Source organism: Arachis hypogaea, chromosome 3 (genome assembly GCF_003086295.3).
Source record: "Arachis hypogaea cultivar Tifrunner chromosome 3, arahy.Tifrunner.gnm2.J5K5, whole genome shotgun sequence".
Taxonomy (NCBI): domain Eukaryota; kingdom Viridiplantae; phylum Streptophyta; class Magnoliopsida; order Fabales; family Fabaceae; genus Arachis; species Arachis hypogaea.
In genome coordinates, this window is record NC_092038.1 from 16,980,828 (window position 1) to 17,052,916 (window position 72,089).

At 38.4% G+C, this 72,089-nt stretch overlaps 2 protein-coding genes and 1 non-coding gene across 3 annotated transcripts in view; 1 reads left to right on the top strand and 2 right to left on the bottom strand.

Moving 5' to 3' along the window:
• Nucleotides 1–12,045: 12,045 nt before the first annotated feature.
• Nucleotides 12,046–15,475, bottom strand: LOC112789676 (eukaryotic translation initiation factor 3 subunit E). The gene is made up of 8 exons (XM_025831675.2): nucleotides 15,030–15,475; nucleotides 14,761–14,915; nucleotides 14,003–14,230; nucleotides 13,789–13,910; nucleotides 13,384–13,603; nucleotides 12,922–13,064; nucleotides 12,478–12,615; nucleotides 12,046–12,347 (listed from the first exon to the last, which is right to left on the bottom strand). Exons 1-8 carry the CDS (start codon nucleotides 15,235–15,237, stop codon nucleotides 12,248–12,250), a joined length of 1,314 nt encoding a protein of 437 aa, XP_025687460.1. The 5' UTR covers nucleotides 15,238–15,475; the 3' UTR covers nucleotides 12,046–12,247.
• Nucleotides 15,476–41,481: 26,006 nt separating this feature from the next.
• On the top strand, nucleotides 41,482–41,589 carry LOC112793432 (small nucleolar RNA R71). The gene has a single exon (XR_003198123.1). It is a non-coding gene; the product is annotated as a small nucleolar RNA R71 (small nucleolar RNA).
• Nucleotides 41,590–70,654: 29,065 nt separating this feature from the next.
• LOC112789677 (uncharacterized) overlaps nucleotides 70,655–72,089 on the bottom strand; it is a 3,814-nt gene continuing 2,379 nt past the window's right edge. The window contains exon 4 of the mRNA XM_025831676.3: nucleotides 70,655–70,855. Within this exon, the coding sequence (XP_025687461.2) occupies nucleotides 70,834–70,855 (22 nt within the window). The 3' untranslated portion in view covers nucleotides 70,655–70,833. The remainder of the gene's footprint in view (nucleotides 70,856–72,089) is intronic.

Below are 72,089 nucleotides of genomic sequence, written 5' to 3' on the forward strand. Positions count from 1 at the left end.
ATCTTTTTCAAAACCACCTAACTACTTTTCCCTCTCTAATTTTCGAAAATTCTCTCTCTCTTTTTCAAAAATTCTTTTTGTTCTAAATTTTAATTTTAATTATATTTTGTCTTTGATTTTCGAAAATTACTAACCCCTTTTCCAAAATTATTTTCGAAATTTCTCCCTCTCCTTTCTTATTCTATTTAATTATTTATTTACTAACACTTCTCTTCACCTCTCTTCATCCAAAAATCCGAATCCATCCTTCTTCTTTCTTATACCCCTTTCTTCTTCTACTAACATAAAGGAATCTCTATACTGTGACATAGAGGATTCCTCTTTCTTTTCTTGTTTTCTTCTCTTTCATATGAGCAGGAACAGGGAAAAAGGCACTTTTGTTGAAATTGATCCAGAACCTGAAAGGACTCTGAAGAGAAAATTAAAAGAAGCCAAATTACAACAATCCAGAAACAACCTTTCAGAAATTTTCGAACAAGAGAAGGACATGGCAGCCGAAAATAATAATAATAATGCACGGAGAATGCTTGATGACTTCACAAAGCCAACGTCCAAGTTTAATGGAAGAAGCATCTCCATTCCTGCCATTGGAGCCAATAACTTTGAGCTTAAGCCTCAACTAGTTGCATTAATGCAACAAAACTGCAAGTTTTATGGACTTCCATCTGAAGATCCTTATTAGTTTTTAACTGAGTTCTTGCAGATCTGTGAGACTGTAAAGACGAATGGAGTTGATCCTGAAGTCTACAGACTCATGCTTTTCCCTTTTGCTGTAAGAGACAGAGCTAGAATATGGTTGGATTCACAACCTAAGGATAGTCTGGACTCCTGGGATAAGCTGGTCACTGCCTTCTTGGATAAATTCTTTCCTCCTCAAAAGCTGAGCAAGCTGAGAGTGGATGTTCAAACCTTCAAGCAAAAAGATGGTGAATCTCTCTATGAAGCTTGGGAAAGATACAAGCAGCTGACCAAAAGATGTCCATCTGACATGTTTTCAGAATGGACCTTATTAGATATATTCTATTATGGTCTCTCTGAATTTTTGAAAATGTCACTGGACCATTCTGCAGGTGGATCTATTCACCTGAAGAAAACGCCTGAAGAGGCTCAAGAACTCATTGACATGGTTGCAAACAACCAGTTCATGTACACCTCTGAGAGGAATTCCGTGAATAATGGGATACCTCAGAAGAAAGGAGTTCTTGAAATTGATGCTCTGAATGCCATATTGGCTCAGAACAAAGTGTTGACTCAACAGGTCAACATAATCTCTCAAAATCTGAATGGATTGCAACATGCATCCAACAGTACTAGAGAGGTAGCTTCTGAAGAAGCTTATGATCCTGAGAACCCTGCCATGGCAGAGGTTAATTACATGGGTGAACCTTATGGAAACACCTATAACCCATCATGGAGAAATCATCCAAATTTCTCCTGGAAGGATCAACAAAAGCCTCAACAAGGCTTTAACAATGGTGGACGCAATAGGCTGAGCAATAGTAAGCCATATCCATCATCTTCTCAGCAACAGACAGAGAATTCAGAACAAAACACTTCTAATTTAGCCAATATTGTCTCTGATCTGTCAAAGGCCACTTTCAGTTTCATGAATGAAACAAGATCCTCCATTAGAAATTTGGAGGCACAAGTGGGCCAACTGAGTAAGAAAGTTATTGAAACTCCTCCCAGTATTCTCCCAAGCAATACAGAAGAGAATCCAAAAGGAGAGTGCAAGGCAATTGATTTAATCAAAGTGGCCGAATGCACTAGGGAGGAGGAGGACGAAAATCCTAGTGAGGAAGACCTCATGGGACGTCCTTCAAGCAAGAAGGAGTTTCCTATTAAGGATCCAAAGGAATCTGAGGCTCATACAGAGACCATAGAGATTCCATTAAATCTCCTTCTGCCATTCATGAGCTCTGAAGATTATTCTTCATCTGAAGAGGATGAAGATGTGACTGGAGAGCAAGTTGCTCAATATTTAGGAGCTATCATGAAGCTGAATGCCAAGTTGTTTGGTAATGAGACTTGGGAAAGTGAACCTCCCTTGCTCATTAGTGAACTAGATACTTGGATTCAGAAAACTCTACCTCAAAAGAAACAAAATCCTGGCAAGTTCTTAATACCTTGTACCATTGGCACCATGAACTTTGCAAAAGCTCTATGTGATCTAGGGTCAGGGATAAATCTTATGCCACTCTCTGTAATGGAGAAGCTGGGGATGATTGAGGTACAACCTGCCTTGTTCTCATTGCAATTGGCAGATAAGTCCATGAGACAAGCTTATGGAATAGTAGAGGACGTGCTAGTAAAGGTTGAAGGCCTTTACATCCCTGCTGATTTCATAATCCTAGACACTAGGAAGGAAGATGATGAATGCATCATCCTAGGAAGACCTTTCCTAGCCACAGCAGGAGCTGTGATAGATGTCAACAGAGGTGAGTTAGTCCTTCAATTAAATGGGGACTATCTTGTGTTTAAGGCACATGGCCATCCCTCTGTGACAAAAGAGAGTAAGCATGAAGAGCTTCTCTCAGTTCAGAGTCAAGAAGAGCCCACACAGTCAAACTCTAAGTTTGGTGTTGTGAGGCCACAACCAAACTCTAAGTTTGGTGTTCAAACTCCATATCCAAACTCTAAGTTTGGTGTTGGGACCACACAAAAATAGACCTGATCACCTAGTGGCTCCATGAGAGCCACTGTCAAGCTATTGACATTAAAGAAGCGCTTGTTGGGAGGCAACCCAATTTTATTTATCTAATTTTATTTTATTTTGTGTCTTTGTTATTTTTGTGTTTGATTAGGTACATGATCATGAGGAGTCACGAAAAAATCAAAAAAATTAAAAACAGAGTCAAAAACAGAAGAAAAAATTTTTCACCCTGGAGGACGCACGGGCTGGCGTTCAACGCCAGTAAGGTGCATCTGGCCGGCGTTCAACGCTAGAACAGAGCACCATTCTGGCGCTGAACGCCAGAAACAAGCAACATCCTGGCGCTGAACGCCAGGAATGTGCCCAGAGAGGACAAACTGGCGCTGAACGCAGTAACAAGCATGAAACTGGCGTTCAACGCCAGAAACATGCATTACATGGGCGTTGAACGCCCAGAACGTGCACCAATGGGCGTTTAAACGCCAGAATGATGCACGAAGGCATTTTACATGCCTATATGGTGAAGGAATGGTATTTCTTTTCACCTCAGGATCTGTGGACCCCACAGGATCCCCACCTACCTTGCCCTCTCTCTTTCCATTCATGGTCATCCCTTCTATTTTTCATTCACCACCTACATCTACCCACTCTTCCCCATACACCCCACCTACCTTTACAATTCAACTTCTCTTTCCCACCCAATCCCACCAATATAGCCGAATTCATCTCCCCTCACTCACCTCCATTTTCTTCTTCTTCTTCTTCCTCTCTTCTTTCTTCTCTTGCTCGAGGGCGAGCAATATTTTAAGTTTAGTGTGGCAAAAGCATAGCTTCTCTGCTTTTCCATTACCATTAATGGCACCTAAGGCCAGAGAAACCTCAAAGGAATGAAAAAAATATAAGCCGTCATAGCTCAGTGGTAGAACATGTGGCTGCAAATCAAAAGATCCCTGAGATACCTCAGGGGATAAGTTTTCCTCCAAACAACTATTGGGAGCAACTCAACACTTCTTTAGAAGGTTTGAGTCACAATGTGGAACAATTAAGGGTGGAACATCATGAGCACTCCATCATTCTCCAAGAAATAAGAGAAGATCAAAGAGCAATGAGGGAGGAGCAACAAAGGCAAGGAAGGGACATAGAAGAGCTTAAGGACATTGTCGGTCCTTCAAGAAGAAGACGCCACTAAAGGTGGATTCATTCCTTGTTCTTTATTTCTTTCTGTTTTCGGTTTTTAATATTGTGCTTATCTATGTTTTGTGTCTCTACTTCATGATCATTAGTATGTAACCATGCCTTAAAGCTATGAATAAAATCCATTAATCCTTCACCTCTCTTAAATGAAAAAATGTTTTAATTCAAAAGAACAAGAAGTACATGAATTTCGAATTTATCATTGAATTTAATTTAATTATATTGATGTGGTGGCAATACTTTTTGTTTTCTGAATGAATGCTTGAACAGTGCATATTTTTGATCTTGTTGTTTATGAGTGTTAAAATTGTTGGCTCTTGAAAGAATGATGAACAAAGAGAAATGTTATTGATGATTTGAAAAAAATCATGAAATTGATTCTTGAAGCAAGAGAAAGCAGTGAAAAGGAAGCTTGAAAAAAAAATTGGCGAAAAAAAATATAGAAAGAAAAAGAAGGAGCAGTAGAAAAAGCCAATAGCCCTTAAAACCAAAAGGCAAGGGTAAAAAGGATCCAAGGCTTTGAGCATCAATGGATAGGAGGGCCCAAGGAAATTAAATCCAGGCCTAAGCGGCTAAATCAAGCTGTCCCTAACCATGTGCTTGTGTCATGAAGGTCCAAGTGAAAAGCTTGAGACTGAGTGGTTAAAGTCGTGATCCAAAGCAAAAGAGTGTGCTTAAGAGCTCTGGACACCACTAACTGGGGACTCTAGCAAAGCTGAGTCACAATCTGAAAATGTTCACCCAGTCATGTGTCTGTGGCATTTGTGTATCCGGTGGTAATACTGGAAAACAAAGTGCTTAGGGCCACGGCCAAGACTCATAAGTAGCTGTGTTCAAGAATCAACATGCTTAACTAGGAGAGTCAATAACACTATCCAAAATTCTAAGTTCCTAGAGACGCCAATCACTCTAAACTACAAAGGAGAAAGTGAGATGCCAAAACTGTTCAGAAGCAAAAAGCTACAAGTCCCGCTCATCTAATTATAATTAATATTCATTGATATTCTGGAATTTATAGTATATTCTCTTCTTTTATCCTGTTAGATTTTCAGTTGCTTGGGGACAAGCAACAATTTAAGTTTGGTGTTGTGATGAGCGGATAATTTATACGCTTTTTGGCATTGTTTTTAGATAGTTTTTAGTAAGTTTAAGCTACTTTTAGGGATGTTTTCATTAGTTTTTATGATAAATTCACATTTCTGGACTTTACTATGAGTTTGTGTATTTTTCTGTGATTTCAGGTAAATTCTGGCTGAAATTGAGGGACTTGAGCAAAACTCTGAAGAAGGCTGACAAAAGGACTGCTGATGCTGTTGGAATCTGACCTCCCTGCACTCGAAATGGATTTTCTGGAGCTACAGAACTCCAATTGGCGTGCTCTCAACGGCGTTGGAAAGTAGACATCCAGAGCTTTCCATCAATATATAATAGTTCATACTTTATTCGAAGAATGACGACGTAACATGGCGTTGAATGCCAAGTACAAGTTGCTGTCTGGAGTTAAACGCCAGAAAAACGTCATGATCCGGAGTTGAACGCCCAAAACACGTCATAACTCAGAGTTCAACTCCAAGAGAAGCCTCAGCTCGTGGATTAATCAAGCTCAGCCCAAACATACACCAAGTGGGCCCCGGAAGTGGATTTATGCATCAATTACTTACTCATGTAAACCCTAGGAGCTAGTTTATTATAAATAGAACATTTATCTATTGTATTAGATGTCTTTGACCATCAGGTCTTTGATCATTCGGTCTTGTGACCACATGGGGGCTGGCCATTCGGCCATGCCTGAACCTTTTGCTTATGTATTTTCAACGGTGGAGTTTTTGCACACCATAGACTAAGGGTGTGGAGCTCTGCTGTACCTCAAGTATTAATGCAATTCTACTTTCTTTTATTCAAATCTCTCTTATTCTTATTCCAAGATATTCATTCGTACCCAAGAACATGATGAATGTGATGAATAAGTAACCCTCATTATCATTCTCACTTATGAACGCACGTGATTGACAACCACTTCCGTTCTACATGCAACAGAGCTTGAATGTGTATCTCTTAGATTCCCCAACAGAATCTTCGTGGTATAAGCTAGATAGATGGCGGCATTTATGAGGATCCGGAAAGTCTCACCTTGTCTGTGGTATTCCGAGTAGGATCCTGGGAATCCGGAAAGTCTAACCTTGTCTGTGGTATTCCGAGTAGGATTCCGGTAATGAATGACTGTGACGTGCTTCAAACTTGCAAGTGCTGGGCGTTAGTGACAGACGCAAAAGAATCAAGGGATTCTATTCCAGTAGGCGCAGGAACCAACCAGTGATTAGCCGTGCTGTGACAGAGCGCGTGAGCGTAGTTTTCACTGCGAGGATGGGATGTAGCCATCAACCATGGGTGATGCCTCCAGACGATTAGCCGTGCGAGTGACAGCCGCATAGGATCATTTTCCCGAGAGGATTGAAAGTAGCCACCGCTGATGGTGAACCCCTATACACAGCTTGCCATGGAAAGGAGTAAGAAAGATTGAAGTGAAGCAGTGGGAGAGCAGGCGTTCTTGAGCCATACAGTATCTCCATTCGCTTATCTGAAATTCCCACCAATGAATCTGCATGAGTATTCTATCCCTTTTATTATTTATTTTCTTATTTCTATTTTCGAAAACCCATAAACCAATTTAACCTGCTTAACTGAGATTTACAAGGTGACCATAGCTTGCTTCATACCAACAATCTCTATGGGATCGACCCTTACTCACGTAAGGTTTATTACTTGGACGACCCAGTACACTTGCTGGTTAGTTGAACGGAGTTGTGTCCACTCGTGCCAATTTCTAAATTCCATAATTTTACAATGAGTGCAACTCAAAGAATAGTGATCACAATTTCGTCCACCAATCACATTTCTGGACTTTACTATTAGTTTGTGTATTTTTCTGTGATTTCAGGTATTTTTTGGCTGAAATTGAGGGACCTGAGCAAAAATCTGATTCAGAGGCTGAAAAAGGACTGAAGATGTTGTTGGATTCTGACCTCCCTGCACTCGAAGTAGATTTTTTGGAGCTACAGAAGCTCAATTGGCACGCTCTCAATTGCGTTGGAAAGTAGACATCTTGGGCTTTCCAGAAATGTATGACAGTCCATACTTTGCCCGAGATTTGATGGCCTAAATTGGCATCAAAATGCCGGTCAGAGACCTTTTTCTGTCGTTAAACCCCAAAACTGGCATAAAAGCTAGAGTTAAATGCCCAAACTGGCACTAGAGGTGGCGTTTAACTTCAAGAAAAGCCTATACATGTGAAAGCTTCAATGCTCAACCCAAGCACACACCAAGTAGGTCCCGAAAGTGGATCTCTGCAATATTTACTTATTTCTGTAAACCCTAGGATACTAGTTCACTATAAATAGGACCTTTTACTATTGAATTTGCATCTTTTGATCATCTTTGATCTTGGGATCAGGTCTTTGAACCCTTTTTCGATTGTTTCATGTTATTTAGGAGGCATGGAGTTCTTATGTATTTTCAACGGTGGAGTTTCTACACATCATAGATTAAGGTGTGGAGCTCTGCTGTTCCTCATGAATTAATGCAAAGTACTATTGTTCTTCTATTCAATTCAAGCTTATTCTTGTTCTAAGATATTCATTCGCACTTCAACATGATGAATGTGATGATCAAGTGACACTTATCACCATTATCACTTATGAACGCGTGCCTGACAACCACTTTCGTTCTACCTGAAAACAAACTTGAATTATATCTCTTGCCTCCTGGTCCATGACGCATGGTTGCCTCTCCTGACAACAGAGCCTTCCATTCCGTGAGATCAGAGTCTTCGTGGTATAAGCTAGAATCAATTGGCAGCATTCTTGAGATCCGGAAAGTCTAAATCTTGTTTGTGGTATTCCGAGTAGGATCTGGGATGGGATGACTGTGATGAGCTTCAAACTCGCGAGTGCTGGGCACAGTGATAGTGCGCAAAAGGTTCATCGGATCTTATTTTGACATGATCGAGAACCGACAGATGATTAGCCCTAGATAACCCGTAGCCGGACCATTTTCACTGAGAGGATGGATGGTAGCCATTGACAACGGTGATCCCCTAATATACAGCTTGCCATGGAAGGGAGTACGCATGATTGGATGAAGACAATAGGAAAGCTGAGGCTCAGGGGGAACAAAGCATCTCCATACGCTTATCTTAAATTCCCACCAATGAACTGCATAAGTATCTCTATCTTATTTTATGTTTTAAATTTGTTTGTAATCATCAAAATCTCATAACCATTTGAATCTGCTTGACTGAAATTTACAAGATGACCATAGCTTGCTTCAAGCCGTCAATCTCCGTAGGATCAACCCTTACTCACATAAGGTATTACTTGGACAACCCATTGCACTTGCTGGTCAGTTGCGCGTAGTTGTGAGAAAAGTGTGAACTCACGATTTCGTACACCATTGCTCCTTCGGGTTCTAGCCTCTACCACAAAGACCCTAATCTCCCCATACCTCAGTTGAACTGGTGTCTCGAGAAGTCCCCAACGAAGTCATGGATTAGTCGTCTAAGAGATGTATAATCAAGCTGGCGGTTCAATGCTTTCCAGTCACGTATCCACACGAACCCAAGAAGACACGGGTGGTTGTCAGGCACGCAGTCTTAGTATGAAGAACGGAGCTGATTGTCATGGATCATCCCATTCATCATGTTGAAGAACGAATATACATCTTAGAATTGAATCAAACACGGATTGAAGAGAAACAGTAATACTTTTATTAATTCATAGAACTCAGCAGGGCTCCTCCTCTCAACCTAGGAGGTTTAGAAACTCATACTGATGGAGAATATAATGATAAACAAAAATTTGGTGTAAAGGTCTGCGTCCCCCCTCATGAGAGGTGTAAAAGTTCTTTAAATACTAAGATAATAACTAGGGATTACATAAGAAAGGATAAAACAATCTTTTAGTGCTAAAATCCACTTCTGTGGCCCACTTGGTGAGTATTTGGGCTGAGCTTTGATGAGATTCACGTGCTATGAGGCCTCTAGGGAATTGAACGCTGGCTAGGGGGTCCTCTCTGGACGTTTGGATGCTGGTCTCTTCTCCTTGGGTGCTGGACGCCTGGAATGGGGCAGGAGGCTGGCGTTGGACGCCAGTTTTGGGCCTTTTAATTTGAAGCAAAGTATAGACTATTATACATTTCTAGAAAGCTCTGGAAGTCGGCTTTCCATATCCATTGAGAAAGCTCTATTTGGACTTCTATAGCTCCAAAAAATCTCATTGGAATGCAAGAAGGTCAGATCCAGACAGCATCTGCAGTGCTTTCTCTGTCTCTGAATCAGACTTTTGCTCCAGTTCCTCATTTTCAGCTTGAAAATACCTGAAATTGTACAAAAACACACAAACTCAAAGTAGGATCTAAAAATGTGAATTTAACACTAAAACCTATGAAAACTTAATAAAAATTAAACAAAACATACTAAAAACTATATGAAAATGATGCCAAAAAGCGTATAAAATATCCGCTCATCACTTACTAATAGCATTCCGAGCAGCCTGCTCATTTACTACAATGTCTCTCAAACTAAGAGGACGTTCGTTCCACAGCAATATTAACATGTTAATACTCACAAGTTCGGTAGCATTATCACCACTAACTCAGATTTTCACAAAATACACGTTGAAATTTTAGTATAAGTTAAATTTTTTTCCACCTTCCAAAGTCATGAAAAATGAGTTGTACCCTCAACCCCTTTAACTTTGAAAATTTTTTCTTTAATTTCGTGGTAAGACTCTTCAAACAGATTAAAAATTCTTCTGTTTAGGACACTTTGAAAGAAAACGAACCATATCCTTGTGATCTAAAGGGAACCGTCAAAGTGAAAAAATAGAAGAAAGCCCTAAGAGAAGGTGGAATGTCTAAAAACGAGCATAGAAGTTTAAAATAACGAACAATAGCCCAACTATTTGGATGTAGTTGAGAAAGGGCACATCCAATGTGAGTTAAAAACGCTCACTTGGAAGCCGGAAAAAGGAAGTCAAACCCTACCCGGGAGAACAAAGTCTTATACATTGATAATCAGTCAGGGACAGTGCCAGCATATTTTTTTATATGGCACAATCTATCCCCGGACCTGGGAACCAAAAAACCATACAAATTGCTTATATCAGAACTAAATATAACCCTAGCCTCTCTCAATTTATCAAGTTCCTCTTGTGTGATGGTAGAAGGAACGGCCTTGACCTTCCCAGATATTCGGGAATAAATATATACTTCAAGTTCACTATTCATTGGAGGAATCAGGCCAGTCGTGGCCTCGGACGGTTAGCGGCTCCACCATGTTCGCGATAACTTTTTTCCTCGGCATCTCATAAAAACCTACAGGGACACCACCAATATATTATCAAGGGTTGAGAAACTCTAAAATTTACATAGAAAATTCAATAATTCACCACAATTCTGAAAAATACAGAAGAGTTTGGAAAAATGGGGGCAAAAATAAAAACCGTCACTATCAAATTACAGAAACTTAAAACAACGGTACCCCTACTATGCTAAACCTAATCAAAGGTATCAAATACAAAAACTAAAATTGCGAGGGGAATGTATGAAACAATGCACAAAACCATAGATGAAATACACGAAGTAGTTGAAAAAGTTAAAGTGCGAAGCATAAAATGAGAAATGTATATTAGAAAGTTATATAAAAAAAAGAGGAAAAAGCGGAGGAAATAAAAGAACCTTACTAGAATTAGCCAAAATTTGAAACGTGTTTGGAAAACGCTTGCAGAAAGGTGATCTTTTTTCACTATAATGGTGGTGAAAGAAGACCGAAACGAAGAGGATTCCTTAGAAGGAAGAAGAAGTATTTTCAGAAAGTAAAGTTAAAGATTATTTAATTAGAAGTTAATATGGCATTGATTGATGCAAAAAAAAATTTATAAATGACCAAATAGTTCGTAAACCGAGGAAAGTTATAACTGTGCCAAGAAAGCCAGTTTCCTTACGAATCCCTTAGAATTCTGATTAAAGAATACCCCTTAAAAACAATTTCATAAACTCGAGTACTCTTGACAAAGTCATCAAAGTCAAGAGGCCCGAGTTGAGGACATTGTTATAGAGAAATAATGACGTAATACGATAGCAATTAAATAAGAATCTGATGTTATCTGACGTTACAAGATAATGTCAGATACGGTACAACGGCCACGTTACTAAGTCATGAAACCACCAATTCATGGCATTATGAATATGATATAAAGGCAGTAAATGCTGGAAAAACGGTAATCTCGAAATACAGGGATAAAAGGAAAGGGAACTCAGCAGATAAACACTAAACAATATCATACTATCAAAACACATCGCCAACTTAAGTATCGGAATATCTTGTAGATTATCCCCTAGTCTAATTCTACACTTGCCGAAGTTAGAATCTCCGATCTTCCAACTCTCCTTCTCATGTTTGTGATCTCCACTCCTAGTACGAACAAGTATCATAACAAAACACGAAGAAAAATTGTGTTGAGAAGAGAAGAAACGTGTTGAGAGAAAGAAAAAGATGAGGAAGATGAAAAACTTGAAAAATATATAAAAAATAAAAGTGTAGACAACTAAAAATAATTTGTTTTTCAACTAGAATTTTTGTACTTTTCTTATGTACTAATTTTTATGTTTTTGTACCATTCAAGTTAAAAGTTGATTTCTTGGAATGAAATACTCCAATTTAGGGTAGAAACATAAGCGAGACGCGAAAATTATATCATATGAATAATAAAACATAAAAAAGAGAATAAATATGTTGAGAGAAAGAAATGAAAAAAGAAAAAGAAGAGGTAATAGAAAAAGAAATTTCAGTGAATGAATAGTAAAAAGTTTTATGTGTGGTAATTAACTGTGTTTTATTTTGTTTGTCTTGTATTTCTTCACAAATTTCTGTGTTCATGTTCATAAATGTCTAGGTTGTCATTAAAATTTCAGATTTTCTTTTTAAATTTTAAAGACAACTTTTTTTCCATAAGAAACACGGAAAAGTTTGATTTCAGTTTTTAATAGAATTATTCTTTTCCACGCTAAACAAGAACCAAATGAACGACTTCGTAAGCAAGCTTTTCGTTTGGGTCGTTTGTAGAATTCCTCCGATATCGAAACCAAATTAGATAGCTTACACACTCCAGCTCCAAATGGAATTATTCGTGAAACATGAGGAGTTTATGGTAAATATTCTGAACAAAATGGTGATTATCAACACTAGAAGTCTGGAACAAAATGTAACATAATCTGATAAACCATCTTCCGGTGGGATTACAGGCTACAGCCCAATGTAGTTCGATAAAATTCAAAACATTCAAAACAAAATCACGAGATCTAAAAAGATGAAATGATTAATCTTAAGTCCGTCTAGCGAGCAAGTTAACGAGCTGCCTGCGCCTGCGAATGTTCCAAAAGTTGACTAACTAACTTGTAGGTACGCCCGTTAAGAGCCTTGGTATGGTCAATCAGCTGCTCATACCTGGATATATAAGAATCTCAAAGGTCAGGGGTGTACGAAGAATGATAAAATGACAAACGAAATAAGGAAGGCGAAATGGTACATGATGATTGGAAACGAAACAAGGCTTTATCTGTATCAAATAACTTACACATTGGGATGATTGGGTTCCATGATAACTGTTCCTGTTTGAGAATCTATTTTGGCATCGAGCTTTGAGCTACGGATGAGATTCACAATCCATCTCTCGGCTTCCTCATAATTCAGATTTAACTTCTCAGCAAGAACTCTGCAAAAATAAATAAATAAATAAATAAAATAATCAGCAACTGGGCAACCTCAAAAAAAAAATATTCTTTCTTTCAACTCCAACAATATACACTCAAGTTGCACTGCATGAAAACATATAATCAGTATCAGAGAATGCAAAATCACTTATTTTGTGCCTTTAATTGATTCTTGACGTCTCAGTAAAAAGCACAAAAGCTGTTCATTGTGGTTGAAAAATTGCACTAACATTTCAAAATATTAACAAGTCCATTTAAGGGTTACGAAGCCAGGGAACTACAACATTCTAAATAAGAAAGGTGCATACGCCATGTCAATGCGTTGGTGTATTCTGCAGTATGTCTCAAAGATGAATAGCCTAGCATTTTCAAGGAACTCATCCCTCAATGGTACAGTAGAAAAGTTGCTTTCTTCAACTCGTTTACCAAGGAATGGATCATTGAGAATCACCTGCATATTTACAAATTATACATAGTAAGGGGTAACATACGTTGAGAAGCCTAAAGGAAAACATAATAGACTATAAAAGTTACATCACAACCACAACATTTACTCATCTCATTCTTATTCTTTTAGCAACCTTTTGAATTTGACAGCCACCTATATCTTCCACCCAATATTGCATCCTTACGTTACCTCAACTATAAATACTAACTAGGGCAGTTTTCTCCCATCCCCAAAAACACCCCAATATTTGTCTTTCAATCAAACTGAATCTGTCAAAACATAAAAATAAAAATAAAGAATTAATGATGAATTGAAAATTTACTTCTTCACACTCCCGCATCTTCTTTTGTGCCCCATCAAAGTCGTAGTTGACATAAACACAAGCCAAAAACTCAGTGATCGGGTCTTTATACGAATTCTGTTCCTGTTGAATAACTTTTATGAAATCTTTGAATTGAGGCCTCCTGCGCTTGTTGACAATGAATGCTGTGGCCAAGTATCGTAAAAGGTGTGGAGCACTAGTTTGGATTGCATTTAGATACCTGAAAACCAAACCGCATCTTAGATAAACTACCATTACGGTGTTGATCCCAAAATATGCAAGAAAAATGGCCTGGGACAGGAAGCAATTAACCAGCTTGATGAAGATTAAAACTAAAAATTAAAATACATGAAATCTATGTGTGATGACACTCAGAAATGAGGGGTCAAGTCAAAGAAGGCATACTTGTCCTGATTAAACAGATCAATTATCTGTGTTCTTCCATTGTCATGGTTGAAAAATATGAACAGACTCCAATGCATCAACCATATTCTGCTTTGCACCTGATTCATAGGTGATGCAAAACTCTGCAACAAAGTTCAATGCTGAGGAGTCAATATCGTTGGAGCATGAAATAAAAAGAGTACACGCTGCTACTTAAAAGATCAGAGAGAACAACCTTTGAGTCAATGATTTCCTTCAAACGATTCAGCTCTTCAAGTGCAATGTCCCAGTTTTGCATCAGTATTTCAGCTGCAAGCTTTCCCCACAATGCACTCAGACTTCTTTCACTATTTGTGCACAAAGCCCTATACTGATAAAGATAATCAGCGGCACCAGAGTAGTTTCCACACTCAAATTGAAATTTGGCATATTGATATAATGCCTCTATTTGTGCAGGACCAATCTGTTATAAATAAAATCAAAACTAAAATGGTTAGAATTCCAAACAGACACACACACAAACACTCTCACACACGCACAAAATAAATAGGACTCTAAGGTCTAGGCTGAAGGAAAAAAAAAAACTTACAAACGCTTTATTATTTATAGACAAACAATTAAGCAATGACGTACAAAATTTTGCAAACATTATATCATATAGAGTGAGATTTCATGAAATCCAAATATATAATGGACTCAAGCTTATAAATAAAAGACTAGATCTGAAGAATAACCCGATACCAAATTCCAAAATTGGGGCAACAATGTTCTGCTTAGTTGCCAGTACCAAGACACACTCCTCTCCCAACCATCTTGTATCTTATACTCTAAATCAACACAATTAATGGGAATAGAGGAAAAAGAATGAGTGGAACATCAAGAGACCTACCTAGACACTTAAAAAATCCCACTTTTCCCCACTAATCGAAAACTCGTCACAATTGACTAATTGATTTTTATTTTAAAAAAAAAAAAAGAAAACTTCGATATAACCTGGTATCTGTCATTGAGCATCTGAAGGTTATACTGCTTGTCAGCCCTCAACTCCTGCACGGCGGACGGATTCTGAAGGAATGCCACCAGCGGCGCAGCTGCTTCCTCCAGCGACTTCAGCCTCGCCACAACTTCCGCCCTCCTCTCCACCATATCTGACACCACACCGATAAATAAATAAATAATCATAATAATAATAATAATAATAAATCCCCCTAAAACTAAAATAAAAATTAAACGAAAACAGTGAGAGAGAGAGAGAGAGAGACCCTGAGGAACGTCTTCAGTGTGGTAGAGGCTCTTGTGGATGTCCATGGCATAGTCAACCATGTTAGTGTTATTGAGGAGCTCGATCTTGGCCTTGAGGATGTCGCCATCGTTGTAAAGCTGGCGCTCCTGGAGGAACTCCAGAAGAGGGAACACAAGGTGCCTGTCAAGGTTCGGAGCGATCCGAGGCGTGAGATCGTAGGTCGCCATTGCCTTGTTATGGAAATTGGGGGTTGCGGCAGCTGCTAACAAACCCTCCCTCCGTGTGTGTCGAGGAGACGAGGGTTTTTCAGAAAGACTGGTGGTAAGGTTCGGATGGAGAGTAACCTAGGAGAACGTAGTCTAAGGTACGGTTAGGTTAAATTCCATCCTTAACCTTTTGATTTTATATCTGACATTTTCTTTTAGATATCGCAATTTGGTCATTCAATTTTCTCTCTCTTATCTTATTCTCTTCGATTTGATTTTAAAAAATAAAATATAAATTTTTATTATTTATTTTATAAATAAAATTAAAAAAATATGAGAAATTATATTTTATTTTTTAAAATAAAAATTTAAAATTTTAAAAATTTAAATTTTATCTTCTTTTACAAAATAATAAATAAATATTTATTTTTAAATAAAATTGATAGTTAAAAATTATTAGATAATAATTTAATTAAATATATTAAATTTTTAATAATTTTTTGTTATCAATTTTATATAAAACAATAATTATATGTGAATTTTTACTAAAATTTAATTTAGTTTTTGTATTTTTTAATTTAGTCTTTATATTATATTAGATTTTATAACTAAATGCACATTGTAACAAGAACATTGGAATTATTGTAATAATCTATTAAATAAAATAGAATATTTTATTAAACAAAATAAAATATTCAATCAAATATTAGGTATATTTATTTTGTTTAATGAAATATTTTATTAATTTTAATATTTTTATCACATTAAACACTTTATTATAAATTTAATATAGTATAAGAATCCAATTAAAAAAATAAAAATCTAATTAAATATTAAATAAAACGATAAAATTCAATAAAGTAATTAAACCTATTTTCAATTTGAAAATAGATCATAAAAAAATCTTCGAGTGTTAGTTTTTCAAGTTTTAGTTTCAACGTTTGTTTAAAAAAAAGCAAATGGTAAAAATTATTTTGATTCTAAATATTTACCATAGGTATTAATATTGTCTCAAATATTTTTTCGTTAAATTTGTATTTCAAATTTCTTAAAAGTGATTTAATATTATCACTTTGCTAATTTTATAACAATATTATTAAGAAAACTAAATTAAAAAAGGTTGAGAAATGTGGTGAATAGGGATGATAATTTCTTTCGATAAGGTGGATGGTGCATGAATTCCTACACTTCGTACTACTGAACCAACAAGTGCACTGGGTTGTTCAAGTAATACCTGAGTGAGTCAGGGTCGATCCCACGAGAATTGTGCTTTGAAGAAAGCTATGGTTATTTTGTAGATATTAGTCAAACGGATAGAAGAGTAGACGGTTTGATTGTTTAATTGCATAAAAGAGAATAAAAAGAGAACATTACTCAAAACTCAGAAGTCGTGTAAACTATGATAAGAAGATGGTTAAGGCTTGGAGATTCTTTATTCTTCTGGATTAATTCGGTCTTACTGTCTTATTCAACTGTGAATGATTTCTTCTATGGTAGGCTGTATGTGATTAATGTCGTACGGTCACGGTCGCTAATGATCCTCCAATCTGAACCACAGGGTTAATGTGGATCCATTCTAATTGAGGGTGAAGCTCCTGCAATTCATTTTCCTTCATGATCCTACTCAAAACGCCACAGACAAGGTCGAATCTTCCAGATCAGAGAATGCCACGCCTTTGGATTCTAGCCTCTACCACAAAGACTCTAATCTCCCCATACCTCGGCTGAACTGGTGTCTCGAGAAGTCCCCAATGAAATCATGGATTAGCTGTCTAAGAGATGTATAATCAAGCTGGTGGTTCAATGCTTTCCAGTTACGTATTCACACAAACCCAAGAAGAACACAGGCGGTTGTCAGGCACGCAGTCTTAGAATGAAGAATGAAGATACATCTTAGAATAGAGAATTAAACACGAATTGAAAAAGAAACAATAGTACTTTATTAATCCATAAAACTCAGCAGGGCTCCTCCCCTCAACCTAGCAGGTTTAGAAACTCATACTGATAGAAAATAAAATGATGAACGTGAATATGGTGTAAAAGTCCTGGAAGATAATGTAAAATATCCTTTAAATACTAAACTAATGACTAAGGATTACATAAAAAGGGTAAAACTGTCTTTTAGTGCTAAATTCCACTTCTTGGGCCTACTTGGTGAGTATTTGGGCTGAGCTTTGATGAGATTCACGAGTTAAGAGGGCTCTAGAGCATTTGGACGCTGGTTTCCCCTTGGTGGGCGTTGGACGCCTGGACTAGGGTAGATGGCTGGCGTTGAACGCCTGTTTTGGGCCTTCTATTCTGAAGCAAAGTATAGACTATTATATATTTCTGGAAAGCTCTAGATGTTAGCTTTTCATAGGCATTGATAACGCTCTATTTGGATTGATGTATCTCTAGAAAAGCTCTTTTAAGTGCAAGGAGGTCAGATCCGGACAACATCTGCAGTGCTTTCTCTACCTCTGAAACAGACTTTTGCTCCAACTCCTCAATTTCAGCCAGAAAATACCTGAAATTGCATAAAAATACACAAACTCATAGTAGAATAGAAAAATGTGATTTTTAGACTAAAACTTATGAAAACTTACTAAAAATTAAACAAAACATACTAAAAACTATATGAAAATGATGCCAAAAAGCGTATAAAATATCCGCTCATCAGAACACCAAACTTAAACTGCTACTTGTCCCCAAGCAACTAAAAACAAAATAGGATAAAAAGAAGAGTAAGATACAATAAATCTCAGAGTTTTCAAAGAAGCTCAGTTTCAATTAGATTAGCAGGACTTAATAGCTTTTTGCTTCTAAATAGTTTTGGCATCTCACTATCCATTGAAACTCAAAAGTGTCGCCATCTTTAAGAACTTAGAATTCAGATGATATTATTGACTCTCCTAGTTTAGTTATTTTTTATTCTTGAACACAGCTTTTTAGAGTCTTGGCCGTTGCCCTATGCACTTTGTTTTCCAGTATTACTACCGGATACATAAATGCCACAGACACTTTAACTGGATGAACCTTTTCGGACTGTGATTCAGCTTTGCTAGAATCCCCAGGTAGAGGTGTCCAGAGTTCTTAAGCACACTCTTTTTGCTTTGGATCACGACTTTGACTACTCAGTCTCAAGCTTTTCACTTGACACCTTCACACCACAAGCACATAGTTAGGGACAGCTTGGTTGAGCCGCTTAGGCTAGGATTTTGTTTCCTTTAGGCCCTCCTAACCATTGATTCTCAAAGCCTTGGATCCTTTTACCCTTGCCTTTTGGTTTAAAGGGTTATTGGCTTTTTTTATTTTTTATTATATTAATTTTTTTTCGCATGCATATATATATATATTTTTTTTTCTTTTGGAACATGCTTTTTGTTGCTTTTTCTTCATTCAAGAATCAATTTTTTTTATTTTTCAGATCACCAATAATACTTCACTTTTATCATCATTCTTTCAAGAGCCAATATTCTTAATTCCAATTTCAAATATGCACTATTTATTCATACATTCAGAAAACAAAAGCAATGCCACCACATCAAAATAATTGACTTTTCTTATTATAAAACTCGAAATTCATGTATCTCTCATTCTTTTCAAATAAAATTTTCTTTTAAGTACGGTGAGAGATATATGGAATATTTTATAACTTTAAGATAGAGATAGAAATTATCATGCAACAAAAATAATAGAACAGATAATAGAACATGACAGAAAACAGGAAAAATAACACAAGAGAAGGGAATTAAGAGAATGAATCCACTTTAATGGTGGCAGCTAGTACTCCTCCTTGAGGATCTAATGTAGTGCTTGATCTTTTCAATGTCACGCCCTTGTCTCTGTTGTTCCTCCCTCATAACTCTTTGATCTTCTTTCAAGGCTCTTAGGTCTTTCCTCATTTCATTGAGGATGGTGGAATGCTCTTGATGCTCCAACCTCAATTGCTCCATATTAGTGTTTAATTCTCCAAGAAAATTATACAATTGGTCCCAATAGCCTTGAGAAGAAAAATGCATCCCTTGAGGTACTCAGGGATCTCATGTTGAGGCGGATGCACAGGCTCTTGTGCATGCTCTCTAGTCTGCTCCATCTTCTTTTTAGTGATGGGCTTGTCTTCCTCAATAAAGATGTCTCCTTCTATGACAATTCCAGCTGAATTGCATAGGTGACAGATGAGATGAGGGAAAGCTAGCATTGCTTTGGTGGAAGATTTCTCAGTTATCTTGTACAGTTCTTGAGGAATCACCTCATGTACTTCCACCTCACTTCCAATCATGATGCAATGAATCATGATGGCTCTTTTAAGGGTCACTTCTGACCGATTGCTAGTAGGGATGATAGAGTGTTGAATGAATTCTAACTATCCTTGAGCCACGGGCTTGAGGTCAGCCTTATTAGTTGAATAGGCTTGCCTTGGGAATTACTTTTCCACTGTGCTCTTTCCACACAGATATATAAGAGTACTTGATTCAATCTTTAATCAAAGTTAACTCTTCTAATGTAGGGATGTGGATCTCCTTGTATCAAAGGCAAGTTGAACGCCAACCTCACACTTTCCGGGCTAAAATCTAAGATTCTCCCTCGGACCATGGTGCTCCAATTCTTAGGATTTGGGTTCACACTAATGTCATAGTTTTTCGTGACCCATGCATTAGCATAGAACTCTTGCACCATTAGAATTCCAACCTCTTGGATGGGATTGGTTAGGACTTCTCAGCCTTTTCTCCGGATCTCTATTCGGATCTCTCGATACTCATTCTTCTTAAGTCTAAAAGGGACCTCATGGATCACCTTCTTCTATGGCACTACTTCATAGAAATGGTCTTGGTGGGCTTTGGTGATGAATCTCTCCATCTTCCAAGATTCGGAGGTGGCGGCTATGGCCTTTCCTTTCCTCTTTCTAGAGGATTCTCCAACCTTGGGTGCCATAAGTGGTAATAGAAAGCAAAAAACAACGCTTTTCTCATACCAAACTTAAAAGCTTTGCTTATCCTCGAGCAAAAATAAATAAAAGAGAAGAATGGAGTAGAAGAAGAAGAAAATAGATGAAAATAGAGGGAGAGAGTGATTCTGGCCAAGGGGGCTTTATGTGTATGAATGGTGTGTTTGTGAAGGGTTAGAATGAGGGGTATTTATAGGGGTGGGTGACGAGAGAATTTTTGACGGTTTAGAATTTCACTAATGAAATCTCGTTGTAAAGTATAGTTTCCAAACCAACAATAATCCTTTCATACAAAAATTTGTCTGTCACAAGTACAAACCCCTAATATTCCTAATAACCGAAGTATTTAAATCTCGGATCGTCTCTCAAAGGAATTGCAGGGTAGTGTTCTTGTTATTGGTTATGGATTGTATATTTTGGGGTTTTGGATAAGAAATAAGAAAAGTAAATGACAATGAAATTCAAATGATAAAATGGTCTTGACAAAAATTGGTGGTCAAGGATCTCCATCCTAATTACTAACCACAACATGATAATTGCAAGGATCAATCCCACTAAATCATTCCCTACTAGTGGTAAAGGAAAGTCAAGTGAGCTATATCAATCCAAGTCCATAAGTCTTAGCTTTTCACTAATTGAATTAGTGAGAACTAGAGTTAATGGCTATCAATCATCAATCACTTGGACATTAGTAACTCAAGAATTCCTAAGTTACCTTCCCAAGCCAAGAACATAAAATTTTACTCTAAAATCCTTCCAAACATTTTGTCAAACACTTAGAAGGCACAAAAGGAAAGCATAGTAATTCAACAACAAGAATGAATTCTAACAACAATTGAGTGCAAAGAATTAACAACAACAATCAAGAAAATCACAATTAACATGAATTACCTCAAATTGCATTAAAAGAAAAATAAAAGTACAAAAGTAGATCCACAACAAAGTATAAGAACAAAATAGAAAAGATCACAACACAAGAGTGGAGGAGCAAGTTGTAACAACAAGGAATTGAATGGGAGAAGTAGATGAAAGCAAAGATTAAAACCTAGATCTAGAAATTCTACCTAAACCTAATCCTAATTCTAGAGAGAAGTGAGAGCTTCTCTCTCTAAAACTAAACTAAAACTTCCTAGATGAATGAATTCCTTCAAATGAATGAATGATGCCTTCCCCTTCAATCCTTGGTTCCTTTTATCTTTTTCTACCAAAAACTCAGCTCCAAATGGGGTTAGAAACCCTCCAAAATTCGCCAGGCACGAGTTTTACTAAAAGGGTCACGTGCAGCCTTCGGCGCGTACGCGCACTGTGCGCGTACGCGTCCATGGAGCATTTCGCAATCCACGCGAAGGCGCACAGTACGCGTGCGCGTCCATGGGCATTTTCTAAATCTTTGACTTTTCATGATTTCTCCACTTTGTATGCTTTCTCTTCACTCCTTTGATCCATTCCTAACCCTTTCAATCTGAAATCACTAACAAACACGTCAAGGCATTTAGTGGAATCAAAGAGAGATTAAAATCATCAAGTTAAAGGCCTAAAAAGCGTGTTTTCACATCTAAGCACAAATAAGGGGACAATCAAAAAACTATGCTATTTCATTGAATAAATGTGAGGAAAGATCAACAAAATGCTCTAAATTCAACACAAGATAAATGCTACAACTGGGGTTTATCAACCTCCCCACACTTAAACCTTAGCATGTCCTCATGCTAAACTAAGAATGAAGTAAGCGTATGACATTTATTCGATGCGACTAAACTATCTAAATGCAACTATCTATATGAATGTAAATGCTTGGTCAAAGCAACTCAACTTCCAAGGAAGCATATACTAGTACAAGGGCTTAGAGCAATAGGAATCAAATCCAACCCACAATTGTATTGAACTATCAAAAAGGTTTACAAACTTGCATGAATAAGAATGATTATGGTGAATACATGTAATTGAGCAATCAAAACCTCACCGGATGTGTATCCGCTCTATTTGCTCAAGTTTTTAGGGGTTGATTCACTCAATTCTCCCCTAATCGTGCTTTCCAAAATTTGTTCTTCATCTAATAATCAACAATCATTCAATGCATGCATACAAATATCATGAGGTCTTTCTCAAAGGTTGTAATGGGGTTAGGGTCAAGGTAGGATCACATATGGTTAAGTGGACTAGGGATTTGAATATTTGATTAACCTAGACTTTCCCACCTAACCTATATAATGACCTATACAAATTCAAAGCTAACCTAACTACCCATCTTTCACTTTTTCACATACTCATGCATTTTCTTTTCATTTCACAACACTTATGTATTGATCTTTTATTGAGCTCTACTTTGGGGCATTTTGTTCCCTTTTTATTGTTTTTCTTTTTTTCTTTCTTTTCCTATTTTTTTCTTTCCTTTTTCACATCTATATTTTTTTCTTTTTTTCTTTTTTCTTTTATTTTTCTTAAATTTTTTTTCTTTCTTTCAAGCTACAAACAAGAATCATCAATGCATAAGGGCTATACATTCAATCAATACATGAGTCTGTACCTAATTCCCAAATATAGAAATACAAAACATCTTTTTATCCCCACCAATGTTTCCAAATCTTCCCAAACTTGAATAACAAACATTTTCACTAGCCTAAGCTAATCAAAGATCCAAACAAGGGACTTTTATTGTTTTTCACTTTAGGCTTGTAATGTGCTAAAATAAAGAACAATTGGGTTGAGCGTAGGCCAAAGTTGGTTTACGATGGAGAGTAAGAGGTAAGCTATTTGGGTAAGTGGGCTAATGAAATAATGGCCTCAATCATATAAATGCATGAATACAAGGAATAAGTGGACATATAGAATTAGGCAAATCAAGGATCACAATCATAGGAAGAGAATAATTACACACAAGAAGGAAAATAAGTGGTTATAAGATGTAACCACATCAATAGGCTCAAATCTCACAAGCTTGTGTTCTTAGCTTAAAACATGCTTCACAAAATATGAATTCATGCAAGTTCATAAAAGATTTCCAACCAATTGGGGTGGTGCCCTATAGATAAATTCCTTGGAAAATTTCATCATTTTGACTAAGCTTATTAATGCAATATTGTGATTAAGAAATTTTTTTAAATTTCCGTAGTTAATCTCTTTTTCAATCAAGATAAATCCTGTTATGCACAAAGGGTCAACTAGGTTCCTGATGGACGAAATTGTGATTCCTTTGTTATTGTATTTTGTAAAATTCATTGCTTTTTCAACTATGTGTGGACACAACTCCGTTCAACTTAACCAGCAAGTGTACTGGGTCATCCAAGTAATACCTTACGTGAGTAAGGGTCGATCCCACAGAGATTGTTGGTATGAAACAAGCTATGGTCACCTTGTAAATCTCAGTTAGGAAGATCAAATGGTTTTGGGTTTCGAAAATTAATAATAAATAGAAAATAAAAGGGATAGAAATACTTATGTAAATCAATAGTGGGAATTTCAGATAAGTGTGTGAAGATGCTGTGCTGCTCTCGTATCTCTATTTTCTTATTACATTCATCCAATCCTTCCTACTCCTTTCCATGGCAAGCTGTATGTAGGGCATCACCGTTATCAATGGCTACATCCCATCCTCTCAGTGAAAACGTTCCTATGCTCTGTCACAGCACGGCTAATCATCTGTCGGTTCTCAATCAGGTTGGAATAGAATCCCTTGATTCTTTTGCGCTTGTCATCACGCCCAGCCTTCAGGAGTTTGAAGCTCGTCACAGTCATTCAATCCCGGAATCCTACTCGGAATACCATAGACAAGGTTTAGAATTTCCGGATCCTCATGAATGCCGCCATCTATCTAGCTTATACCACGAAGATTCTGTTGGGGAATCTAAGAGATATGCGCCCGGCCTAGAGTAGAACGGAAGTGGTTGTCCATCACGCACGTTCATAGGTGAGAATGATGATGAGTGTCACGGATCATCACATTCATCAAAGTTAAGTATAACGTATATCTTGGAATAAGGATATAAGAGAATTGAATAGAAAGTAATAATAATTATATTGAAACTTGAGGTACAGCAGAGCTCCACACCCTTAATCTATGGTGTGCAGAAACTCCACTGTTGAAAACACATAAGTAAAAGGTTCAGGCATGGCCGAATGGCCAGCCCCTTGAATCGTGATCAATAGCCTCCTAAGATGAAGAGTAAAACAAAACTGAGACCAAAGATGTCTAATACAATAGTAACTTATCCTATTTATACTAGACTAGCTACTAGGGTTTACATGAGTAAGTAATTGATGCATAAATCCACTTCCGGGGCCCACTTGGTGTATGTTTGGGCTGAGTTTGATCTATCCACGAGCTGAGGCTTTTCTTGGAGTTGAACGCCAAGTTATAACGTGTTTTGGGCGTTCAACTCCGGATCATGACGTGTTTCTGGCGTTTAACTCCAGACAGCAGCATGTACTTGGCGTTCAACACCACTTTACGTCATCAATTCCCGAATAAAGTATGGACTGTTATATATTGCTGAAAAGCTCTGGATATCTAATTTCCAACGCCGTTGAGAGCGCGCCATTTGGAGTTCTGTAGCTCTAGAAAATCCATTTTGAGTGCAGGAATGTCAGATTCCAACAGCATCAGCAGTCCTTTTGTCAGCCTTTTTTCAGAGTTTTGCTCAAGTCCCTCAATTTCAGCCAGAAATTACCTGAAATCACAGAAAAACACACAAACTCATAGTAAAGTCCAGAAATGTGAATTTAACATAAAAACTAATGAAAACATCCCTAAAAGTAGCTTGAACTTACTAAAAACTACCTAAAAACAATGCCAAAAAGCGTATAAATTATCCGCTCATCACAACACCAAACTTAAATTGTTGCTTGTCCCCAAGCAACTGAAAATCAATTAGGATAAAAAGAAGAGAATATACTATAAATTCCAAAATATCAATGAATATTAATTCTAATTAGATGAGCGGGACTTGTAGCTTTTTGCTTCTGAACAGTTTTGGCATCTCACTTTTTTCTTTGAAGTTTAGAATGATTGGCTTCTCTAGGAACTTAGAATTTTGGATAGTGTTATTGACTTTCCTAGTTAAGCATGTTGATTCTTGAACACAGCTACTTATGAGTCTTGGCCGTGGCCCTAAGCATTTTGTTTTCCAGTATTACCACCGGATACATAAATGCCACAGACACATGACTGGGTGAACCTTTTCAGATTGTGACTCAGTTTTGCTAGAGTCCCCAGTTAGAGGTGTCCAGAGCTCTTAAGCACACTCTTTTTGCTTTGGATCACGACTTTAACCACTCAGTCTCAAGCTTTTCACTTGGACCTTCATGACACAAGCACATGGTTAGGGACAGCTTGGTTTAGCCGCTTAGGCCTGGAACTATTTCCTTGGGCCCTCCTATCCATTGATGCTCAAAGCCTTTGATCCTTTTTACCCTTGCCTTTTGGTTTTAAGGGCTATTGGCTTTTTCTGCTTGCTTTTTCTTTTTCTTTCTATTTTTTTTCGCCATTTTTTTTCGCACAAGCTTTTGTTTTTCACTGCTTTTTCTTACTTCAAGAATCAATTTCATGATTTTTCAGATTATCAATAACATTTCTCTTTGTTCATTCTTTCAAGAGCCAACAATTTTAACATTCATAAACAATAAGATCAAAAATATGCACTGTTCAAGCATTCATTCAGAAGACAAAAAGTATTGTCACCACATCAATATAATTAAATTAAATTCAAGGATAAATTCAAAATTCATGTACTTCTTGTTCTTTTGAATTAAAACATTTTTCATTTAAGAGAGGTGAAGGATTTCATGGAATTTATTCATAGCTTTAAGACATAGTTACTGCATACTAATGATCATGAAATAAAGACACAAAACATAGATAAACACAACATAAAAACCGAAAAGCAGAAAGAAATAAGAACAAGGAATGAATCCACCTTAGTGGCGTCTTCTTCTTCTTGAAGGACCAACAATGTCCTTAAGCTCTTCTATGTCCCTTCCTTGCCTTTGTTGCTCCTCCCTCATTGCTCTTTGGTCTTCTCTTATTTCATGGAGAATGATGGAGTGCTCATGATGTTCCACCCTTAATTGTTCCACATTGTAGCTCAAATCTTCTAAGGAAGTGTTGAGTTATTCCCAATAGTTGTTGGGAGGAAAGTGCATCCCTTGAGGCATCTCAGAGATTTCTTGATGATGAGCTTCCTCATGCATCTCTTGAGAACCGTGAAGGGTCTCTCTTGCTTGCTCCATCCTCTTCTTGGTGATGGGCTTATCCTCTTCAATGGAGATGTCTCCTTCTATGATAACTCCAGCTGAGTAACATAAATGGCAAATAAGGTGAGGAAAAGCTAGCCTTGCCATGGTAGAGGGCTTGTCGGCTATTTTGTAGATTTCATTGGAGATGACCTCATGGACTTCTACTTCCTCTCCAATCATGATGCTATGAATCATGATGGCCTGATCCACAGTAACTTCAGATCGGTTGCTAGTGGGAATGATGGAGCGTTGAATGAACTCAAACCATCCTCTAGCCACAGGCTTGAGATCCAGTCTTCTTAGTTGAACTGGCTTGTCTTTGGAGTCTCTTTTCCATTGAGCTCCTTCCACACATATGTCCATTAGGACTTGGTCCAACCTTTGATTAAAGTTGACCCTTCTAGTGTAGGGGCGTTCATCTCCTTGCATCATGGGCAAATGAAAAGCCAACCTCACATTTTCCGGACTAAAATCTAAGTATTTCCCCCGAACCATTGTGAGATAATTCTTTGGATTCGGGTTCATACTTTGATCATGGTTCCTAGTGATCCATGAATTGGCATAGAACTCTTGAACCATTAAGATTCCGACTTGTTGCATGGGGTTGGTTAGGACTTCGCAACCTCTTCTTCGGATTTCATGTCGGATCTCTGGATACTCATTTTTCTTGAGCTTGAAAGGGACCTCAAGGATCACCTTCTTCTTTGCCACAACATCATAGAAGTGGTCTTGATGGCTTTTGGAGATGAATCTTTCCATCTCCCATGACTCGGAGGTGGAAGCTTTTGTCTTCCCTTTTCCTTTTCCGGCCTTAGGTGCCATTTGATGGTAGTGGAAAACAAAAAAGATTGTGCTTTGACCACACACCAAACTTAAAATATTGCTCGTCCTCGAGCAATAGAAGAAAGAAGAGAAGAAGAAGAAGAAGAGAATATGGTAGAGAGGGAGAGATGTGGGTTCGGCCATTTAGGGTGGGAATGGGTGGGAAAATGGTTTTGAATTTTGGAAGGTATGTGGGGTTTATGGGGAAGAGTGGATGGATTTGAGTGGTGAATGGGGTGATTGGGAAGAGGAATTGAGGTGATTGGTGAAGAGTGTTGGGAAGTGTGACATGGGGAATACAAATCACAAAAATAGGATTAGGAGGTAAGGTGGGAATATAGTAGGTGGGGATCCTGTGGGGTCCACAGATTCTGAGGAGATCCTGTGGGGCCACAGATCCTGAGGAGTCAAGGAATTCCATCCCTGCACCAAATAGGCATGTAAAATGCCTTTGCATACCATTCTGGCGTTTAAACGCCCATTGGTGCACGTTCTGGGCGTTCAACGCCCATGTAAAGCATGTTTCTGGCGTTGAACGCCAGTTTCATGCTTGTTACTGGCGTTCAGCGCCAGCTTTTCCTCTTAGGCACATTCCTGGCGTTCAGCACCAGAATGTTGCTTGTTTCTGGCATTCAGCGCCAGAATGATGCTCTGTTCTGGCGTTGAACGCCGGCCAGATGCATCTTACTGGCGTTGAACGCCAACCTGTGCTTCCTCCAGGGTGTGATTTTTTTCTTCTGCTGTTTTTGATTCTGTTTTTAATTTTTATGATTTTTTTGTGACTCCTCATGATCATGTACCTAATAAAACACAAAATAAAAATAATATAAAATAAAAATTAGATAAAGAAAATTGGGTTGCCTCCCAACAAGCGCTTCTTTAATGTCAATAGCTTGACAGTGGCTCTCATGGAGCCACAAGGTGATCAGGTCAATGTTGTATAGTCCCAACACCAAACTTGGAGTTTGGATATGGGATCTTAACACCAAACTTAGAGTTTGGTTGTGGCCTCACAACACCAAACTTAGAGTTTGACTGTGGAGGCTCTTTTTGACTCTGAACTGAGAGAAGCTCTTCATGCTTACTCTCTTTTGTCACAGAGGGATGGCCTTGTGCCTTAAACACAAGGTAGTCCCCATTCAATTGAAGGACTAATTCACCTCTATTGACATCTATCACAGCTTCTGCTGTGGCTAGGAAAGGTCTTCCAAGGATGATGCATTCATCCTCTTCCTTCCTAGTGTCTAGGATTATGAAATCAGCAGGGATGTAAATGCCTTCAACCTTTACTAACATGTCCTCCACTATTTCATAAGCTTGTCTCAATGACTTGTCTGCCAATTGTAATGAGAACAAGGCAGGTTGTACCTCAATGATCCCCAGCTTCTCCATTACAGAGAGTGGCATAAGATTTATCCCTTACCCCATATCACATAGAGCCTTTTCAAAGGTCATGGTGCCTATGGTACAAGGTATTAAGAACTTGCCAGGATCTTGTTTCTTTTGAGGTAGAGTTTGCTGAATCCATGTATCTAGGTCATTAATGAGCAAGGGAGGTTCACTTTCCCAAGTCTCATTACCAAACAACTTGGCATTCAACTTTATGATAGCTCCTAAATATTGAGCAACTTGCTCTTCAGTCACATCTTCATCTTCTTCAGAGGAAGAATAGTCTTCAGAGCTCATGAATGGCAGAAGGAGATTTAATGGAATCTCTATGGTCTCTGTATGAGCCTCAGATTCCTTTGGATCCTTAATAGGAAACTCCTTCTTGCTTGAAGGACGTCCCAGGAGGTCTTCCTCACTAGGATTTTCGTCCTCCTCCTCCCTTGTGCATTCGGCCATATTGATTATATCAATGGCCTTGCATTCTCCTTTTGGATTCTCTTCTGTATTGCTAGGGAGAATACTGGGAGGAGTTTCAATAACTTTCTTACTCAGCTGGCCCACTTGTGCCTCCAGATTTCTGATGGAGGATCTTGTTTCATTCATGAAACTGAAAGTGGCCTTTGACAGATCAGAGACTAGATTGGCTAAATTAGAAGTGTTTTGTTCAGAATTCTCTGTCTGTTGCTGAGAAGATGATGGATATGGCTTGCTATTGTTAAGCCTATTGCGTACACCATTGTTAAAGCCTTGTTGAGGCTTTTGTTGATCCTTCCATGAGAAATTTGGATGATTTCTCCATGATGAGTTATAGGTGTTTCCATAAGTTCACCCATGTAATTAACCTCTGCCATGGCAGGGTTCTCAGGATCATAAGCTTCTTCAGAAGCTGCCTCTTTAGTACTGTTGGATGCATGTTGCCATCCATTCAGACTTTGAGAGATCATGTTGACCTGTTGAGTCAACACTTTGTTCTGAGCCAATATGGCATTCAGAGCATCAATTTCAAGAACTCCTTTCTTCTGAGGTATCCCATTATTCACGGAATTCCTCTCAGAGGTGTACATGAATTGGTTGTTTGCAACCATGTCAATGAGTTCTTGAGCCTCTTCAGGCGTTTTCTTTAGGTGAATGGATCCACCTGCAGAATGGTCCAATGACATTTTCGAAAATTCAGATAGACCATAATAGAATATATCTAATATGGTCCATTCTGAAAACATGTCAGATGGACATCTTTTGGTCAGCTGCTTGTATCTTTCCCAAGCTTCATAGAGGGATTCACCATCTTTTTGAAGGTTTGAACATCCACTCTCAGCTTGCTCAGCTTTTGAGGAGGAAAGAATTTATCCAAGAAGGCAGTAACCAGCTTATCCCATGAGTCCAGGCTATCCTTGGGTTGTGAATCCAACCATATTCTAGCTCTGTCTCTTACAGCAAAGGGGAAAAGCATGAGTCTGTAGACTTCAGGATCAACTCCATTCGTCTTTACAGTCTCACAGATCTGCAAGAACTCAGTCAAAAACTGGTAAGTATCTTCAGATGGAAGTCCATAAAACTTGCAGTTTTGTTGCATTAAGGCAACTAGCTGAGGTTTCAGCTCAAAGTTATTGGCTCCAATGGCAGGAATAGAGATGCTTCTTCCATCAAATTTGGACGTTGGCTTTGTGAAGTCACCAAGCATTCTCCTTGCATTATTATTATTTTCGGCTGCCATCTCCTTCTCTTGTTCAAAAATTTCTGAAAGGTTGTTTCTGGATTGTTGTAATTTAGCTTCTCTTAATTTTCTCTTCAGAGTCCTTTCAGGTTCTGGATCAATTTCAACAAGAGTGCCTTTATCCTTGTTCTTGCTCATATGAAAGAGAGAAGAAAACAAGAAAAGAAAGAGGAATCCTCTATGTCACAGTATAGAGATTCCTTTATGTTAGTAGAAAAAGAAAAGAGAAAAGAAAGTAGAAGAGGGGATTCGGATATTAGGTGGAGAGGGGTGAAGAGAAGTGTTAGTAATTAAATAATTAAGTAGAATAAGAATAGAGAGGGAGAATTTCGAAATCAATTTTGAAAAAGAGGTTAGTAATTTTCGAAAATTGGAGATAAGATAAGATTAAAATTAAAATTTAAAACAAAAGAATTTTTGAAAAAAAGATGAGATATTTTCAAAAAATTAGAGAGGGAAAAGTAGTTAGTTGGTTTTGAAAAAGATATGAAACAAACAAGAAGTCAAAGAGTTAGTTGAAAAAGAAATTAAAATCAAAATTTTAAAAAGATAAGAAGATAAGAAGTTAGATAAGATATTTTGAAATCAAATTTTGAAAAAGATAAAATTTTTGAAAAAAGATAAGATAAAAGATTAAAAGATTTAATTTTTAAAATGACTTAACTAACAAGAAACTACAAGATAAGATTCTAGAATTTAAAGTTTGAGCCTTTCTTAACAAGAAAGTAACAAACTTCAAATTTTTGAACCAATCACATTAATTGTTAGCTTAATTTTCAAAAATATGATATAAAGATAAGAAAAAGATTTTGAAAATATTTTGAAAAAGATTTTTGAAATTTTCGAAAAAATAGAAAAAATGAAAAAGATATAATTTTTGAAAAAGATTTTGAAAAGATAAGATTTTTAAAATTGAAATTTTGACTTGACTTGTAAGAAACCACTAATTTTGAAAATTTTTGACCAAGTCAACCCAAAATTTCGAAAATTTGGAGGGAAATAAGGAAAAGATATTTTTTTGATTTTTGAAATTTTTAAGAAGAGAGAAAAACACAATCATGACCCAAAACATGAAAATTTTGGATCAAAACACTTAATGCATGCAAGAACACTATGAATGTCAAGATGAACACCAAGAACACTTTGAAGATCATGATGAACATCAAGAACATAATTTTTTAAAAATTTTTTGATGCAAAGAAAACATGCAAGACACCAAACTTAGAAATTTTTAATGCATAGATTCTAACAAACAAAAAATGCACATGAAAACAACAAACAACACAAAACAAGAAATCATCAAGATCTAATAAGAAGACTTTGTCAAGAACAACTTGAAGATCATGAAGAACACTATGAATGCATGAGATTTTCGAAAAAATGTAATGAAAATTTTAAAAGCATGCAATTGACACCAAACTTAAAAATTAACACAAGACTCAAACAAGAAACACAAAATATTTTTGAGTTTTATGATTTTCTAATTTTTTTATATTTTTATTTTAATTTTTTTCGAAAAACATGGTTAGAAAAACGAAAAAGAAAAGAAAAATTTTGAAAAAGTTTTTGAAAAGAAAATTACCTAATCTGAGCAATAAGATGAACCGTCAGTTGTCCATACTCGAACAATCCCCGGCAACGGCGCCAAAAACTTGATGGACGAAAATGTGATTCCTTTGTTATTGTATTTTGTAAAATTCATTGCTTTTTCAACTATGTATGGACACAACTCCGTTCAACTTAACCAGCAAGTGTATTGGGTCATCCAAGTAATACCTTACGTGAGTAAGGGTCGATCCCACAGAGATTGTTGGTATGAAGCAAGCTATGGTCACCTTGTAAATCTCAGTTAGGCAGATCAAATGGTTTTGGGTTTCGAAAATTAATAATAAATAGAAAATAAAAGGGATAGAAATACTTATGTAAATCAATAGTGGGAATTTCAGATAAGTGTGTGAAGATGCTGTGCTCCTCTCGTATCTCTATTTTCTTATTACATTCATCCAATCCTTCCTACTCCTTTCCATGGCAAGCTGTATGTAGGGTATCACTGTTGTCAATGGCTACATCCCATCCTCTCAGTGAAAATGTTTCTATGCTCTGTCACAGCACGGCTAATCATCTGTCGGTTCTCAATCAGGTTGGAATAGAATCCCTTGATTCTTTTGCGCTTGTCATCACGCCCAGCCTTCAGGAGTTTGAAGCTCGTCACAGTCATTCAATCCCGGAATCCTACTCGGAATATCATAGACAAGGTTTAGACTCTCCGGATCCTCATGAATGCCGCCATCTATCTAGCTTATACCACGAAGATTCTGTTGGGGAATCTAAGAGATATGCGCCCGGCCTAGAGTAGAACAGAAGTGGTTGTCAATCATGCACGTTCATAGGTGAGAATGATGATGAGTGTCACGGATCATCACATTCATCAAAGTTAAGTATAACGTATATCTTGGAATAAGGATAGAAGAGAATTGAATAGAAAGTAATAATAATTGTATTGAAACTTGAGGTACAGCAGAGCTCCACACCCTTAATCTATGGTGTGCAGAAACTCCACTGTTGAAAACACATAAGTAAAAGGTTCAGGCATGGCCGAATGGCCAGCCCCCTGAATCGTGATTAATAGCCTCCTAAGATGAAGAGTAAAACAAAACTGAGACCAAAGATGTCTAATACAATAGTAACTTATCCTATTTATACTAGACTAGCTACTAGGGTTTACATGAGTAAGTAATTGATGCATAAATCCACTTCCGGGGCCCACTTGGTGTATGTTTTGGCTGAGCTTGATCTATCCACGAGCTGGGGCTTTTCTTGGAGTTGAACGCCAAGTTATAACGTGTTTTGGGCGTTCAACTCCGGATCATGACGTGTTTCTGGCGTTTAACTCCAGACAGCAGCATGTACTTGGCGTTCAACGCCACTTTACGTCATCAATTCCCGAATAAAGTATGGACTATTATATATTGCTAGAAAGCTCTGGATGTCTACTTTCCAACTCCTTTGAGAGCGCGCCATTTGGAGTTTTGTAGCTCCAGAAAATCCATTTCGAGTGCAGGAATGTCAGATTCCAACAGCATCAGCAGTCCTTTTGTCAGCCTTTTTTCAGAGTTTTGCTCAAGTCCCTCAATTTCAGCCAGAAATTACCTGAAATCACAAAAAAACACACAAACTCATAGTAAAGTCCAGAAATGTGAATTTAACATAAAAACTAATGAAAACATCCCTAAAAGTAGCTTGAACTTACTAAAAACTACCTAAAAACAATGCCAAAAAGCGTATAAATTATCCACTCATCAGTTCCCAACAATCCAAAATAATTTTCCAAATCACAACCAAAAGGCTAAAACAACTATATAGAGAAAATCCAACTGAAATATGCAATATATCCAATCTAAGGTACAAAATGAGACAACTAAAGTAAAAGAGAGCAACAACTAAGATAAAAGTATGAAAGTATCCACAATAGCAAATATATACAATAATCCCAAAAGAGTGCGAAATAAAGCAAAATAAGATAACTAAGTAATAGTGTCCGAAAATGTTCACTAAATTTACCAACATTGACCTCCCCACACTTAAGATCAAGCATCGTCCTCGATGCTAGTGCTCAGGCTTGGAATGGGGGTCAATGGTCGCATCTGGCTGCGGTTGGGGCTCAGGCTGGGTCACTGGCTCTTTGAGAGGCTGCTGTGTCTTCCTGTGTACCTTGTGTCTATGAGGGTGCCCCTGCTGAGCCGGCTCCTCCACATGCTCTTCCACATGCTCCTCCTCATCGGATGCCGAAGAGTTGGGAAGAGGTGGTAGTTCAATGACCTGTGCTGCGAATGCCTAGTCCACTCGGTCTAAGCGTCACATAATACGGCGCTTACTGTGCTCCATGAAACAGAATAGACGCTGAACCAGAAGATAGGTCGGCTCGGGTGCTGGTGGTGGTGGTAAAGGTACTGCTGCTGCCGAAGAAGAGGGTCCTGCTGCCTCTACTGCTGCTCTGGCTCGAGACCGGCACCTGGATGGGGGATTCTCGTGCACCCACGAACCCCAAAGAATAACAGCCTCCTTATCGTCCTTGTCTGGGGGTGGTGGTAACACATCATCGTCCCTCCATGGGGCGCCTGCTAACTCAATCATCTGAGTGACCAATGTGAGAAATGGTAGTAGGCCCCTGATATGTGCTCGCTACATGCATCTCCTGATCAACCGGGGATATAACAAAGTATAAGAACAAAATAGAAAAGATCACAACACAAGAGTGGAGGAGCAAGATGTAATAACAAGGAATTGAATGGAAGAAGTAGATGAACGCAAAGATTAAAATCTAGATCTAGAAATTCTACCTAAACCTAATCCTAATTCTAGAGAAAAGTGAGAGCTTCTCTCTCTAAAACTAAACTAAAACTTCCTAGATGAATGAATTCCCTCAAATGAATGAATGATGCCTTCCCCTTCAATCATTGGTTCCTTTTATCTTTTCCCGCCAAAAACTCAGCTCCAAATGGGGTTAGAAACCCTCCAAAATTTGCCAGGCACGAGTTTTACTAAAAGGGTCACGTGCGGCCTTCGGCGTGTACGCGCACAGTGTGCGTACGTGCACAGTGCGCGTATGCGTCCATGGAGCATTTCGCAATCCACGCAGAGGCGCACAGTACGCGCGCGCGTCAATGGGTGTTTTCCAAATCTTTGACTTTTCATGATTTCTCCACTTTGTATGCTTTCTCTTCACTCCTTTGATCCATTCCTAGCCCTTTCAATCTGAAATCACTAACAAACACATCAAGGCATCTATTGGAATCAAAGGGAGATTAAAATCATCAAGTTAAAGGCCTAAAAAGCATATTTTCACATCTAAGTACAAATAAGGAAATAATAAAAAAATTATGCTATTTCATTGAATAAATGTGAGGAAAGGTCAACAAAATGCTCTAAATTTAACAAAAGATAAACCCTACAACTGGGGTTTATCAGTGGGCTAGGGTTAGGTTTGGTGATGGGTGTGGTAAGTGGGAGGGAAATTTGATTTTGAAGTAGGTAGAGGTTGGTGGGAGTTATGATGTTTTTGGGAAAGTGATATGGATGTGATTAGTCTAGGATTTATAGGGAATAGTATATGGGGAAAGGTGAAAAGAAGAGAGAAGAAGTGGGGTAGGTAAATATGCTATGGGACCCGCTGGTCCTGAGAGGCTAGGGAATTCATAGTCCCTGCCCTCTGCTTTGGCGTTTGAATGCCCAGGATCTGCTCCCTGGTTGGCGTTCAACGCCAGCAACACTCCATCCAGAATGTTCTGTTTTCATTGCTGAACATTTTTGTCTCTGTTCTGACTGTTGCACATGATAATGAACCTAAAGAAAAATCTTAAAGAAAAACAAAATTAAGGAAATAGAAATAATTAATTAGGGTTGGGTTTCCTCCCAACAAGCACTTCTTTAACGTCATTAGTTTGACGGTTAGCTCCTTACCGAGGTGAGTATGGGCTCAAAATTTTGCCCCTTATAGTGAACTTGCTACCTGTCTTCTCATGAATGAGCTCCATATGCTCTAGAGACAGGATATGACTCACTGTATGTGGTATGACTGGTTTCTTAGTGAAGACAACTCTCATGCCAGGTGAGAGGCTTTCAGTGGGGACTTTCTTGTCCCTCCAGCCTTTAGGTACTTTCTTCCTAGTACCTTTGTTCTCAGTGCTTGTTAATGGCTGCCCAATACCAAACTTAGAATTGATGTTTGGGGACTTAGTGGTGCGCGAAATTGTGATCACTACAACTTCACACAACTAACCAGCAAGTGCACTGGGTCGTCCAAGTAATACCTTACGCGAGTAAGGGTCGATCCCACGGAGATTGTTGGTATGAAGCAAGCTATGGTCACCTTGTAAATCTTAGTCAGGCAGACTCAAATGGATATGGTGATGAACGAAAATAACATAAAAGATAAAGATAGAGATACTTATGTAATTCATTGGTAGGAACTTCAGATAAGCGCATGAAGATGCCTTCCCTTCCGTCTCTCTGCTTTCCTACTGTCTTCATCCAATCCTTCTTACTCCTTTCCATGGCAAGCTTGTGTAGGGTTTCACCGTTGTCAATGGCTACCTCCCATCCTCTCAGTGAAAGCGATTGCATATACTCTGTCACAGCATAGCGGAATTCATCTGTCGGTTCTCAATCAGGCCGGAATAGAATCCAGTGATTCTTTTGCGTCTGTCACTAACGCCCCGCCCTCAGGAGTTTGAAGCACGTCACAGTCATTCAATCATTGAATCATACTCAGAATACCACAGACAAGGTTTAGACCTTCCGGATTCTCTTGAATGCCGCCATCAGTTCCAGCCTATACCACGAAGATTCCGATTAAAGAATCCAAGAGATATTCACCCAATCGAAGGTAGAACAGAGGTGGTTGTCAGTCACCTTGTTCATAGGTGAGAATGATGATGAGTGTCACGGATCATCACATTCATCAAGTTGAAGAACAAGTGATATCTTAGAACAAGAACAAGCGGAATTGAATGGAAGAACAATAGTAATTGCATTAATACTCGAGGTACAGCATAGCTCCACACCTTAATCTATGGTGTGTAGAAACTCCACCGTTGAAAATACATAAGAACAAAAGTGATCATTGGTTTCGGCCCCAGTGGGGGAACCAGAAGAACCAAGATGAAAATACAATAGTAAAAGGTCCTACTTATAGAAAACTAGTAGCCTAAGGTTTACAGAAATGAGTAAATGACATAAAAATCCACTTCCGGGCCCACTTGGTGTGTGCTTGGGCTGAGCAATGGAGCATTTTCGTGTAGAGACTCTTCTTGGAGTTAAACACCAGCTTTTATGCCAGTTTGGGCGTTTAACTCCCATTTAGGTGCCAGTTCCGGCGTTTAACGCTGGAATTTCTGAGGGTGACTTTGAACGCCGGTTTGGGCCATCAAATCTTGGGCAAAGTATGGACTATCATATATTGCTGGAAAGCCCAGGATGTCTACTTTCCAATGCCGTTGAGAGCGCGCCAATTGGGCTTCTGTAGCTCCAGAAAATCCACTTCGAATGCAGGGAGGTCAGAATCTAACAGCATCTGCAGTCCTTTTCAGTCTCTCAATCAGATTTTTGCTCAGGTCCCTCAATTTCAGCCAGAAAATACCTGAAATCACAGAAAAACACACAAACTCATAGTAAAGTCCAGAAAAGTGAATTTTAAGTAAAAACTAATAAAAATATACTAAGAACTCAACTAAAACTACCAAAAACATACTAAAAACAATGCCAAAAAAGGTACAAATTATCCGCTCATCACAACACCAAACTTAAATTGTTGCTTGTCCCCAAGCAACTGAAAATCAAATAAGATAAAAAGAAGAGAATATACTATAGACTCCAAATTATCAATGAAACATAGCTCCAAATTAGATGAGCGGGACTAGTAGCTTTTTGCCTCCGAACAGTTTTGGCATCTCACTTTATCCTTTGAAATTCAGAATGATTGGCTTCTTTAGGAACTCAGAATCCAGATAGTGTTATTGATTCTCCTAGTTAAGTATGATGATTCTTGAACACAGCTACTTATTGAGTCTTGGCCGTGGCCCAAAGCACTCTGTCTTCCAGTATTACCACCGGATACATACATGCCACAGACACATAATTGGGTGAACCTTTTTAGATTGTGACTCAGCTTTGCTAGAGTCCCCAATTAGAGGTGTCCAGGGTTCTTAAGCACACTCGTTTTGCCTTGGATCACAACTTTATTTCTTTCTTTTTCTTTTTCTCCCCCTTTTTTCTTTTTTTTTGTATTCACTGCTTTTTCTTGCTTCAAGAATCATTTTTATGATTTTTCAGATCCTCAGTAACATGTCTCCTTTTTCCTCATTCTTTCAAGAGCCAACAATTTTAACATTCATGAACAACAAATTCAAAAGACATATGCACTGTTCAAGCATACATTCAGAAAACAAAAAGTATTGTCACCACATCAAACTAATTAAGCTAGTTTTAAAGATGAATTTGAAATCCTGTACTTCTTGTTCTTTTGTGATAAAAACAGTTTTCATTTAAGAAAGGTGATGGATTCATAGGACATTCATAACTTTAAGGCATAGACACTAAGACACTAATGATCACAAGACACAAACATGGACAAACATAAGCATGAAAATTTCGAAAAACAAGAAAATAAAGAACAGGGAGATTAAAGAACGGGTCCACCTTAGTGATGGCGGCTTGTTCTTCTTCTTGAAGATCCTATGGAGTGCTTGAGCTCCTCAATGTCTCTTCCTTGTCTTTGTTGCTCCTCTCTCATGATTCTTTGATCTTCTCTAATTTCATGGAGGAGGATGGAATGTTCTTGGTGCTCCACCCTTAGTTGTCCCATGTTGGAACTCAATTCTCCTAGGGAGGTGTTGATTTGCTCCCAATAGTTTTGTGGAGGAAAGTGCATCCCTTGAGGCATCTCAGGGATTTCATGATGAGTGGGGTCTCATCCTTTTCTTAGTGATGGGCTTGAGGTCATGCCTTCTCAGTTGAACCGGCTTCCCTCTTGAATCTCTCTTTTATTGAACGCCCTCTTCACAAATGTCTATGAGGACTTGGTCCAACCTTTGATCAAAGTTGACCCTTCTTCAAGGCCACAACTTCATAGAAGTGGTCTTGATGCACCCTTGAGATGAATCCTTCCATCTCCCATGACTCGGAGGTGAAAGCTTTTGCCTTCCCTTTCCTCTTTCTAGAGGTTTCTCCGGCCTTGGATGCCATAAATGGTTATGGAAAAACGAAAAGCAACGCTTTTACCACACCAAACTTAAAAAGTTTGCTCGTCCTCGAGCAAAAGAAGAAAGAAGAGAGTAGAAGAAGAAGAAATGGAGGAGAGGGAGATGGCTTTGTGGTTCGGCCAAAAGGGGAAAAAGTAGTGTTTAGGGTGTGTGAAAATGAAGGAGTGAAGATGATAGTGGGATTTGATAGGTGGGGGGGTTTTTGGGAGAGAGGTGTTGAGGTGATTGGTGAATGGGTGAAGAAGAGAGAGGGTGGTGGGGTTGGTGGGGATCCTGTGGGGTCCACAGATCCTTAGGTGTCAAGGAAAAGTCATCCCTGCACCAAATGGCATTCAAAAACACGTTTTGAGCCAATTCTGGCGTTAAACGCCGGGCTGGTGCCCATTTCTGGTGTTTAACGCCAGCTTCTTGCCCCTTTCTGGCGTTTAACGCCAGTCTGGTGCCCCTTTCTGGCGTTAAACGCCCAGAATGGTGCCAGACTGGGCGTTAAACGCCCAACAGCTAACCTTACTGGCGTTTAAACGCCAGTAGGTGCGTCCTCCAGGGTGTGCTGTTTTTCTTCCTGTTTTTCATTCTGTTTTTGCTTTTTTCATGGATTTTGTGACTTCTTATGATCATCAACCTACAAAAGACATAAAATAACAAAAGAAAATAGTTAATTATAAAACATTGGGTTGCCTCCCAACAAGCGCTTCTTTAATGTCATTAGCTTGACAGAGGACTCTCATGGAGCCTCACAGATACTCAGAGCTATGTTGGAACCTCTCAACACCAAACTTAGAGTTTGAATGTGGGGGTTCAACACCAAACTTAGAGTTTGGTTGTGGCCTCCCAACACCAAACTTAGAGTTTGACTGTGGGGGCTCTGTTTGACTCTGATTTGAGAGAAGCTCTTCATGCTTCCTCTCCATGGTGACAGAGGGATATCCTTGAGCCTTAAACACAAGGGATTCTTCATTCACTTGAATGATCAGTTTACCTCCATCAACATCAATCACAGCCTTTGCTGTGGCTAGGAAGGGTCTGCCAAGGATGATAGATTCATCCATGCACTTCCCAGTCTCTAGGACTATGAAATCAGTAGGGATGTAATGGTCTTCAACCTTAACCAGAACATCCTCTACAAGTCCATAGGCTTGTTTTCTTGAGTTGTCTGCCATCTCTAGTGAGATTTTTGCAGCTTGCACCTCAAAGATCCCTAACTTCTCCATTACAGAGAGAGGCATGAGGTTTACACTTGACCCTAAGTCACACAAGGCCTTCTTGAAGGTCATGGTGCCTATGGTACAAGGTATTGAAAACTTTCCAGGGTCCTGTCTCTTTTGAGGCAGTTTCTGCCTAGACAAGTCATTCAGTTCTTTGGTGAGCAAAGGGGGTTCATCCTCCCAAGTCTCATTTCCAAATAACTTGTCATTTAGCTTCATGATTGCTCCAAGGTATTTAGCAACTTACTCTTCAGTGACATACTCATCCTCTTCAGAGGAAGAATACTCATCAGAGCTCATGAATGGCAGAAGTGAGTCCAATGGAATCTCTATGGTCTCATTTTGAGCCTCAGATTCCCATGGTTCCTCATTGGGGAACTCATTGGAGGTCAGTGCACGCCCATTGAGGTGTTCCTCAGTGGCGTTCACTTCTTCTCTTTCCTCTCCAAATTCGGCCATGTTGATGGCCTTGCACTCTCCTTTTGAATTTTCTTCTGTATTGCTTGGAAGAGTACTTGGAGGGAGATCAGTAATTTTCTTGCTCAGCTGACCCACTTGTCCTTCCAAGTTTCTAATGGAGGACCTTGTTTCAGTCATGAAACTTTGAGTGGTTTTGATTAGATCAGAGACCATGGTTGCTAAGTCAGAGGTATTCTGCTTAGAGCTCTCTGTCTGTTGCTGAGAAGATGATGGAAAAGGTTTGCTACTGCTAAACCTATTTCTTCCACCATTATTGTTATTGAAACCTTGTTGAGGTCTCTGTTGATCCTTCCATGAGCGATTTGGATGATTCCTCCATGAAGGATTGTAGGTGTTTCCATAGGGTTCTCCCATGTAATTCACCTCTTCCATTGAAGGGTTCTCAGGGTCATAAGCTTCTTCCTCAGATGAAGCTTCCTTAGTACTGCTTGGTGCATTTTGCATTCCAGACAGACTTTGAGAAATCATATTGACTTGTTGAGTCAATATTTTGTTCTGAGCCAATATGGCATTCAGAGTGTCAATCTCAAGAACTCCTTTCTTCTGACTAGTCCCATTGTTCACAGGATTTCTTTCAGAAGGGTACATGAATTGGTTATTTGCAACCATTTCAATTAGTTCTTGAGCTTCTGCAGGCGTCTTCTTCAGATGAAGAGATCCTCCAGCAGAGCTATCCAAAGACATCTTGGATAGTTCAGAGAGACCATCATAGAAAATACCTATGATGCTCCATTCAGAAAGCATGTCAGAAGGACATTTTCTGATTAATTGTTTGTAGCTTTCCCAAGCTTCATAGAGGGATTCACCATCCTTCTGTCTGAAGGTTTGGACTTCCACTCTAAGCTTACTCAATTTTTGAGGTGGAAAGAACTTTGCCAAGAAGGCATTGACTAGCTTTTCCCAAGAGTCCAGGCTTTCTTTAGGTTGAGAGTCCAACCATATCCTAGCTCTGTCTCTTACAGCAAAAGGGAATAGCATAAGTCTGTAGACCTCAGGGTCAACCCCATTAGTCTTAACAGTGTCACAGATTTGCAAGAATTCAGCTAAAAACTGATGAGGATCTTCCAATGGAAGTCCATGGAACTTGCAATTCTGTTGCATTAGAGAAACTAATTGAGGCTTAAGCTCAAAGTTGTTTGCTCCAATGGCAGGGATAGAGATGCTTCTCCCATAGAAATCGGGAGTAGGTGCAGTAAAGTCACCCAGCACCTTCCTTGCATTGTTGGCATTGTTGTTGTTTTCGGCTGCCATGTGTTCTTCTTCCTTGAAGAATTCGTTTAGGTCCTCTACAAAGAGTTGTGCCTTAGCTTCTCTTAGCTTTCGTTTCAAGGTCCTCTCAGGTTCAGGGTCAGCCTCAATAAGAATGCCTTTGTCTTTGCTCCTGCTCATATAAGAGAGAAGAGAACAAGAAATGTGGAATCCTCTATGTCACAGTATAGAGATTCCTTAAAGTGTCAGAGGAGAAAAAATAGAGGGCAGAAGTAGAAAATTCGAACTCATCAAAGGAGATAGAGTTCGAATTTTGCATTAAGAAGTAGTGTTAGTCATAAATAGAAGGATGTGAGAAGAGAGGAAGAAGTTTTCGAAAATTAAGTTAAAAGATTTTGAAAACATTTTGAAAAACACTTAATTGATTTTCGAAAATGAGAGTGGAAAAGAAATCAAGTGATTTTTGAAAAAGATTTTGAAATTAGAAATAAAAAAGATTTGATTGAAAACTATTTTGAAAAAGATGTGATTAAAAAGATTTGATTGAAAAGTTATGGTTTTAAAAAGATATGATTGAAAAGATATGATTTGAAAACAATTTTAAAAAGATTTGATTTTAAAAATTAATGACTTGCCTAACAAGAAAAGATATGATTCAAACATTAAACCTTTCTCAACAGAAAAGGCAACATACTTAAAATGTTCAATCAAATTATTAATTGTTAGTAAGTATCTTTGAAAAAGGAAAGAAATTGATTTTGAAAACATTTGATTGAAAAGATTTGATTTGAAAAAAGATTTGATTTTGAAAAACTTTGAAAACTTGAAAAAAATTTGAATTGAAAACAAAATCTTCCCCCTTGTGCCATCCTGGCGTTAAACGCCCAGAATGGTGCACATTCTGGCGTTTAACGCCCAAAATACTACCCTTTTGGGCGTTAAACGCCAGTCTGTCCTTCTTCACTGGGCGTTTTGAACGCCCAGCTTTTTCTGTGCAATTCCTCTGCTGTATGTTCTGAATCTTCAATTCTCTGTATTATTGACTTGAGAAGACACAAATTAAAAATATTTTTGGATTTTTTTATAATCAAAATGCAACTACAATCAAATAATAATGCATGCAAGACACCAAACTTAGCAGTTTGTATACTACTGACACTAATGAGAATGCATATGAGACACACAAAACACTCAAGTCAAGAGAATTTAAAGATTAGAGTAAGAAATCATCAAGAACATCTTGAAGATCACTAAGACACATGAATGAATGCATGCAATTGACACCAAACTTAAAATGAGACACTAGACTTAAAAAGAAACATAAAAATATTTTTGGTTTTTTATGATTTTGCAATTTTTTTGGATTTTTTGAAAATTAGGTGGGAAAAGAAAATAAAGGTATCAAAATTCTTAATGAGAATTCCAGGAATCATGCAGTGTTAGTCTAAAGCTTTAGTCTAAAGAAATTAGACATGGCTAGCCAAGCTTCAGCAGAACATTGCATTCAAGAGCTAAATTGATGAAGATCAATCAGCTTTGGTGATGATAAAAACATCACCTTGAAACACTAGAATTCATTCTTAAGAACTCTGAAGAAAAAATACCTAATCTAAGCAACAAGATGAACCGTTAGTTGTCCAAACTGAACAATCCCCGGCAACGGCGCCAAAAACTTGGTGCGCGAAATTGTGATCACTACAACTTCACACAACTAACCAGCAAGTGCACTGGGTCGTCCAAGTAATACCTTACGCGAGTAAGGGTCGATCCCACGGAGATTGTTGGTATGAAGCAAGCTATGGTCACCTTGTAAATCTTAGTCAGGCAGACTCAAATGGATATGGTGATGAACGAAAATAACATAAAAGATAAAGATAGAGATACTTATGTAATTCATTGGTAGGAACTTCAGATAAGCGCATGAAGATGCCTTCCCTTCCGTCTCTCTGCTTTCCTACTGTCTTCATCCAATCCTTCTTACTCCTTTCCATGGCAAGCTTGTGTAGGGTTTCACCGTTGTCAATGGCTACCTCCCATCCTCTCAGTGAAAGCGATTGCATATACTCTGTCACAGCATAGCGGAATTCATCTGTCGCTTCTCAATCAGGCCGGAATAGAATCCAGTGATTCTTTTGCGTCTGTCACTAACGCCCCGCCCTCAGGAGTTTGAAGCACGTCACAGTCATTCAATCATTGAATCCTACTCAGAATACCACAGACAAGGTTTAGACCTTCCGGATTCTCTTGAATGCCGCCATCAGTTCCAGCCTATACCACGAAGATTCCGATTAAAGAATCCAAGAGATATTCACCCAATCGAAGGTAGAACAGAGGTGGTTGTCAGTCACCTTGTTCATAGGTGAGAATGATGATGAGTGTCACGGATCATCACATTCATCAAGTTGAAGAACAAGTGATATCTTAGAACAAGAACAAGCGGAATTGAATGGAAGAACAATAGTAATTGCATTAATACTCGAGGTACAGCAGAGCTCCACACCTTAATCTATGGTGTGTAGAAACTCCACCATTGAAAATACATAAGAACAAAAGTGATCATTGGTTTCGGCCCCAGAGGGGGAACCAGAAGAACCAAGATGAAAATACAATAGTAAAAGGTCCTACTTATAGAAAACTAGTAGCCTAAGGTTTACAGAAATGAGTAAATGACATAAAAATCCACTTCCGGGCCCACTTGGTGTGTGCTTGGGCTGAGCAATGGAGCATTTTCGTGTAGAGACTCTTCTTGGAGTTAAACACCAGCTTTTATGCCAGTTTGGGCGTTTAACTCCCATTTAGGTGCCAGTTCCGGCGTTTAACGCTGGAATTTCTGAGGGTGACTTTGAACGCCGGTTTGGGCCATCAAATCTTGGGCAAAGTATGGACTATCATATATTGCTGGAAAGCCCAGGATGTCTACTTTCCAATGCCGTTGAGAGCGCGCCAATTGGGCTTCTGTAGCTCCAGAAAATCCACTTCGAGTGCAGGGAGGTCAGAATCCAACAGCATCTGCAGTCCTTTTCAGTCTCTGAATCAGATTTTTGCTCAGGTCCCTCAATTTCAGCCAGAAAATACCTGAAATCATAGAAAAACACACAAACTCATTGTAAAGTCCATAAAAGTGAATTTTAACTAAAAACTAATAAAAATATACTAAGAACTCAACTAAAACTACCAAAAACATACTAAAAACAATGCCAAAAAAGGTACAAATTATCCGCTCATCACTTAGCAAAGCTCTACACTGAAAGATAGGTTGAAACACTAAGTGTTGCACAATTATCTCTCTTTTTTCAGAGGGAGAGTTAGGGTAGGACATCTTGAACAAAATGTAGTCCTATCCTAGTTGAAAAACCATTTCTCCCTTTGCCACATTAATCATGACATTTTCAGTTGCTAGGAAAAGTCTTCCGAGGATGATAGATTCATTCTCATCATTGCATAGGTGACAGATGAGATGAAGAAAAGCTCACCTTGCTTTGGTGGAAGGCTTCTCAGCTATCTTGTACAGTTCTTAAGGAATCACCTCATGTACTTCCACCTCACTTCCAATCATGATACAATGGATCATGATGGCTCTTTCAATGGTTGCTTCTGATCGATTGCTAGTAGGGATGATAGAGCGTTGGATGAATTTCAACCATACTCTAGCCACGGGCTTGAGGTCAATCCTTCTAAGTTGAATGGACATGCCTTGGGAATTCTTTTTCTACTATGCTCCTTCCACACAGATGTCTAAGAGCACTTGGTCAAGTCTTTGATCAAATTTAACTCTTCTAGTGTAGGAATGTGGATCTCCTTGCACCAAAGGCAAGTTGAACGCCAACCTCACACTTTCTAGAATAAAATCTAAGATTCTCCCTCGGACCATGGTGCTCCAATTCTTAGGATTTGGGTTCACACTAATGTCATGGTTTTTCGTGATCCATGCATTAGCATAGAACTCTTGCACAATTAGAATCCCAACCTCTTAGATGGGATTGGTTAGGACTTCCCAACCTCTTCTCCGGATCTCTCTCCGGATCTCTGGATACTCATTCTTCTTAAGTCTAAAAGGGACCTCAGGGATCACCTTCTTCTCTGCCACCACTTCATAAAAGTGGTCGTGGTGGGCTTTGGTGATGAATCTCTCCATCTCCTAAGATTCAGAGGTGGCGGCTATGGCCTTTCCTTTCCTCTTTCTAGAAGATTCTCCAACCTTGGGTGCCATAAGTGGTAATGGAAAGCAAAAAGCAATGCTTTTCCCACACCAAACTTAAAAGCTTTGCTCGTCCTCGAGCAAAATTGAAAAAAAAGAGAAGAATGGAGTAAAAGAAAAAGAAAATAGATGAAGATAAAGGGAGAGAGTGATTTCGGCCAAGGGGACTTTATGTGTATGAATGGTGTGTATATGAAGGGTTAGAATGAAGGGTATTTATAGGGGTGGGCTAGGGTTAGGTTTGGTCATGGGTGGGGTAAGTGGGAGAGAAATTTGATTTTGAAGTGGGTGGGAGTTGGTGGGAGTTATGATGGTTTTGGAGAAGTGATATGGATGTGATTGGTCTAAGGTTTATAGAAAAGAGTGTATGAGAAAGTGTGAAAAGAAGAGAGAATAAGTGGGGTAGGTAAATATGCTGTGGGACCCACTAGTCCTGAGAGGTTAGGAAATTCAGATTTCTTGCCCTCTGCTTTGGCGTTATGAACACCCAAGGTCTACTCCCTGGCTGGCATTCAACGCCAGCAACACTCCATCCAGAGTGTTTTATTTCCATTGCTGAACATTTTTATCTCTATTCTGACTGCTGCACATGATCATGAACCTAAAGAAAGAACTTAAGAAAAACAAAATTAAGGAAATGGACATAATTAATTTGGGTTGGGTTGCCTCCCAACAAGCGCTTCTTTAACATCATTACCTTGACGGTTAGTTCCTTACGGAGGTGAGTATGAGCTCAGAATTTTTCCCCTTACAGTGAACTTGATACCTGTCTTCTCATGAATGAGCTCCACATGCTCTAGAGACAGGATACGACTCACTGTATGTGGTATGACTGGTTTCTTGGTGAAGACAACTCTCATACCAGGTGAGAGGCCTTCAGTGGGGACTTTCTTGTCCTTCCAACCTTTAGGTACTTTCTTCCTAGTACCTTTGTTCTCAATGCTTGTTAATGGCTGCCCAACACCAAACTTAGAATTGATGTTTGGGAGCTTAGCAAAGCTCTTCGCTGAAAGAGAAGGTTAGAACACTAAGTGTGCACAGTTATCTTTTTTTTTTTCAGAAGAAGAGTTAGGGTAGGACATCTTGAACAAGATGTAGTCCTCTCCTAGTTGGAAAACCATTTCTCCCTTTGCCACATTAATCATGGCACTTGCAGTTGTTAGGAAAGGTCTTCTGAGGATGATAGATTCATCCTCATCCTCTCCTATATCCAAGACTATGAAGTTTGCAGGGATGTAGTAGTCTTTAACTTTCACCAAGACATCCTCTATTAAGCCATTTGACCTCTTCATTGACTTGTCTGCCATCTCTAATGAGATGTTTGTAGCTTGTACCTTAAAGATTTCCAACTTCTCCATTACAAAGAGTGGCATGAGGTTTATGCTTGACCCTAGGTCACACAGAGCTTTCTCAAAGGTCATGGTGCCTATGGTGAAAGGGATGAGGAAGCGTCCGGGATCCGGAAGCTTCTGAGGCAACTTCTGTTGAACCAAAGCATTTAGCTCTTTGGTAAGCATTTAAAGGCTTTGTACCAAATAACTTGGTATTCAGTTTTATGAGAACTCCTAGGTACCGAGCAACTTGCTCTTCCCTAGTATTCTCATCCTCATCAGAGGATGACTAGTCATCAAAACTCATGCACTGCAGGAGTGCATGCAAAGGAATCTCTATGGTCTCTACATGAGCCTTGGCTTCCTTTAGTTCTTGTATGTAGATAACTTCAGTAGGTAAGGAACATTTGGCAGGTGTGCCATCATTGGCGTTCAACACTAGCTCTGGTGGCTATTTGGGCGTTGAACGCCCATCATGTGTGCCTTTAACGCCAGTTTTCTTACCTTTTTGGGCGTTGAACACCCAGCAGAGGTGTCCTTGCTGGTGTTCAACACCAGCTTCCCTATCTATTTGGGTGTTGAACGCCCAGTGAAGGCTTCCTTACTGGCGTTCAGCGCTAGCTCTGCTGCCAGGATGGGCGTTGAATGCCCAGTGAGGGCTTCCTCACTAGCATTTAGCGCCAGGCTCTTAAGCCATTTTGGGCATTGAACGCCTAGTGAGATCTTCCTCACTCACGTTCAATGCTTTTCCAGTCTCTCCAGATTCAGCCTCAGCCTTTGTGGTGATGGTCTTGCACTCTTCTCTTGGGTTCACCTCAGTGTTATTAGGAAGAGTGTCAGGAGGAGTCTCAGGGATCCTCTTGCTCAACTGACCAACTTGTACCTCCAAGTTTCATATGGAATACCTTGTTTCAGTTATGAAACTATGAGTGGTCTTAGAGAGGTTGGAGACTATAGTAACTAAGTCAGTGATGAGCAGATATTTTATATGCTTTTTGGATTCATTTTCATTTAGTTTTTAGTGTGTTTTGTTTAGATTTTATTTAGTTTTTATAGGTTTTAGTGTTAAATTCAAATTTTTTATTCTACTATGAGTTTTTATGTTTTTGTACAATTTCAGGTAATTTCTGGCTGAAATTGAGGAGCTGGAGCAAAAGTCTGATTCAGAGACAGAGAAAGCATTGCAGATATTGTCTGGATCTAACCTCCTTGCACTCGGAAGAGCTTTTCTGGAGCTTCAGAAGTTCAAATGAAGCGTTTTCAACATCTACGGAAAGCTAACTTTTAGAGCTTTTGAGCAATGTATAATAGTTCATACTTTGCTTCAGATTAGAAGGCCCAAAACTGGCGTCCAACGCCAGCTTCCTGCCCCCTTCCAGGCGTCTAGCGCCCAAAGAGCAGAGCCCAGCATTCAAATGCCCAGAGAGGACCCCCGAGCCAGCGTTCAACACCTTAGAGGCCTCCTAGAACGTGGATCTCATCAAAGCTCAGCCCAAACACTCACCAAGTTGGCCCCAAAAATGTTTTACCCTTACTAGTCATTAGTTTAGAATTTAAAGTAGAAGATCACACTTTGTTACTGATCTTGGCCCATCATTCAGCATAGTTTCATTTACCACATTGTATTTTCTTTTCAGAACGAGTTTCTAAACCTCCTAGGTTGAGGGAAGGAGCCTTGCTGAGTCCTATGAATTAATAAAAGTATTACTGTTTCTTCTTCAATTCGTGTTTGATTTATTTCTAAGATATATACTCGTTCTACAATATAGTGAATAGGATGACCAGTGACGATCAGCTCTGTTCATCATACTAAGACAAACGTGCATGACAACCACCCATGTCTACTTGGGTTCGTGTGAATACGTGATTGTAAAGCGCAAATCGCCAGCTTGATTATACATCTATCAGACGGCAAATCCATGACTTCGTTGGGGACTTCTTGAGACACCAGTTCAGAAGATTTTTGGGGAGATTAGGTTCTCTGTGGTAGAGGCTAGAACCCAAAGAAGCATCATTCTCTGATTCGGAAGATTTGACCATGTTTGTGGTGTTTTGAGTAGGATCGCCAAGAGAATGAACTGCTAGAGCTTCACCCTCTGTCAGATTGGATGACCACGGCCAATGGCGTTTGATCTGAAGCAGAGAAGATTGATGACACGGCCCATGGCATTGATCACATACAGCCTGCCATAGAAGAGATCACTCACAAGAAAAGAAGACAGTACTGCCAGAGTTAATTCAGAAAGACAAATGATGAGCGGATAATTTATACACTTTTTGGCATTATTTTAGGTAGTTTTTAGTAGGATCTAGCTACTTTTAGGGATGTTTTTATTAGTTTTTATGCAAAATTCACATTTCTGGACTTTACTATGAGTTTGTGTGTTTTTCTGTGATTTCAGGTATTTTCTGGCTGAAATTGAGGGACTTGAGCAAAAATCTGATTCAGGCTGAAAAAGGACTACTGATGCTGTTGGATTCTGACCTCCCTGCACTCAAAATAGATTTTCTAGAGCTACAGAACTCCAATTGGAGCTCTTTCAACTGCGTTGGAAAGTAGACATCCAGGGCTTTCCATCAATATATAATGGTCCATACTTTTTTCGAGCTTAGACGACGCAAACTGGCGTTCAACGCCAGTTCCATGCTGCATTCTGGAGTAAAACGCCAGAAACACGTCACAAACCAGAGTTAAACGCCAAACAGACGTTACAACTTGGCGTTTAACCCCAGGAGAAGCCTCTGCACGTGAAAAGCTCAAACTCAGCCCAAGCACACACCAAAGTGGGCCCCGGAAGTGGATCTCTGCACTTAGACTTATTCCTGTAAACCGTAGTAGCTAATTTAGTATAAATAGAACTTTTTACTATTGTACTAGGGGTCTTTTTCCCTATTTTCAAATTCACATGCCATTTAGGGAGGCTGGCCATTTGGCCATGCCTGGACCTTGATCACTTATGTATTTTCAATGGTGGAGTTTCTACACACCATAGATTAAGGTGTGGAGCTCTGCTGTACCTCGAGAATTAATGAAATTACTACTGTTCTTCTATTCAATTCAAGCTTATTCTTATTCTAAGATATTCGCTGCACTTCAACCTGATGGATGTGATGATCAGTGACACTCATCATCATACGTCCTTATGAACGCGTGCCTGACAACCACTTCTGTTCTACCTTAGATCGAGCGCGTATCTCTTGGATTCCTTAATCAAAATCTTTGTGGTATAAGCTAGAATCCATTGGCAGCATTCTTGAGAATCTGGAAAGTCTAAACCTTGTCTGTGGTATTCTGAGTAGGATTCAGGGATTGAATGACTGTGATGAGCTTCAAACTCATGATTGTTGGGCGTAGTGACAGACGCAAAAGAATCAATGGATTCTATTCTGACATGATCGAGAACCGACAGATGATTAGCCGTGTTGTGACAGAGCATTTGGACCATTTTCACTGAGAGGATGGGAAGTAGCCATTGACAACGGTGATGCCCTACATACAGCTTGCCATGGAAAGGAGTAAGAAGAATTGGATGAAGGCAGTAGGAAAGCAGAGATTCAGAAGGAACACATCATCTTCATGCACTTATCTAAAATTTCCACCAATGAATTACATAAGTATATCTATCTTTATTTTCTGTTTATTTATTATTATATTCGAAAACCACTATAACTATTTGAATCCTCCTAACTGAGATTTGCAAGATGACCATAGCTTGCTTCATACCAACAATCTCCGTGGGATCGACCCTTACTCACGTAAGGTTTATTACTTGGACGACCCACTGCACTTGCTGGTTAGTTGTGCGAAGTTGTGAAGAATGTGAGTGAACCATAGTAGTGTGCACCAAGTTTTTGGAGCCATTGTTAAGAATTGTTCAAGTTATGAAAAGAGTGAATCACAATTTTGCCTATCAAGTTTTTGGCGCCGTTGCCGGGGATTGTTCGAGTTTGGACAACTGACGGTTCATGTTGTTGCTCAGATTAGGTAATTTTCTTTTCAAAAAGTTTTCGAAAATCTTTCAAAAATTTTTCTTTGTTTTCGTTTTTCCAGGATTAATTTTTTAAAAAAACCAAAAAAAAATCAAAAATATTTTGTGTTTCTTGTTTGAGTCTAGTGTTAATTTTTAAGTTTGGTGTCAATTGCATGTTTTTAAAATTTGTGCATTTTTCGAAAATTCATGCATGGTGTTCTTCATGATCTTCAAGTTGTTCTTGGTAAGTCTTATTGTTTGATCTTCATATTTTCTTGTTTTGTATCTTTTGTTGTTTTTCATGTGCATTTTTGCATTCATAGTGTCTAAGCATTAAAAATTTCTAAATTTGGTGTCTTGCATGTTTTCCTTTCTTGAAAATTTTTTAACAATAAGTTTTTGATGTTCATCATGATCTTCAAAGTGTTCTTGGTGTTCATCTTGACATTCATAGTGTTCTTGCATGCATCATGTGTTTTGATTCATAATTTTCATGTTGTGAGTCATTTTTGTGTTTTTCTCTCTCATCATTAAAAATTCAAAAAAATATCTTTTCCTTATTTTACTCATAAAATTCGAAATCTTTGGGTTGACTTAGTCAAAAAATTTTAAAATTAGTTGTTTCTTGTTAGTCAAGTCAAGATTTCAATTTTTAAAAATCATATCTGTTCATACCCTGGGTCGAGTTACCCGACCCGGGATGATTGGCGATAAAAGCGACCGACCTCCTTAGGTCCGACTAGCCGACCTCTTCTCAAAGAGCTCGGCCAAATTGACAGGAGAGCCCAGTAAAGGGCCCAAACAGAGGAACACGACCCAAATCCTAGGGCAACCCAAGTCTATAGAGATAAAGGCGATTCCATTGAAGATACGCTGACCTCAACTCAAAGATAAAGATAAGATAAGATAATTAACTTATCTTATCCAAAATGTCACATCTCATCATTATAAATACGCTGGAGCACCAGGTATAACTCATACTCTGATTCTACATAAACCTGCTTAATACCCTTGCTAACTTAAGCATCGGAGTCCCTTGCAGGTACCCCCCACCCTTTGGTGACAGAGGATCAGCAGCACCATCAGTCCAACAAGTCGGACGTACTAGCTCCGGCTGTCATCCACCTGTCGGACACACCAGCTACGACCAGTACGGAAGATCTCGTCCGAGATCGACCTCCAGTTTCAGGTAACTGATGCATGAAAACTTGTCTCTCAACAAATCTCTCTTCGGCAAGTGTACCGAATTGTCGTCAAGTAAAAACTCACTATAGAGTGAGGTCGAATCCCACAGAGATTGATTGAACAAACAACTTTAATTAGAGAAATGTTCTAGTTGAGCGAACCAGAATTTGATTTGAGATTTGCAGAAAATTAAATAGCAGAAAAGTAAATAGTAGAAAAAGTAGATGCTAGAAATAAAGAGCTGAATGTAAATGGCAGAAAGTAAATTGCAGAATCTTAAATGGGAATGGGGGAAATACTCATAAAAGTAAATGGCAGAAATTAAAGAGAATGGGTAAGATCAGAAATGGGGAGTTCATTGGGCTTAGGAGATGTTGCATTCTTCGGATCAAATTCATTTTCATCTCTTCTTCAATCAATGCATTTATTGATCTCCTTGGCAATCTTAAGTGATCGGATTCCAATTCCTTGGTAATCCAATCTCTCAAATCTTGATCAATAGCCAATTCTTTGGTCAATTGCTCATGAGAAGAGATGAAGTATGGTCACTGATTATACCACATGCATTCCCAAATCAAGTATTGGTAGGATTATAGTCACATACCCATCCAAATCCAATTTGATCCAGCATGAGAAAGCGTTTCTAGCATGATCTCTTCATTCCTCTTCCAAGGTTCCGAAGAGATCCAAGTATGAATAGTTTCTTTTCCAGGATAACTACCCAATTGGATGAAGATTGAAAGCTTTCTAGTAAAATCAAGAGAAAAGATAAAAGAAGAAGAATGAAAACTAATATTGATCCATCAAATTGCAGAAGAGCTCCCTAACCCAATGAAAGGGGTTTAGTTGTTCATAGCTCTCGAAAATGAAAACAAAGATGGAGAATACATCATGAAAGTAAAACTAGAAGTTGCAGAGAAAGTAAAATATAGAGAGTAGTTCTCTCCTCCTAAAGTTTTTCAACCCCCAATTAATTCAAAGCTACTCCTATATATACTACTCTTCTGATCTTCTAGTTGGCTCTTCAAGTCTTGGGTATGGGCCTCTGGATCTTGAGTTTGAAGCAGTTATCCTCTTTATTGGGCTTAGCTTTGCTTGCAGAGAGAAAATGCGAAGTAGGCAGGGACTTTGGCTCAGGACGTTGGTGATGTCAACGTTATGTGAGAGTATGGGTTCGAGAACGTTAGTGACAATCACCTTTTTCACTAACGTTCCTTACCCAAATAAGATCACATTGACTTCAACGTTAGTGGCACTAACGTTGCCTCTTGGTCCTTCGCATACGTTATTGGGACTTACCTTTCCCAATAACGTGGTGAGTCACCCCTTCTCCTTACGTTAGAGTCCACGTTAACTAGGTTAACGTGGCTTCTAATGTAGCATTGCCAATTCTTCGAGAACGTTAGTGACACCTACCTTTGTTACTAACATCTCAATGTGCCCCTACTTCCCACGTTAGAGTCCACGTTAACTAAGTTAACGTGGCTTCTAACGTAGTCATGCTAGCCATCTCCAACGTTAGTGACAAAGGTGAGTGTCACTAACGTTGGCTCATCATCTCTTTATTCACGTTAGCTTCCACGTTAACAAAGTTAACGTGGAAGTTAACGTCGCTCATGGTGGCTCTTGGTGGTTCACCCCAACGTTAGTGACAAAGGTAAGTGTCACTAACGTTGGCGATCAATTGCTTTCTCCACGTTAGCTTCCACGTTAACTAAGTTAACGTGGGAGTTAACGTGGCTCATGGAGGCTTGGCCAACATTAGTGACAAAGGTGAATGTCACTAACGTTGGCTTCTCTTTTGCTTTTTAACGTTAGAGTCCACGTTAACTAAGTTAACGTGGCAACTAACGTGGCCAATTATGAGCTTGGTCTAACGTTAGTGACAAAAGAGAGTGTCACTAACGTTGGCCTTGTTTCTTCTTCCACGTTAGAGTTCACGTTAACGTAGTTAACGTGACTCTTAACGTGGGCTATGATAGCTTCGAGGGCGTTATTGACGATTACCTTTCTCACTAACTTTGCAAGCTAGCTCCTATTCCACGTTAGAGGTCACGTTAGTTAGACTAACGTGGCTGCTAACGTGGTTCTTCTTTGCTTCCTTTGTCTTGAAATCAAGCAACAAAGTGCATCAAAGTTCTAGTCCAAGTCATGAGTCATGCATCATCCAATTTGTCATATAATTCATGCAAAATTCTCATGAAATCATGTAAAGTGCACAATGTATGCTTGAATCAAGATGTAAGTGAATATCCACCCAAAACTAGCTTATTTCTTAAGAAAATGCATGAAACTACCCTAAAAATAGTAAAGAAAGGTCAGTAAAACTGGCCGAAATGCCCTGGCATCACAACACCAAACTTAAAGCTTGCTTGTCCCTAAGCAAGTACTAGAACAAGAGAATGATGAATGGAATTCCAAGAGAAATGAGTCATTCTTGTGGAAGTCATTTCCCTGGTTTTATGGTGGTTTCATGCATAGCAACTTAGGCTCATTCCTTCACTGGCTTTCAGACCTTTATCATGTTCTAGAATACTCACTTGATTGCATCCCATGAGACTTTTATTCATTGATCCTTTTGTTGTCATTTCAGGACTTATTTGTGTTCTTAGGCTAAATGCTTCGTAAGGGGGCAACTCTTTAGAATAAGCTTTCAGCCAACACCCCTAAGGACTTACTTCCTCAAGTCTCTCCCCCATACATACACACCACATGCACATGGTTTGTTTATTTTCTTTCCTTGAGGTCTTGGTGTCCAGCACCTCTTTGGGCTACTAAATGTTCTGTAACAAAGATTGCTCTTGATAGTGGACTTTCAGCTGATAATCCCGGGTTAGTTAACCCAAGTTACCAGGTGATAAAGCACCCCTGAGAGCTTAGTAATCCAAGCAGATCCTTGGTATAAGAACACCACAAACACATCCCTCAAGACTCAACCCCTTGGTGCCTAGCCTCTTTTCTTGCTATTTTTTTTCTTTTATTCTTCAACTTTGATTGTTCTTTCCCTTTTTCTTATTAGGATCTTGTTATTTAGTTAGCCTCATGAGGTGTGTTCAAAGCATAGGATTTAGGACAGATAGTTGTCTTCCCACCTTGTTGGTGAGCCAACTTAGCTAACTTATGATTACACCACAAACTTAGGAACTTACTCCATAGTATGAACTCCACTCTGGTCCTTTATAAAACACTCATTCTCTTTTCATTTGATTAAAAGGGACAAGCATACAATTAAGTAAAGAAAAGATACAGTGACATTCAGACTAGCTAACATAGACCTAAACTATGCGAAACTTAAAAATAGAATTGAAAAGGTTCCATCTCATAAGTAACTATTAATCAAAGGTGCATTTGGACTTCCAATTTTAACATTCTCAGTACATGGAATTAAGTAACAATACAACCTTCGGGTGATGATTTCTAGTTGCCCTCATCTTCGTCATCATCCATAGTCTTTGCTACTTCACTTCCTTGGATGAAGCTGCACCATTTCCTCATAAGGTTCCTGCAAAGTTATTGGAAGTTGCTTGTTCCCAAAACACTTGAGAAATAGTTAACTGGCAGGTATGCTTGTGAACTTCTGAACTGAATTTGGTGTGTGAACACCAACCTTAGTTCCTTGCCCAGTACAAAAGTTTGCATACATGCATAGAACCTCATATCATGTTGTTGACAAAACCATTATTAACTAAAGGCTAAACTACAGGTTCCCCTGATTGCTTGGAGCTAGCAATGTGTTTTGGGGGTGTAGTGTGATTCTAACTAATATCTTTGGTGGAACACCAAACTTAGAATTACACTTTCACTCTTGGATTGTTTTGGTGTAGAACACCAAACTTAGCTCCTCGCTATACAGGGGAAACAACTTGTGATCTTTATTGAAATGAAAATGAAAATGAAACTACCTCAGGTTGGGTTGCCTCCCAACAGAGCGCTCTTTTAGCGTCGCTAGCTCGACGATTCCTCCATTACTTGAGATGATATTTTACTCTGGGGTTTTTCCCCATGTTGCCCATATAATGCTTTAGCCTTTGTCCGTTCACAGTGAAAGTTCTCTCTGAACTTTCATCCATGATTTCTATGTGTCCATATGGCGAGACTTTTGTGACAAGAAAAGGTCCGGACCACCTTGATTTGAGTTTTCCTGGAAACAGTCTCAATTTGGAATTGTAGAGGAGTACTTGTTGTCCCTTTTCGAAACTCCTGGGTGCAAGATGCAAGTCATGTCTTCTCTTTGCCTTTTCTTTATAAATCTTGACATTTTCATAGGCTTGTGATCTAAATTCCTCCATCTCTTGCAGCTGCAAGATCCTCTTTGCACCAGCAGCAATGCTGTCAAAATTTAGTATCTTGAGAGCCCAGAGAGCTTTGTGTTCCAGCTCCAGTGGTAAATGACAAGCTTTCCCATACACCAGTTGATATGGGGATATTCCAATTGGTGTTTTGAATGCTGTTCGGTATGCCCAAAGAGCATCGTCTAGCTTCCTCGACCAATCCTTTCTTGATGTACCCACAGTCTTTTCCAAAATCCTTTTTAGTTCTCTGTTGGATATCTCAGTTTGCCCACTTGTTTGGGGATGGTAAGGTGTGGCAACCTTGTGTTTTACCCCATATCGTAGGAAGAGAGCTTCTAGTGGTCTGTTACAAAAATGACTCCCTCCATCACTGATGAGTGCTCGGGGGACTCCAAAACGACTAAAAGTATTAGGCTTTCTGTATGGGCCTCCTTGGTGAAAACTACTGTCTCACCTTCTTTTGAGGTCTCCTTCCCAGAAAGCATTAGGCTTTCTGTATGGGCCAAGCACTCTTCTCTAGGATTCACTTCTGTATCTCTGAGAAGGGTGTTAGGGTGTCTCTACAGTTTCTGAGGAAGGTTCCTCTAAATGACTATATTGCACTCCTTAGTAAAAGCTACTGTCTCTACTTCCCTCCAATTCCTCTTGTTGTTCAGTATTTCCTTCATGAACTTAGCATATGAAGGCATTTGTTCAAGAGCCTCTGCAAAGAGAATTTTGATCTCCAGCTTCTTAAAAGCTTCTAAGAATTTGGTAAATTGCCTATCCTTTTCTGCTTTCTAGAGTCTTTGAGGGTATGGTAACTTGGCCTTATAATCATTAATCTTGGTTGATGAAAGCCGAGTGCTGTGTGTATTGGAAGGGGGGTTACTAGCTTTCTTAGGAGGGTTGTTCTCATTATGTGACTGGCCTCCCTTGCTTGGGCGCTCAACGCCCATATTGCTACCCCCTTCCTGGTGTTCAATGCTAGGGACACTACCCCCTATTGGGCGTTCAGCACCCTTGTTGGTGTCCTCAACTGGGCGTTCAACGCCAGGGATAGATACCCCTTCTTGGCGTTGAATGCCAGTGACATTCCTCTTCAGATATTCAATGTCCTCAGAGACATTTTGGACACCTATCTGGTGTTTCTTTGTTGGCTTTATCTCTTTCTTATTGTACTGAGGTTGGGTGTTTAAGGATTTCTCACTCCTTAGTTGAATAGCCTGGTATTCATCTGTTATCTACTTAGATAACTACTGTCTTGTTTGACTCAGCTGAGCTTCTACATTCCTGTTAGAAGCCTGAGTTTCTCACAAAGCCTCTTGTAGTTCTAGTAGTTGCTGGGCAAGGGCGTGCAGTTGCTGAGTCAGTGGGCCATCCTGTTCTTAAGGGTTAGGTTCAGTAGATACTACCTTAACCTCTCTATTTATAGAGGTCTCAGCGGATGAATACAGATGTTGATTAGTAGCAACTGTCTCAATAAACTCTTGAGCCTCTTTAATAGTCTCTCTCATGTGTGTGGAACCACCAGCAGAATGGTCCAAAGACATTCTAGCCATGTCTGAAAGTCCATAGTAAAAGATGTCTAACTGTACCCATTCTAAAAGTATTTCAATGGGATATTTTCTTAGCATCCTTCTATACCTCTCCCAAGCATCATAAAGAGATTCATTATCTCCTTGTTTGAAGCCTTGGATATCCAGTCTCAGCTGGGTCATCTTACTTGGAGAAAAGTATTGATTTAAAAACTTGTCTACTAACTATTTCCAAGTTTTCAAGTTAGCTTTAGGCTGGTTATCCAACCACCTCTTTGCTTGATCCTTTACAGCAAAAGGAAAGAGCAACAGTCTGTAGACATCTTGGTGTACTCCCTTACTATGTACTGTGTCAGCAATCTTTAAAAGATCTGCTAGGAACTCTATAGGTTCTTCTTGAGAAAGCCTAGAATACTGGCAGTTTTGCTGCACTAAAGTAATGAGCTGAGGGTTTAGTTCAAAGCTACTTGCTCTGATGTGAGGTATGCTAATACTTCTTCCATAAAAGTCAGCAGTGGGATTTGTATAAGATCCTAGAGTTCTTCTGAACTCTTCATTCCCATTTGGGTTCATGATGAAGAAAGGTAGAAGAAGAGAAAGACGAAGAAAGGTAGAAGAGGTAGAAAAAGAAATAGAAGTAGAAAAGGTAAACAAGAATAAAGATATTTTTGTTTTTATTTGTTTATTTAATCCGAAACTAAAATTAATTAATTTAAAAGGAAATGATTAATGAATTTTGAAAAAGAAGAAAGAGGAGTAGAAGAGGAGATTTCGAAAATTAAAAGAGAGAATGATTTGTTAGGAAGTTTTGAAAAAGAAGGGAGAGAAAATAAGTAATTAATTAAGAAAAGATTTGAATTTAAGATTTGAAATTTGAAAATTAAATTTTAAATTTTGAACTTTGAAAAAGTCAACAGGGTAAGATAGAGATTTGGAAAAGATTTGATTTTTGAAAAAGTTTAATTTTTTAAAAATTAAAATTTGAAAATTAAATTTTGAATTTTGAAATTTTGAAATTTGAAAGTTAAAATTTGAAATTTAAATTTTGATTTTTGAAATAAGATATGATAAGATTTTAAAAAAGATAATATTTTTATTTTTGAAAAGATTTGATTTTTGAAAATTGCAAACTAAGATAAGATAAGATAAAAAATTTTAAAATTGAATTCTGTATTTTTAATAAAAAATTTTGAAAATAATAATTAAATAAAGATAGAAAAGATATTTTTTATTTTTGAATTTAATATGGAGAGAGAAAAACAAGTAAAAGACACCAAAGTTAAAATTTTTAGATCTAGTGCACCTAATTTTCAAAAATTTGGAGGGAAAACACAAAGGGACACCAAACTTAAAAATTTTAAGATAAAAACAAAAAGAAAACACAAGAACACTTTGAAGATTAAAAGGAACACCAAGAACAAAACTTAAAAGACTCAAAGAACACAAGAACATGTAAAAGACACCAAACTTAAAATTTTTTTTGAAAAACTAAACATAAAATTTTCGAAAATTTAAAAGAAAAACAATAAGAAGACACCAAACTTGAAGGTTTGACACAAGATTTAACTAAAGAAACTATTTTTGAAAATTTTTTGAAAGAAAGACTCCAAAAAAATAAAAAATTGCAATAAGAACAAAAACAAAAACTCAAACAAAAACAAAGATTATTAAAGAAAGTTAAGGATTCTTGAAAATAAAAATTTTAAAAAAGGTTTTTGGAAAAGTATTATATTTTTGGAATTGAAAAACAGGAATAGGTAAAACTCAAACCAAGAACAAAAATTAAACAAAGAAGACAAAAATATTTTTGAATTTTTTTAATTTTTCAAAAAAATAAAGAAAAATAAAATAAAAGACACTTGCAAAAATCAGAGACAATACCTGATCTAGGGAACAAGATAATCCGTTAGTTGTCCAAACTCGAATAATGCCCGGCAACAGCGCCAAAAACTTGGTGCACGAATCCCTACACTTCGTACAACCGTACCAGCAAGTGCACTGGGTCGTCCAAATAATACCTGAGCGAGTCAGGGTCGATCCCACGAGGATTGTGGTTTGAAACAAGCTATGGTTATCTTGCAGGTCTTAGTCAGGCCAAATAAAAAAGTCATTGGTTTGAAGTTGGTTGAAGGCTCAAGAGGAATATTGTATAAATTACTTTTTATATTAAATGGAATCAGTAATAGGAATTTGGTTAAGGATTAGAGTTGCTTTATCTTTCTGAATTAACTCTGGTATTATTATCTCCTTTACTTGTGAAGGATTTCTTCTATGACAGGCTGTATGTCATCTATGCCATTGGCCATTGTCATCAATGCCATTGGCCATTGTCATCAATCTTCTCTGCTTCAGATCAAACACCATATGGCTGCGGTTATCCAATCTAAATGAGGGTGAAGCTCTAGCAGTTCATTCTCTTGGTGACCCTACTCAAAACGCCACAGACAAGGCCGAATCTTCTGGATCAGAGAACGCTGCTCCTTTGGGTTCTAGCCTCTACCACAGAGACCCTAATCTCCTCAAAAATCGGCTGAATTGGTGTCTCGAGAAATCCCCAACAAAGTCGTAGATTAGCCGTCTGAAAGATGTATAATCAAGCTGGCGGTTTGCGCTTTTCAGTCACATATTCACACGAACCCAAGTAGACACGGGTGGTCGACAGGCATGCGGTCTTAGTATGATGAACAGAGCTGATTGTCACTGATCATCCTATTCACCATGTTGAAGAACGAGTATACATCTTAGAACTAAATCAAACAAGGATCGAAGAGAAACAATAATACTTTCATTATTTCATAGGACTCAGCAGGGCTCCTCCCCTCAACCTAGGAGGTTTAGAAGCTCAAACTGAAAGGAAATAAAATGGTAAAACTTGAATATCACATGATGGTCGAAGATCCTTAACAATGAGTGCTCTTCTACTTTAAATAATAAACTAATGACTAGTAAGCGTAAAACAGCTTTTTAGTGCTAAAATCCACCTCCGGGGCCCACTTGGTGAGTGTTTGGGCTGAGCTTTGATGAGATCCATGTGCTAGGAGACCTCTAGGGCAATGAACACTGGCTAGGGAGTCCTCTTTGGGCATTTGGATGCTGGTCTCTTCTCCTTGCGCACTAGACGCCTGAAAGGGGGCACGAGACTGGCGTCGGACGCCAGTTTTGGGCCTTCTAATCAGAAGCAAAGTATAAACTATTATAAATTTCTGGAAAGCTCTAGAATTCAGCTTTTCATAGCCGTTGAGAACGTTCCATTTGGACTTCTGTAGCTCCAGAAAAGCTCTTTCGAGTGTAAGGAGGTCAGATCTAGATAGCATCTGTAGTGCTTTCTCTGTCTCTGAATCAGACTTTTGCTCCAGCTCCTCAATTTCAGCCAGAAAATACCTGAAATTGTAGAAAAATACACAAACTCATAGTAGAATCTAAAAATATGAATTTAACATTAAAAACTATAAACACTTAATAAAAAGTTAAACAAAACATATTAAAAATTATATGAAAACTATGCCAAAAAGCGTATAAAATATCTGCTGATCAATGATTCACAAGGGGTTTAAAAAATTATATTTAGCGGAAGATGGTTTAGTAATTATAAAGGCAGTTTGGCAAGTTTTGGTGTAACCGAGTCGGCAGTTCAAGTTATAAATATCTAACACAACACAACTACATTTTTTCCCTCCATCCACGAGATGAGCCAGTGCATTGGATCGATGGATATGAGAACTAAGCTAGCCTAAAGCTTGGCCACTCTACGTACGATGCGATGTAGACTCCATCAGATAGATATCGATATCTTTCAGATGGATCAAGAAAAGTTTTCTTATCAATAGATAGAAATAGGAGATTTCCCCTTATTATTTGTATTTTATTGATGGATTCTCTCTATTTCTTTCGATTTATCAGAACGGATCAGGCTATCTATCTATCAATCGATTTGAAAATAGCACGTTCATCTCGCTTTTCGTTCATTTCTGCCACGCCAACATAGCTTCAAATAATAAGAAGCAGGCGAAGCAGCTAAAAGTGCTCGCTTCTAGCCCTTGAACGAATAATTATAAAAACTGAATATAATATTACACAAGTAATAATATATATATATATATATATATATGTGTGTGTGTGTGTGTGTGTGTGTGTGTGTGTGTGTGTGTGTGTGTGTATAAGGACAATTATATATGAGTTACAAATATAAATGACATTAGTAACTTAGGAATTAAAATATATTTGAGGAAGCATTAGCAATCCTAAGTTCATCAAGAAATACCAATAATTTCTTATATTGGCAAAAATTAGACTAAATAATAATAATAATATTATTATTATTATTGTCTAGGCTCCACTATAATTAGAGCAAGTAAAATAAATAAATAACATAATAATAAAATTATATTATCATTTATTTTAATTCGGAGTTCGAAGTCGACTCATCAAAATAAAGCTAATCGCTTTAAAATATTATTTTATGAAAAGTTTGTGTTAGTAAAGAAATTAGGGTTGTTACATTCTACCACTTAAAAGAAAATTTTGCCCTTAAAATTTCCTTTACTGGTAAACAGGTGCAAATATTCATTCTTTATCTTATCTTCTAGTTCTTAGGTGTGTTCTATTTTCTCATCTCATCTCAACTCACGTATAACAGTTAAAGCAATAAAGGAATGCAATGCACCAAAATCGTGAAGTGTAGTTAGGAAGCGAGTCTTGACACAATACTGACCTTGGGTCAGGGAGTCTAAGGACGAGCATCTACAGCAATCATTATAAATACTCTTCCTGGCTGTTGCAATCTAGCTACTCCTTATACCGACTTCTCTAGACAATTGCTCGCTATATGCCCCGGTTCACCGCAGTTGTATAGCAGAGTTTCATTCCAAAAGAACAAGGCCCACCAGTGTAATTCCTTTCACACTGCCTACACGTCGGGTCTTCCTGGATCTGCTGAGGTTGCTTACCGGTGTTCTAACTTGGCCTATTTCCATTTCCTGTAGTAGAGCGCGTAGGAAAGTTTCTAATTTGGTGATTGATGAGCAGATATTTTATACGCTTTTTGGCATAATTTTCATATAGTTTTTAGTAGGTTTTGTTTAGTTTTTATTGAGTTTTTATAGGTTTTAGTGTTAAATTCATATTTTTGTATTCTATTATGAGTTTTTGAGTTTCTGTACAATTTCATGTAAGTTTTAGATGAAATTGAGGAGCTGGAGCAAAAGTCTGATTCAAAGACAGAGAAAGCACTGCAAATGTTGTCCAGATTTGACCTACCTGCACTCTGAAGAGCTTTCTGGAGATAAAAAAGTCCAAATGGAGAATTCTTAACGGCTATGGAAAGCTGACTTCCAGAGATTTTTAGAAATATATAATAGTTCATACTTTGCTTAGGATTAGAAGGCCCAAAACTGTCATCCAACACCAGCCTCTTGCCCCTTCTTGGCGTCTAGTGCCCAAAGAGCGAAGATCGGCGTCCAAACACCCAGAGAGGACCCCCTAGCTGGCGTTCCATGCCCAAGAGACCTCACAGCATGTGAATCTCATCAAAGCTCAGCCCAAACACTCACCAATTGGGCCCCAGAAGTAGATTTTAGCACTAAAAAGACTATTTTACCCTTACTAGTCATATGTTTAGTATTTAAAGTTCTTTTTACATAATCATTTGAAGAACATCACGCATACTTGACAGCCCAATTTTCGTTTTACATTATATTTTACTTTATGAGTTTCTAAACCTCCTAGGTTGAGGGGAAGAGCCCTGCTGAGTCCTATGAATTAATAAAAGTATTACTGTTTCTTCTTCGATCCGTGTTTGATTTATCTCTAAGATGTATATCCGATATTCGTCGTGGTGAATAGGATGATTTATCAGCTCTATTCATCACATTAAGACGAATGTGCCTGACAAACACCGGCGTCTACTTGGGTTCGTGTGAATACGTGGCCAGAAAGTACGAACCAACATCTATGTTTATACATTTCTCAGACGACTAATCCACGACTTCATTGAGAATTTCTCGAGACACCAGTTCAGCCAATTTCTGAGGAGATTTGGGTCTCCGTGGTATAGGCTAGAATCCATAGAAGCAACATTCTCTGATCTGAAAGATTCGACCTTGTCTGTGGCGTTTTGAGTAGGATCGCCAAGAGAATGAACTGCTAGAGCTTCACCCTTTGTCAAATTGAATGACCATGGGCAATGGCGTTTGATCTGGAGCAGAGGAGATCAATGACCATGGGCAATGGCTTTGATCAGATACAGCCTGTCATAGAAGAATATCATTCACAAGCAAAGAAGTCAGTAGTACCAGAGTTAATTCAGAAAGACAAAGCAACTCCAACTCTCAACTCTATTCTTATCATAGATTCCAATTCAGTATTCTTAACATACATTACTCTTACAACTTCAAACCAATGACCTTCTGATCTGCCTGACTAAGACCTGCAAGATAACCATAGCTTGCTTCAAGCCACAATCCTCGTGGGATCGACCCTGACTCGCTCAGGTATTACTTGGATGACCCAGTGCACTTGCTGGTACAACAGTACGAAGGTGTGGGGATTTGTGCTACCAAGTTTTTGCCACCGTTGCTGGGGATTGTTGAGTTTGGACAAACTGATGGATTGTCTTGCTCCCTAGATCAGGTAATTTTTATTTTTATTGAAGTCTTTTAATTTTTGTTTTCTTCTTCCTTATTTTTTCAAAAATTTAAAACCTTTTTCAAAACTATTTTTTTTCTTTTCTTTGTTTAATCTTTGTTCTTTGTTTGAGTCTTTTTGTTCTTGTTGAGTCTTTTATTTTTATTTTCTTTTTCAAATTTAAAAAAAAAATCAAAAACATTTTAAAAAATATTTTTATTTTCTTTGTTTAATTCTTGTTCTTGGTTAGAGTCTTACGTATTCCTGTTTTTCAACTCCCAAAAATTCTTAAACCTTTTACAAGAAATATTTGTCCTTTCTTTGTTTAATCTGTGTTCTTAGTTTGGGTCATTTTGTTTTTGTTCTTGGTAATTGTTGTTCCTTTTAAGTCTTTCTTTCAAAAAATTTTTAAAAATTATTTCTTTGTTTAAATCTTGTGTCAAATCTTTAAGTTTCGTGTCTTCTTGTTTATTTTCATTTAATCTTTGAAAAGTGTTTTGGTTTTATAAAAATTTTAAGTTTGGTGTTCTTTTTATATTCTTCAGTTCTTTAAATTTTTTTCTTTGTGTTCTTGTTAGTATTCAAAGTATTCTTGAGTATTCCTTGTGTTTGATCTTAAAATTTTTAAGTTTGGTGTCCCTTTGTGTTTCCCTCCAAAAATTTTTGAAAATTAGGGGTGCTAGATTCAAAAATTTTACTTGTTTTTCTCTTTCATCATAAAATTCAAAAATAAAAAATATCTTTTCTATCTTATCTTTCACTTAATTTTTGAAATTTTTGATTAAAAATTCAGATTTTATTTTCAAAACTTTTATCTTATTATATCTTAGTTGTCAGGTTTTCAAAAATCAAATCTTTTCAAAAATAAAAATCATATCTTTTTCAAAAAAAAAATCTTATCTTTTTCAATATCTTATCATATCTTTTTCAAAATTTAAAAATCTTATCTTATCTTTTTCTAATTCAAAATCTTTTTCAAAATCAAATTTCAAAATCTTATCTTTTTAAAACCTTTTTCAAATCTTTTTATTTCTTATCTTATCTTTTCTAACTTCTGATTTTAAAATCATATCTTTTTCAAATCTTTTTAATTTCTTATCTTATCTTTTCTTAACTCTTTTCTAATTTTAAATTTTATTTTCAAATCTTTTCTTTTCTTATCTCTTATCTTATTTTCAAAATTCATATCTTTTCTTATCTTATCTTCTATCTTATTTTAAATTTAAATATTTTCTTAATTAATTAACGATCTTCTCTCTCTTCTTTTTCAAAACTTCCTAACTAACTCTTCTCTTCCTTAATTTTCAAAAACTCTCTTCTTCTTCTCTCTCTTCTTTTTCAAAACTTCCTAACTAACTCTCATCTCTTCTTAATTTTTGAAAATTCCCTCCTATTTCTCTCTTCTATTTTCAAAAATTCACTAACTAAATTTCAATTCTTTCTAAATTAATAGCATTAATTTTTGAAAACAATGAATAAATAAAATAAAAACAAAAATATTTTAATTCTTATTTACTTTTCTATTTATACTTCTTTACTCCTATCCCCTATTTTCAAAGTATCCTTCTTCTACTTCTTTATTCTATCTTCTTCTTCTCTCTTCACATCTCACTTTAAGGAGGAGCTTCTTGCCTATTGGCACAAAAAGTCTTCTTTTCTTTCTTTTTTGTTCTTCTTGTTTATGACTAAGAATAGGGATAAGGAACCCCTCTTGACTCCTGATCCTGAATCAGAGAAAACTCTAAGGAGGCGTTTACAACAAACTAAAGCACAACACTCTGGAAGATACTTTTTAGAAAGTTTTAAACAAGAAAGGGAAGACATGGCCGAACTACAAGGTGATGCCAGAAAGGTTCTTGGTGACTTCACCATGCCTACCTCTGATTTTTATGGCAGAAGAATCTTTGTACCTACCATTAGAGCTAACAATTTTGAGCTTAAGCCTCAGTTAGTCTCTCTTTTGCAGCAGAACTGCAAATTTCATGGACTTCCAATGGAAGATCTACATCAGTTTCTAGCTAAGTTCTTACAGATCTTTGATACTGTAAAGACTAATGGAGTTAATCCTGAAGTCTACAAGCTTATGCTCTTTCCCTTTGCACTAAGAGACAGAGCTAAGCTATGGTTGGATACCCTCACTGGGCGTTCAACGCCCAACCATGCAGCCATTCTGGTGCTGAACGACAGTGAGGAACCCATTACTGGGCGTTCAACGCCCACACACCCAGGGAAGCTGGCATTAAACGCCAGGAAAGACATCCCTGCTGGGCGTTCAACGCCCAAAAGCATAAAGGGACCTGCGTTTAACGCCAATCAGGGTGGACAGCAAGGGCGTTCAACGCCCAATAAGCTAACAAAGCTGGCATTGAACGCCAGTCAAAGAACACCCTTTGAGTGCCTAAATCCCACTCAAGAACCCTCTAGCCCATAACCAAAGAAAACCATAAAGACAACTGAGGTTCCTTTGGATGCACTTCTGCAGTGCATAAGTTCTGATGAGTACTCATCCTTGGATGAGGATGAAGACACTAGGGAAGAGCAAGTTGCTCATTTCCTAGGAGCTCTAATGAAGCTGAATACCAAGATATTTGGTACAAAGCCTCTGTAGGAAGAACCTCCACTGCTCACCAAAGAACTCCATGCTTTGGTTCAGCAAGAGCTACCTCAGAAGCTTCTAGATCCTGCATGCTTTCTGATTCCTTGTACCATAGGCACCATGACATTTGATAAAGCTCTGTGTGACCTCGGTTCAAGCATTAACCTCTTGCCACTCTCTGTAATGGAGAAGCTGGGAATCCTTGAGGTGCAAGCTGTAAACATCTCATTAGAGATGGCACACAAGACAATGAAGAAGCCATATGGCTTAGTAGAGGATGTCTTGGTGAGGGTTGAAAATCACTACATCCCTGTAAACTTCATTGTCTTAGACATTGGAGAGGATGAGGTTGACTATGTCATCCTTGGAAGACCTTTCCTAGCCACAGCCAATGCTGTCATTGATGTGGCTAAGGGGGAACTGACCCTACAATTAGGGGAGGACTACATCTTATTCAAGATACCTTATCCCAATTCTCACCTAAAAGAAAGATAACTATGCAACACCTAGTGTGTCAACCCTCTCTTTCTGTGCAAAGCTTTACAGAGCCCCCAAACATCAATTCTAAGTTTGGTGTTGGGCATCCATCAACAAGCTCTAAGCACAAAGGTACTAAGAAGAAAGTACCTAAATGCTGGAGGAATAAGAAAGTTCCAAATGAAGGCCTCTCACCTGGCATGAGAGTTGTCTTCACCAAGAATCCAGTCCTACCACATATAGTGAGTCGTGTCCTGTCTCTAGAGCATGTGGAGCTCATTCATGAGAGGACAGGAAGAAAGTTCACTATAAGGGGCAAAAATTTGAGCTCATACTCACCTATGTAAGGAGATAACCGTCAAGCTAATGACATTAAAAGAGCACTTGTTGGGAGACAATCTAATCTTAATTAATTATTTATTTCTTTTTATTTTGTTTTTATTTCAGAGTCATGATCATGTGCATCAGTTAGAATAGAGAAAGAATTTATAGTAGTGAAAACAGAACATTCTGGATGGAGTGATAAAGTTGAACGCCAGCCAGGGTATCCCTGCTGGGCGTTCAATGCCCATCATGGACAGCATTGCTGGCATTGAACACCATCCAGGGAGCAACCCCTAGGCATTCAAACGCCAGTGTAGAGAAGCAGAGAATCTGGATTTTCTAGCCTCTCAGGACCTGTGGGTCCCACAACATCTTCACCTACCCTACTTACTTTTACACTTTCCCATATACACTTTCCTATAAACCCTAGCCCAATCACATCCATACTACTTCTCTAAAACCATCATAACTCCCACCTACCCCCACCCACTTCAAAATTGAATTTCCTACCTAAAACCTACCCTATGGCCGAACCTTACCCATCCCCACTCCTATAAATACCCATCTCCAAAATCCTTCATACACACACCTATCATACCCATATACACCCCACAAGGCTGAACCCTCTTTCTCCCTCTTTATCCTTCTATTTTCTTCTTCTTCTACTCTATTCTTCTATTCTCTTTATTTTTGCTCAAGGATGAGCAAAGTTTTAAGTTTGGTATTGGAAAAGCATAGCTTTTTTTCTTTCTATTACCATTCATGGCACTCAAGGTTGGAGACTCCTCTAGAAAGAGGAAAGGAAAGGCAGTAGCCAATCCCTCTAAATCTTGGAAGATGGAGAGATTCATCACCAAAGCCCACCAAGACCACTTCTATGAAGTAGTAGTTGAGAAGAAAGTGATCCTTGAGGTCCCTTTCAAACTCAAGAAGAATTAGTATCCGAAAATCTGAAGAAAGATCCGGAGAAGAGGTTGGGAAGTCCTAACCAATCCTATTCAAGATATTAGGATTCTCATGGTGCAAGAGTTCTATGCTAATTCATGGGTTACAAAAAACCATGACACTAGTCAGAACCCAAATCCAAGGAATTGGATCACCATGGTCCGAGGAAGAATCTTAGATTTCAGCCTGAAAAGTGTGAGGTTGGCATTCAACTTGTCTCTAATGCAAGGAGATCCAAATTCTTACACTAGGTGAGTCAACTTTGATCAGAGATTGGATCAAGTGCTCTTAGATATATGTGTGGAAGGAGTACAGTGAAAAAGGGATTCCCAAGGCAAGCCCATTCAACTAAGAAGGGTTGACCTTAAGCCCATAGCTAGAGGATGGTTGGAATTCATCCAAAGATCCATCATCCCTACTAGCAACCGGTCAGAAGTGACCATTGACAGAGCCATCATTATCCATTGCATCATGATTGGAACTGAGGTGGAAGTACATGAGGTAATTCCTCAAGATTTGTACAAGGTAGCTGAGAAGCCTCACCCCAATGGCAGGTTATCATTTCCCCATCTCATTTGTCATCTATGCAATTCAGCTGGAATTGTCATAAATGGAGATGTCTCCATTGGGGAGGATAAGCCCATCACTAAGAAGAGGATGGAGCAAACTAGAGAGCATGCACAAGAGCCTGTGCAACCGCCTCAATATGAGATTCCTGAGATGCCTCAAGGGGTGTATTTTTCTCCTCAAAGCTATTTGGATCAATGGCAAACTTCTCTTGGAGAATTGAGCACTAACATGGAGTGACTGAGGATGGAGCATCAAGAGCATGCTACCACCCTCAATGAAAAAAGAGAAGATCAAAGGGCCATAAGGGAAGACTAGAGCGCTATGAGGGAAGAGCAACAAAGGCAAAGGAGTGATGTAGAAGAGATCAAGCATCACATTGGATCCTCAAGGAGGAGCACTAGGCGCCACCATTAAAGGTGGATTCGTTCTCTTTTACACCCCTTTCATATTATTTATTTTTCTATTTTCTGTTTGTTTTATTTTCTGTTCTCCTGTTGTAACACCCTAACTACCAAAGCTCACGCTTCCGGCTGCGCAACTCTGATAGCTCGGACATTACGACGACACTTATACTATTTAATACTAAAATATGAGCCTGTTTAAAAACTTTAAACCGCAATACCATTCCCAAAAATACTTTCGCCATACAACGTACGTCCATACATACCATACAACTTACAGAAACTCATAAAGAGTACATCCATATATATATACATACATATATAAATAATATTACAAACATTATCCAGTACAATTCCTATCCCTCTCATAGAATATATCAAGATAAAGGTGAGGGTACAAAAATAATAATCTAAAGCAATACAGAGCATCTCAATAACAAATAATTAAACTCTTCATAACTTCTGCGCCCAAATCCTGAAAGGGGAAAAATGTAGGGGGTGAGAACATCATCCTCGAAAGGGTTCTCAGTAGAGGGTTTTTTTGGGAATTACTGTAATAGGATACATGAAGATAAACCGTACCAGTGATTAATAACCATCTTATGCCTCTTTTCAAAAACAACAGTTTACAATAAAAGTAAAGTCAGAAATCTTTTCTGAAAGAGGAACTGTTCAATTCTCAAAACATCAAAGCATTTCAAAAAGGTTTATCTATACTGAACCAAAATAACCTTTCATATCTTATTCCAAACCAGAACCACAAAACCGAAATCAACCATCGGTCCATCTCATTCAACCACGGCCCTAGGCCCAAACAATCCAACCACAACCAATCCACCACAATCCAACAGAGTTTCAGATACAAACACAAATAGGAAGATGCAAACACAAACAAACAGTTATTGCAAGTAGAACAATTAGCAGTTAATCACATAGGCAAACCAAGTACAATATGCATACCCAAACAATGTCACATAGATGCATATGATGCATGCCTGTCCCTAGTGGCTGATGATATCATCTGTCGGTTATAGAGCCAACCCAACAAGTCCTGGTAGCTAACCATTGGACTGTCCCTCTGTCGCGCATCCCCAACTCGAGTTATACTCATCATAAACTTGATCATAAACATGATCCATATCCATCACCCTCACTGGTGAATATTTGGGGGGCGAGCTCATCCGGGACTTTCACAGTGCCCGGCCGCACTTACGACATAGGGTCAACAGAGTATCAAGTCTCAACCTGGAGCACGTGGTGGCTAGCCACTGCTACTACCCAGGGAAACTCGTATCTCAGATAGTGGAAGTGCAAATCACAATTATCAATAATTCAGCATATACATGCATTCATTCTCATCCGTGGATCAACATCCATCTCAGCCATCCGGCTCACGGTTCAGTCCAGAACCAGCCAATATTCATAGTATACACAGCCATTCCGGCTCACGGTTCAATCCAGAACCAGCCAATATTCATAATCATACACAGCCATTCTGGCTCACAACAAAACAGCACTTCCACATTCAAAATCATCAAATTCATGAAATCGGCATTTAATCCATAAATCATTTTCTCTATTCATTTCACTTTGAAATCAAGTTTCAACTCTTTTCAGCCTTGGCTTTAGAAATCTCGTTTCTCAAATCATCTCAGGCTCATAAGCCAAATTTACTCAAAGTGAGTTCCCCTTTTAAAACAGAGCCACTC

Excerpts from the sequence above, each read along its gene's own strand:
- LOC112789676 (XM_025831675.2), bottom strand. The coding sequence starts at position 15,237 with ATGGCGACCTACGATCTCACGCCTCGGATCGCTCCGAACCTTGACAGG. Across the intron at positions 12,616-12,921 it reads CACCAACGCATTGACATGGC|AGTTCTTGCTGAGAAGTTAA; the intron begins GTATGCACCTTT and ends TTATTTTTGCAG. Across the intron at positions 12,348-12,477 it reads GAACCCAATCATCCCAATGT|GTATGAGCAGCTGATTGACC; the intron begins GTAAGTTATTTG and ends TTATATATCCAG.